The sequence below is a fragment of the Tachyglossus aculeatus genome, unplaced genomic scaffold, assembly GCF_015852505.1.
Source record: "Tachyglossus aculeatus isolate mTacAcu1 unplaced genomic scaffold, mTacAcu1.pri scaffold_164_arrow_ctg1, whole genome shotgun sequence".
Lineage (NCBI taxonomy): Eukaryota > Metazoa > Chordata > Mammalia > Monotremata > Tachyglossidae > Tachyglossus > Tachyglossus aculeatus.
Genome location: NW_024044887.1, coordinates 217967 through 290055, shown reverse-complemented (window position 1 = coordinate 290055; position 72089 = coordinate 217967). Strand labels below are relative to the sequence as shown.

General features: G+C 47.0%; 3 protein-coding genes and 1 pseudogene across 3 annotated transcripts; 2 read left to right on the top strand and 2 right to left on the bottom strand.

Annotated features, from left to right (window-relative positions):
* Positions 1-1268: 1268 nt before the first annotated feature.
* LOC119923259 lies at positions 1269-2196 on the top strand (annotated as a pseudogene).
* A 6240-nt stretch (positions 2197-8436) lies between these two features.
* On the top strand, positions 8437-9375 carry LOC119923258 (olfactory receptor 2B2-like). The gene has a single exon (XM_038742723.1). The coding sequence runs from the start codon at positions 8437-8439 to the stop codon at positions 9373-9375; it is 939 nt and encodes a 312-aa protein (XP_038598651.1).
* An 8925-nt stretch (positions 9376-18300) lies between these two features.
* LOC119923255 (olfactory receptor 14A16-like) lies at positions 18301-19252 on the bottom strand. The gene is given in 2 exon segments (XM_038742721.1): positions 18301-18567; positions 18569-19252. Coding segments are annotated over 2 exon segments (951 nt in total).
* Positions 19253-36723: 17471 nt separating this feature from the next.
* On the bottom strand, positions 36724-63741 carry LOC119923254 (olfactory receptor 14A16-like). Its single transcript, XM_038742720.1, has 5 exons — positions 63665-63741; positions 62031-62105; positions 60864-60903; positions 56026-56151; positions 36724-37587 (listed from the first exon to the last, which is right to left on the bottom strand). Exons 1-5 carry the CDS (start codon positions 63739-63741, stop codon positions 36724-36726), a joined length of 1182 nt encoding a protein of 393 aa, XP_038598648.1.
* Positions 63742-72089: the final 8348 nt, after the last annotated feature.

Here is a 72089-nt window from a genome sequence, read left to right as displayed (position 1 = left end):
CAGTCTGAATGCTCACAAGGAAATAAGCCTGGACTGCAGTGGATGAGATGAAAATCAGGCTTAAATTAATGATGGCATTTGTTGTGCTTACTATGTGCAAAGCACTGTTCTAAGTTCTGGGGGGGATACAAGGTGATCAGGTTGTCCCACGTGGGGCTCACAGTCTTAATCCCCATTTTACAGATGAGGTAACTGAGGCTCAGGGAAGTTAAGTGACTTGCCCAAGGTCACACAGCAGACATGTGGCAGAGCCGGGACTAGAACCCATGACCTCTGACTCCCAAGTCCATGCTCTTTCCACTGAGCCACGCTGCATCTCTTAAAGAAGAGCTGTGTGACTTGTGGTGATGTGGCATTAGAAAAGGCAGCAGAAAGAGACTCTATATTCTTCTTTTTGGAAGATATTCAAGACTATAATAGACCCTGATGTCAAGAAGATAGATGAGGAAGTAGAGAACAGCACCAGACGCTACATACTTTATGTACTATAACACAGCAAAGAACAATCCTTTTGTGTGCCCATTGTGGCTGGGATTATGGGTTCCTGAATTGGCCTTTTCAGCATCAAAGAGACCTTCATAGGGGAACTTAGCCATCCGTAGCATTTTCTTTGAATAAGAAGGCTAACAATATAGGTAGAACCCGATACGGCTGGTACCACTTAGAGTTAGACATGAGTGGGAGATGAGAATACAGCCCGAGAGTGATAGATTGTCTGATTTGGCTTTATCCCCAGACAACCAAAGACCTGAAAACTAAAGTCCAAGGACAACCAAAGTTCTGTTAAGGAACTGAAGATCCTCATGTCACTTCCAACCATCACGTCAGTCTCTCCTGAGAGTTCAGATTTTTCAAGTCACAACCCTCAGAATCAACACTCCACCTCTGCTACTAAGAGTCCTGGTTTGCAAATTCCCTTTCTTGCTCAGGACACCCACAGAAGTGAAGAACAGGGGCAAATCTGACTGATGCTCATCTGCACGGTGGCATATCCTCTGGAAGTCACCTAGTAATAATTGTGATGTTTGTTAAGTGCTTACTATGTGCCAAGCTTACTATGCTAATCTGAATGGAGGCATATTCTCTGGAAGTTACCTAGTAATAATTGTGTTGTTAAATGCTTATTATATGCCAAGCTTACTATGTATTGGTGCTGGGGTAGATACAACATCAACAGGATGGAGGCAGTCCCGGTTCCATATGGGGCTTAGAGTTAGGTCGAGTGTTCAATCTTGGATGGGTTTTCTGTCCCAAATATCCTGAGCAGAATGGAGCTAAGCGAAGCCAACCAGAGCTCTGGGGGTGACTTTATCCTGCTGTGTTTCTCTGACTATCCAGGGTTGGAGAAGGTTCTCTTTGTGGTCATCTCTATTTTCTACTTCTTGACTTTAATGGGCAACACAGCCATCATTCTGGTGTCTTACCTGGACTCCCAGCTCCATACGCCCATGTACTTCTTCCTCTCTAATCTCTCTTTCCTGAATCACTGCTTCACTACCACCACAATCCCCCAACTGCTGATCAACCTGTGGGGACCAGGGAAAAGCATCAGTTACAAAGGTTGCTTTGCCCAGCTCTACATTGCACTGACTTTGGGCTCCACCGAATGCATCCTGTTGGCCGTCATGTCGTACGACCGCTATGTTGCTGTCTGCCAGCCCCTGCGGCATGCTGTGCTCATGCTGCCATGTCTCTATAGGCAGCTGGCCGCTCTGACATGGGTGAGTGGCTTCACCAACTCTATAGTGGGTACGGCGGTCACCCTCAGGATGCCCCTGTGGAGGAGACGCAGGCTGGACCACTTCCAGTATGAAGTCCCGGCCTTCACTGGGATCGCTGTGGGGACACTGACCCCAGCGAGGCTGAGATGTTCGCAGTAAGTGTCATCTTTCTGCTGGCACCCATCTCCCTCATCATCACCTCCTATGGGCACATCGCCCGGGTGGTGTTGAGGCTCCAGTCGGCCGCCGGATGGGTCAAGGCATTCCGGACCGGCTCCTCCCACCTCATGTTGGTGGTAATCTTCTTTGGAAGCACCACCTTCATGTACCTCCAGCCAGTTAAGAGCATCTCTAAGGACCGAGCAGGTTCGTCTCCCTCTTCTACATCGTTGTCACCCCCTGCCTCAACCCTCTCATCTACACCCTGAGAAACAGAGAGATCAAGGATGCAGTGAGAAGGCTGGGGAGAAGATGAAGCCAGGGAGGTGGATGGTCTTGGTTGCTCCTGTGACACCTAATAAAAATAATAAGAAGAAGAATGATTATTCTTACTATTATGGTACTTGTTAGGCACTTATTTTGTGCCAAACACCATACTAAGCTCTGGGGTAGATAATCAGGTGGCTGCAGTCCCTGTTCCACATGAGGCTCACAGTCTAAATAGGCAGGATTAGGATTTAATCCCCATTACATGAATGTGGAAACCAAGACACAGATAAGTGACTTTCCGAAGGTCATGCCCAACAGACAAGTGGCAGATCAGCATGGGGACTGATTGAACTGTCAGTGGGTGGAAGGTGATGGCAGTGACTGTTGTGATTGCTGGACTCTGGACAGCCTTGCTTGAGTGAAAATTTAATATTTGGATCCTAGTGGGGCACACAGAAACCAGGAGAAAAACAGCATCCTCTCCGTCCCCATCCTCAGCCCTGCCACATCATTTCCTCCTGGCTGGTACGGAGAGCAGTTTTGGTTCCGGTCCCACAGCCCTCGACTACTGTCAGCAAGCCCCAGTTATAAACCCAAGGCCACCCAGCCAAGAGAACCCAGGTCCCCTGACTCCCAGTCCTATCTTCTCTCCACTAGGCTTTGTTAATAACAATAATAATAACAATAATAATAATTATGGTATTTGTTAAGCACTTACTATGTGCCAAGCACTGTTCTTAGCACTGGAGTAGATACAAGGTAATCAGGTTGTCTCACGTGGGCTCACAGTCCTAATCCCCATTTTACTGATGAGGTAACAGTCACAGAGAAGTTAAATTAGTTGCCCAAGGTCACACAGCAGACAAGTGGCAGAGCTGGGATTAGAACCCACGTCCTCTCACTCCCAAGCCCGTGCTCTTTCCACTAAGCCAGGCTGCTTCTCATGCAGCTTTGTTGGATAGAGACTGAATCAGATTGGATTATCTTACTTTATACAGGGCTTTGGTGCATAGTCAGCACTTCACATAAATGCCCTGATCCCCCAAGAGAGGGTGGTAGTGACATGGATAATGATGGTGGAATCTGTGGTGAAATAAGGGAAACTGTGGCAAGGCCAGGGAAATAGTGGTAGGAAAGAGTCAGCCCAGGACAAGCAGGAGAGGAGCGTCAAGTAAGATAGCTATGTTAGCTAGCTTGTCATGATATTTATTAAGTACTTCCTATATGCCTATACATATTTTGTATCTACCTTATGCCACATGATGTGGAAGACAAAAAAAAAATAAGATCAGACACAGTCTCCAGACCTCATATGGGGCTTGTAATCGAAGAAGTAGGGAGAGCAAAGATATACTCCCCAATTTGCAGATGGGAAAACTGAGGCCCAGTTTTCCTGGGTTCTAACCTAGGCTCTTTCAGTTGCTTGTTGTGTGACCTGGGCAAGTCAGTTAAATTCTTAAGGATGCCTGAAACTCTTCAGCCCTAATAGGGTCTTGCAGAGCCCAGCACGTATAGTCCCTTGCTCCCTTCATTTCACACAATCTCATTTTAATTGCAACCACTGACACTTACCTCAAAGTTCTGGGTCTTTTACTCTTATCGTAGTCTACTGATTAGTTAGGACAGTGCTCTGCATACAGTAAGCAGTCAGTAATATTGAATGAATGAAAAGGAGAGGTACAACAATTAGAGAGTTGCAATGGACTAATAAATGGAAGCTGTGGAATCCCCATCTTCGATGGACCTTAGAACTAGATGAAATAGAGATATTCTTCCCTAGCAATCTTTTTTATTGGTATTTAAGTGCTTACTAAGTGCAAGAACTGGGGTAGATACAATATAATCGGGTTGGGCAAAGTCCCTGTTCCACATAGAATCACAGTCTGAACTGGACAGGTGAGGATTTAATTTTCATTTTACAGATGAGGCAACTGAGGTACAGAGAATTTAAGTGTCTTGCCCAAGGTTATACTGCATGCAAATGGCAGAGCTGTGATCAGAGCCCAAGTCCTCTGACTCTGAGGCCTGTACTTTTTCCACTAGGTCACACTGTTTCCCTATAGTGGTGGCAAGAGAGTGAAAGAGCCAGAAGCAGGAGAGGGCCTGCTCTATCTCTTGTTGTACTCTTCCAAACATTTAGTATTGTGCTCTGAGCACGTAGATGCTCAATAAATTCTATGGGATGATTGAATGAGTACTAGTATTTTGAGTGTTTGGGGCCCCTGTTAAAAAAAAATCTCCGAGGGTAGACCAACAACAGCACACCACTATTAAGAAAGGAGTGACTCTTTATGAGCAAAAGCATTTTACGGAATGAGAGAAAAAGTGATAAAAAGAGACAATGGCACCAAGCACTGCAAACATTAAGCAGGACAACACAAGGGACAGATATTTTGGGTAAGAATGTGGCTGGAATTCTGGGTCCCTCACTGACCTTTTCAGCTATACATTTCATTATTAGTGGTGTCTTTAAATGTGAAGGCTGACTCTATAATATATATATATATATATATATATATATATATATATATATACACTATATAATACATATTCATTCATTCATTCAATCGCATTTATTGAGTGCTTACTGTGTGCAGAGCACTGTACTAAGCGCTTGGGAAGTACAAGTTGGCAACATATAATATGTATATATATATACACACACACAACTGTAGGTCACGTCTTTACAGTCTGGGGCTAATGCTTTGTGTTCTTGAATCAGTACACTATTTTGCCTCGGGCCGAAGCTCTTGGGATTTTTCCCAAGGCTCTTTAGGGTTTGTCACTGAAGATAGCAGCAAGACTCATGGGCTCATGCCCATCTGATGGTGAGGAGGAGAGAGAGGTAAAAATCATCTCTAGAGGGAATAATCATTATTGATTCTTCTCCAGTCCCCAGATATTTCCCTCTGGACACTAGGGTTAATTAGACTTGAAAAGTTAATGAATCATGCCTCTTACCAAAACTGCAGCATTTATGGTCTCCATAAAATTGTTCACACATCCTGGCTTTGCACTTTAGGCTTGGGTTCAGTGCAGTGGTTTAATAATCCCAGATCACTTAACTGGTATCTCAGGATTTTTTTGTCATTGCCCTCAGCCAGATTTGCACAACTCTGCTCTGAGAAGGTGAGCTGGTTCACTTCTGACATTGGACTTTTCAGTTCCCCTTCCATAAATGGAATGGAGGTAAGTTGGATTTATTCATTCAATCATATTCATTGAGCATTTACTGTGTGCAGAGCACTGTACTAAGCACTTGGGAGAGTACAGTACAACAATAAACAGACATATTCATTGCCCACAGTGAGTTTACAGTCTGGGGGGGGAGGCAGATACCAATACAAATAAATAAAATTACAGTTACATACATAAGTGCTGGGGGGCTGGGAGGGGGGAAGAGCAAAGGGAGCAACTCAGGGTGACACTCAAGGGAGTGGGAGATGAGGAAAGGTGGGGATTAGTCTGGGAAGGCCTCTTGGAGGAGATGGGCCTTCAATAAGGCTTTGAAGTGGGGGAGAATAACTGTCTGTCAGAATAGAGGACAGAGGGTATTCCAGGCCAGAGGCAGGACGTGGGCTGGGGGTTGGCAGCGACAGCAGTGAGATTGAGGCACAGTGAGAAGGTTAGCACTAATTGGATCTGAAACCAGCATAGAGAACCACTCAGACAAGACATCAAGGGATTTCCATCTCTCTGAGCTGAATTGATATCTCTAGCTTAGTCTCATCTTTTCCTCAAAATTTTCAATTCTTTTTATTTCCCTTATATTTCCAGGAACTAGGAATAATTGAATGTGGAATACTGGCATGATACAGGGGATTTTAAGGGTTGATAAAATGATCCAGATAATATCTTTCTCATTCACCTGGACAAAGGATCCAAGGACATTGCCAATAACTTTTTAGACTGCTCTAGATTGACCAGGGTCACTAATACTTTATCATTACATTAGGAATACGAATGGAAGTCCATTGGGTGAAAGATAAAGGCATTAGGAATGTTCAATCCAGAGGCAGCGATAGGTGGTCTGAATATTGTCTTGGTATCAGTCTTTAGGCTTACAGTGGGCTTATCCACACCTCTTATCCATATCCCAAGTGCTTAGTACAGTGCTCTGCACACAGTGAGTGCTCAACAAATACCATCATTTGATTAATGATGGTATTACTGCATCAGCCTCCTGATTACTGCATCAGCCTCCTCTCTGATCTCCCATCCTCCTGTCTCTCCCCACTTCAATCCATACTTCACACCGCTGCCCAGATCGTCTTTGTGCAGGAATGCTCTGGGCATGTTACTCCCCTCCTCAAAAATCTCCAGTGGCTACCAGGCAAAAGCTCTTCACCTTCGGCTTCAATGCTCTCCATCACCTCACCCCCTCCTACCTCACCTCCCTTCTCTCCTTCTACAGCCCAGCCCGCACCCTCCACTCCTCTGCCACTAACCTCCTCACTGTGCCTCGTTCTCACCTGTCCCGCCGTCGACCACTGGCCCACGTCCTCCCCCTGGACTGGAATGTCCTCCCTCTGCACATCCGCCAAGCTAGCTCTCTTCCTCCCTTCAAAGCCCTACTGAGAGCTCACCTCCTCCAGGAGGCCTTCCCAGACTGAGCCTCCTCCTTCCTCTCCCCCACTCCCCCTCCCCAACCCCCCCGCCTTACCTCCTTTCCCTCCCCACAGCACCTGTATATATGCATATATGTTTGTACATATTTATTACTCTATTTATTTATTTTACTTGTACATATTTATTCTATTAATTTTATTTGGTTTATATGTTTTGTTTTGTTGTCTGTCTCCCCCTTCTAGACTGTGAGCCCGCTGTTGGGTAGGGACCGTCTCTAAATGTTGCAAACTTGTACTTCCCAGGCGCTTAGTACAGTGCTCTGCACACAGTAAGCACTCAATAAATACGATTGAATGAATTAATGTGGAAAATGGAGACTAGTTGTTTTCCATGTTTATGGATATTCAAATGTAAGAAAAGGGACTTGAATTCAGGTGTGACTGGAGATGGATATAAAGGACTGATTTATTGTAAACTCCAAAGAGTAGAGACTGTGTATGCTTACACTATTGTACACTCCCAGACTCCTAGTTCAGTGCTCTTCACAAAGTAGTGGCTCAGTACATTCTATTAATGGATAATGAAATAGGAAAAACACTAGAAACGTCTCAAAACTCGGCTTCTGACATCCTTGACATTAGACGTATTTAAGAAAAGAAAACACGGGCCATTATTTTTGGTGCAGCTCATCCTGGATGGTATAATCAACTTCTTTTTAAAATTAACCTGGAAAAAATGAATCAAATCTGGAGAAAATGGATCCAATCAAATCTATTCTATGATTTGCATCCTGCTATGCAGACCAAAAGGACAGTTTTGGACTCTGAGTAATTTGGTTGGGTTGTCGAGACTATTTATCTTAGTGCAAAAATTCCTCAACTCTCTCCCTTTAAATGCAGAGACATAAACAGTGACATTGTTGTGCTTGAGTTTCCAAAAAAGAAGACAATGAATTCTCATACTTGCAGGTGAATTTCACTGTCAATAACATCTTTATGACTATGAAAGACAGTTGACTCTCTCCCCCCTCTTCTTTCTATCACTTTTTCAATCAAGCAATCAATGGCATTTATTGAGAGCATACTGTGTGCAGAGCACTTGTACTAAGTGCTTGAGAGATTACAATACAAGAGAGATGGTAGACACATTTCCTGCCCATAAGGAGCTTGTATTCATTCATTAATTCAATCATATTTATTGAGCACTCACTGTGTGCAGAGCTCTGTACTAAGCGCTTGGTTGTACTTTTCCTATTTCCTCCCTTTCCTTGAGGGAAGGAATTGTCTCTACCCACTGTATTATACTGTCCCGCTTACTTAATATAATGCTGTAAATGCTCAATAAATAACATTTACTGATGGACTAATCTTTCTCCCCCTCCTCATTCTCTTTCTCATCTTCACCTTTCTTTCTGCCGCTCTTTCTTTCCCTCTCTCTTCTCTTCTCTCTCTCTAGTCCTCTCTTCCTGTCTCTCAGTGCATGATGAAGGGAATGTGAGTTGAGCCCAGTGGGATTCCATTGATGTTAAAAGACTTATAAATATTTCCTTCCTTCCCCACACCCAAACACAACGATCCATCTCTGCCACCCCATATCCCCCCTCAGTGTTCTGCTGCTAGAACATTGCTGATCCTAGACGTGAGATCGTATGAGTGGATCACTGTCACTTCTCTCTGTTTTTTCTTTTATCCCCCAGGTATCCTAGAGCAAAGCAGGCATGGACAGGGCCAATGGGAGTACCCTGCAGGGCTTCTTCCTTCTGGGCTTCTCGGACCGACCCTGGCTGGAGCTGCCCCTCTTTGTGGTCTTTCTGGTTTCCTACATCCTGACCATCCTAGGCAATGTGACCATCATCCTGCTGTGTCGGCTGGACCCCCAACTCCACACCCCCATGTACGTCTTCCTCACCAACCTCTCCCTCCTGGACCTCTGTTATACCACCAGCATCGTACCCCAAATGCTGGTCAACCTTCACAGTGCTCAAAAGGTGATCAGCTATGGAGTCTGTGTGGCTCAGGTCTTCATCTCCCTGGCCTTGGGCTCCACTGAGTGTCTCCTTCTTGGGGCCATGTCATTGGACTGCTTCGTGGCCATCTGCCAACCCCTGCACTACCCTGCCATCATGCACCACAGGCTCTGCCTCCAGCTGGCAGCCTCCTCCTGGCTCAGTGGCTTTGGGAATTCTGCGCTTCAGTCCACGTGGACGTTGAAGATGCCCCGCTGTGGTCGCCGCCGAGTAAATCACTTCTTCTGCGAGGTGTCCACCCTGCTGAAGTTGTCCTGCGCCAATACCGTGGCCAATGAGGCAGAGCTCTTCTTCATCAGTGTCCTCTTCCTCCTGATCCCCGTGACACTCATCCTGATCTCCTATGGCTTCATCGCCCGGGCCGTGCTGAGGATCCCTTCAGTGGAGGGCTGCCGCAGGGCCTTTGGGACTTGTGGTTCTCACCTGCTAGTGGTTTCGCTCTTCTACGGGACAGCCATCTACATGTACCTGCAGCCCCCGTCCCCCAACTCGCTGGACCGGGGAAAGATGGTCTCTCTCTTCTATGGAATCATTGCCCCCATGTTAAATCCCGTCATCTACACCCTGAGGAATAAAGACGTGCACCATGCCTTCTCGGGCATGGTGTCCAGGTTATCCTCCCTAAAGTAGTGGGAAATGTGCTTAAGGATAAAGGTTCATGGTTCTACAGCAACCATGAACACCCAGGGCCCTTCTACACCGTTGTACAAATCAACTTAAATAATAATTATGGCACTCGTTAACTGCTTACTATGTTTTCAAGTACAGTATTAAGCACTAGGGTGGTTACGAGATAATGGGGTTGGACACAGTCCTCTAATACTTCTTCTACTATTCAAGCCCTTCTACTTTCTACCTGAATATTATGTTGTATAGATCTTCCCCGTGAGCCTGCAAGCTTCTTCAGGGCAGCGATTGTGTCTTTTGTCTCTTATAGACTGTGTCTTTTGTGTCTTCTAGACTGTGAGCCCACTGTTGGGTAGGGACTGTCTCTATATGTTGCCAACTTGTACTTCCCAAGCGCTTAGTACAGTGCGCTGCACACAGTAAGCACTCAATAAATACGATTGATTAATTGATTGATTATAGTACTCTCTCAAACCCTTAGTACAGTGCTCTCCCCACACAGACATTTTATAAATACAGTGGATTGATCGACTACTTGTATTTTGGGGGTTGGGGTCCCTTGTTAGATTGTGATCTCCCGGAGTGTAGAGATCATGTTTCGACCAAACATTTAGTGCAGTGCTCTGTCCATGGAGAATCTCAATAAGGACTAGTGATGGATTTACTGATGACTCTTTTAGTGGGAGTTGCTGTGCCCTGCTAGATTGTGAGGTCCTTGAGGGTAGAGATCGTGTTTTTTTTTTACCTTTCTTGTACATTCCCGTCTCACAAACCCACAACCTTGGTGTCCTCCTTGACTCTGCTCTCTCATTCACCCCACACATCCAATCCATCACCAAAACCTGGTGGTCTCACCTTCACAACATTTCCAAGATCCGCCCTTTCCTCTCCATTCAAACAGCTACCTTGCTGGCACAGTCTCTCATCCTATCCTGACTGTATGACTGCATCAGCCTCCTTTCTGATCTCCCATCCTTCTGTCTCTCCCCGCTTCAGTCTATACTTCATTCTGCTGCCTGGATAGTCTTTCTACTGAAGCACGTTGGGCAAATCACTCCCCTCCTCAAAAATCTCCAGTGGTTGCCTATCAACCTTTGCGTGAAGCAAAAATTCCTCAATAGTGGCTTCAAAGCTGTCCATCACCTCACCTCCTCCTACCTCACTCCCCTTCTCCCCTTCTACAGCCCAGCCTGCACACTCCATTCTTCTACCGCTAAACTCCTCACTGTGCCTCGTTTTAGCCTGGCCCACTTTCGATCCCTGGCCCATGTCCTAGGTCTGCTCTGGAATGCCCTCCCTCCTCATATCAATCAATCAATCAATAAATCGTATTTATTGAGCGCTTACTATGTGCAGAGCACTGTACTAAGCGCTTGGGAAGTACAAATTGGCATCACATAGAGACAGTCCCTACCCTACAGTGGGCTCACAGTCTAAAAGGGGGAGACAGAGAACAGAACCAAACATACCAACAAAATAAAATAAGTAGGATAGAAATGTACAAGCAAAATAAATAAATAAATAAATAGAGTAATAAATATGTACAACCATATATCCATATATACAGGTGCTGTGGGGAAGGGAAGGAGGTAAGACGAGGGGATGGAGAGGGGGACGAGGGGGAGAGAAAAGAAGGGGCTCAGTCTGGGAAGGCCTCCTGGAGGAGGTGAGCTCTCAGCAGGGCCTTGAAGGGAGGAAGAGAGCTAGCTTGGCGGAGGGGCAGAGGGAGGGCATTCCAGGCCCGGGGGATGACATGGGCCGGGGGTCGATGGCGGGACAGGCGAGAGCGAGGTACAGTGAGGAGATTAGCAGTGGAGGAGCGGAGGGTGCGGGCTGGGCAGTAGAAGGAGAGAAGGGAGGTGAGGTAGGAGGGGGCGAGGTGATGGACAGCCTTGAAGCCCAGGGTGAGGAGTTTCTGTCTGATGCGCAGATTGATCGGTAGCCATTGGAGGTTTTTGAGGAGGGGAGTGATATGTCCAGAGCGTTTCTGGACAAAGATGATCCGGGCAGCAGCATGAAGTATGGATTGAAGTGGAGAGAGACACGAGGATGGGAGATCAGAGAGAAGGCTAGTGCAGTAGTCCAGATGGGATAGGATGAGAGCTTGAATGAGCAGGGTAGCGGTTTGGATGGAGAGGAAAGGGCGGATCTTGGCAATGTTGCGGAGCTGAGACCGGCAGGTTTTGGTGACGGCTTGGATGTGAGGGGTGAATGAGAGAGCGGAGTCGAGGATGACACCAAGGTTGTGGGCTTGTGAGACGGGAAGGATGGTAGTGCCGTCAACGGAGATGGGAAAGTCAGGGAGAGGACAAGGTTTGGGAGGGAAGACAAGGAGCTCAGTCTTCGACATGTTGAGCTTTAGGTGGCGGGCGGACATCCAGATGGAGATGTCCTGAAGGCAGGAGGAGATGCGAGCCTGGAGGGAGGGGGAGAGAGCAGGGGCAGAGATGTAGATCTGGGTGTCATCAGCATAGAGATGATAGTTGAAGCCGTGGGAGCGAATGAGGTCACCAAGGGAGTGAGTGTAGATTGAGAACAGAAGGGGACCAAGCACTGAACCTTGGGGAACCCCCACAGTAAGAGGATGGGAGGGGGAGGAGGAACCTGCAAAAGAGACTGAGAAAGAACGACCGGAGAGATAAGAGGAGAACCAGGAGAGGACGGAGTCTGTGAAGCCAAGGTCAGATAACGTGTTGAGGAGAAGGGGGTGGTCCACAGTGTCAAAGGCAGCTGAGAGGTCGAGGAGGATTAGGACCGAGTATGAGCCGTTGGATTTGGCAAGCAGGAGGTCATTGGTGACCTTTGAGAGCGCAGTTTCCGTGGAATGAAGGGGACGGAAGCCAGACTGGAGGGGGTCGAGGAGAGAGTTGTTGTTGAGGAATTCTAGGCAGCGCGTGTAGACAACTCGTTCAAGGACTGCCAAACTAGCTCTCTTCCCCTTTTCAAAGCCCTACTGAGAGCTCAACTCCTCCAGGAAGCCTTCCCAGACTGAGCCCCTCCTTTCCCTCTGCTCCTCCTCCCCTCCCCGTTGTCTCTACTCCCTCCCTCTGCCCTACCCCCTTCCCCTCCCCACAGCACATGTGTATATTTGTACATATTTATTATTCTATTTATTTTATTAATGATGTGTGTATATCTATACTCAATTTATCTGTTTTGATGGTATTGACGCCTCTGTACTTGTTTTGTTGTCTGTCACCCCCTTCTAGACTGTGAGTTCGGTGTTGGGTAGGGATTATCTCTACCAGTTGCCGAATTGTACTTTTCAAGTGCTTAGTACAGTGCTCTGAACAAAGTAAGTGCTCAATAAATACGATTTAATGAATGAATGAATTATTAAGCCTTTTGGGCAATGCTCTGCTTTTAGGAAATATTATTGAGTGAAAGGGAGTGGAAAGACAACAGTAATACTAAATATGGGGTTGGTTAAGCCTGTACTATGTGCCGGGCACTGTACTCAGATCATAACAATAATTCTGAAATTTGTTAAGGGCTTACTATGTGCCAAGATGTACATTAAGCCCTAGGGTAGACACAATATAAGTAGAACTCACACAGTCCTTTTCCCTCATGGAGGAGGGAGAACAGATATTGAAGCCCAGTTTTTGAGGTGAGGAAACTGAAGCACAGAGATTAGGTGACCTGTCCCAGGTCACACAGCAAGCAAGTGGCAGAATTGGGATTATAACCTCAATGTCTTAACTCCCAGTTCTATGGTCTTTCTAGTGGACTGTATTGCAGATTAAAACAACAACAACAACAACAATACACACACACACACACACACATATGAAAAAGATACTACAAATGACAATGATCCAGGTCACAATACAAATCCTCAAATAAAATATGATAACAAAAGAGAGGGACCATATAAATTTTGTACTTGAAATCTCCCAAGTAGGAAACTTTGGATTGCCCATATTTGGATCCTTGGATCCCGGGGAATGAGGGATAGTGAGTCTGATGTGGGATTCTGTAGGCCAGACTATGTGTTTAATAAATGCCAGTATTATTTCATGAAGGGAATGAGTGTCTTCTCTCCCTGCCAATCTCTGTCTTCTTAGAGGCTACAATAATATTCATTAAACACTTACCAGCTGACAACCACTGAGGGAGGCTCAAGATAATCTGATCAGTTATAGCCCTGTCACACATAGGGCTCAGAATCTAAGAGTGAAGGTGAGTTGCTATCTTATCCCCGTTTTGCTGATGAGGAAACTGGGCTCAGAGAGCTTCACTGAATCGTCCAGTGTCACATAGCCAGTCATTGTCAGAATTGGCTCTGGAACCATGTCTCCTGAATCTCAGACACTTTCTCTTTCCAAGAGCCCTCTCTGATAGGGCAGGTAAGTGATTTTTTTCATATCTAATGGATGCCTAAGTCTTTCAGGTAGCAGATATTGCTTAATGTGAGTTGGATTTTGGACTGCTATGGATGATGGATATTTTACATAAATCATTTAGGATTATGTAAACTATTTACATGTTATTAAATGACAAATTTTGACTATATTTCTGGGTAAGGGCCTTGGTCACAAATGCTCCCAGCTTTTGTTTTGATAAGTTATGGCCCAGTGTTTCCCTCTGTCCTGGAGAATCTTTATTTGTCCTTCTAATATAACAAAATGTCATTTAAAATTCCTATTTCACAAATCTCTGGGGATAGACCAAAATAGTGCTACATTATCATGAAAGGAGAAGCTCGTCATGTGCAACTGTTTCCTATGGAATTAGAGAACACTTGGTGTAAGAGAAAACATTGCCATACCTTGCAAACCTTAAGCAAGCAAGACAATAATAATAATAATAATGATAATAGCATTTGTTAAGTGCTTACTATGTGCAAAAACAGATGACAGACTTTTTGTTTGCACAGTGGAGCCAGAACTCTGGGTCTTTCATTGGCCTTTTAAATCAAACATGCACTCATTGATAGATTTCTCCATTAGTGGTGTACTCTTCAAATTTGAAAGACAATTCTATATAAACTCTAAACAATCCTATTTCACATCCTCGCAGCCTTGGACTTATGCTTTATGGCGTTGATTCAGTGAACTACCTTGGCTCAGTCTGATGCTCTAGAGGTTTTTCCCAAGGCTCTTTAGGGTTTGCCACTGCAGCAAGACAGAAAGCAGCAACAGTGGTCTGGTGTCTTTCCAGAGATGAGGGAAATAGAAGGTGTCATCTCCGGAGGGACTAATAGTTCAGGATTCTCCCGAGTCCCCCAGATATTTCCCTCTAGACACTAACGTTAATTAGACCTGAAAAGTTAACAAGTCATGACTCTCTCCAAAACTAGTGGTATTAATAAAAATGTCCACACAGCTTGGCTTTTCCTCCTTAGTCTTAGGTTCAGAGCAATAGTTGGATAATTCCAGATCACTTCAAGGGTGTCTCAGGATTTTCAGTTGCTTCCCTCAACCGGAGCCGCAAAGCCCTGCTCTGAAACGCTGTCTCACTGGAGCTCCCCTGAGCTGGTTTACTACTGTCCCCTTCCATAAACTCCATGGAGGTAAGTGGTTGGATCTGAACTCGATTCATTCATTCAATCGTATTTACTGAGCGCTTACAGTGTGCAGAGCACTGATCTAAGCACCTAGAAAGTACAGTTCATCAATGGAAAGAACCTTAGCCAGTCATTGCATCAAGAGGTTCCCATCTTTCTGAGCTGAAGTGATGCTGCAATAGCTTAGTCTCCCTTTCCCTTCAATCTCCTCAATTCTCTGCATTTTCTCTCTGTTGCTAGGTGACGGAGTGTGGAATAGATCATGTCTCTGTGACATATTGGACTTCAAGGTTTGAGAAAAAAAATCTAGATAATATCCTTCTCCCTGTGCTGGGCAAAGGAACCAAGAATGTTACTAGTCAATTTGTGGATGACCTGAGATTTGCCAGGGTCATTAACACTTTGGAAGACACGGCTGAATTGTAAAAACGATCCTATGTCAATAGACTGAAATTCAGAAAGAATGATTTCTAGGTGGCACTCTTAGATATAAGAAACAAAGCACACAAACAGGAAAAGAGTGGTTCACACTATTCAGTAATTGACATTCAGTACCTAGTTGTTCACAAGCTGAAAGTCAATCTAAATGAAGGCCCTTTATAGGACCTCTATTAATAAGCAATAGGAGTTTGGTATTTGAGATGGGAATGGTAATTTTTCCACTCTGCTAGTTTCTGGTGAAATATTCTGGGTTGCCTGGACTTAGTCTTGGTCCTTGAACATTTTTGCTGTGGTATTCATTATGCAATTTCTATGTGCCAAACTCTTAATCAATGAATCAATCAATCATATTTATTGAGTGCTTACTGTATGCAGAGCACTGTACTAAGCGCTTGGGAAGTACAAGTTGGCAACATATAGAGACGGTCCCTACCCAACAGTGGGCTTACAGTCTAGAAGGGGGAGACAGAGAACAAAACCAAACATACTAACAAAATAAAATAAATAGAATAGATATGTACAAGTAAAATAAGTAAATAAATAGAGTAATAAATATGTACAGACTTATATACATATATACAGGTGCTGTGGGGAAGGGAAGGAGGTAAGATGGAGAGGGGGACGAGGGGGAGAGGAAGGAAGGGGCTCAGTCTGGGAAGGCCTCCTGGAAGAGGTGAGCTCTCAGTAGGGCCTTGAAGGGAGGAAGAACATATATACAGGTGCTGTGGGGAAGGGAAGGAGGGGGAGAGGAAGGAGGGGGCTCCTTCCTGATGACCTTGTATCCCCCCAAGCGCTTAGTACAGTGCTCTGCACACAGTAAGCGCTCAATAAATATGACTGAATGACTAAATGCCATCTTTCTTATTCCTGTCACCCTAGTCCACGTTTCCCCACTCCTCAAGAAACTTCAATGGTCACATCCACCTCTGCATCAAACAAAAACTCCTCACCAGAGGTTTTAAAGCACTTAATCATCTAGCCCCCTCCTACCTGACTCTGCTATTCTCCTACTACAACCCAGCCCACACACGGCACTCCTTTAATGCTAAACCTCTCACTGTACCTTGACCTCATCTATCTCACCACCAACTTCTTGACCTTGTCCTACCTCTGGCCTGGAATGCCCTTCCTCCTCATACCAGACAGAAAATTACTCTCCCCACCTTCAAAGCCTTATTGAAGGCACATCTCTTCCAAGAGGCCTTCTCTGACTAAGCCCTCCTTTCCTCTTCTCCCTTTCCCTTCTACGAGACACTGACTTGCTCCCTTCATTCATCCCTTGATAGCAGCAGACAGCATGGTTCTCCGTGTGTGCTGCAGGTCACAAGAGCTCAGCTCAGACTGTGGTTTAGAAAGGGGAAAAGGAGGGAACAGGGAACAAACTGCTGTGGCAAGCTGGGGATGCCCGATGGCAGCGGAGGCTCTCGGTGCTGGACTCCTTGGAACTTGGGGTGGGCGGACACTTGTATTTTCTCCGCAGGAAACAGCCCAAGGCTCACCTCTTTTTCACAGAGCCTGAACCTGAGGAAGCCAAGGGTAGCATAAAGTAACAAGAAACAGATAAATACGGGACAACAACAGTCAGGCAATAGAGAAAGGACTCAGTTGTCCTCTTCACACCTGGACAGACAGACTGGAGTTGGAAAACCACACTTTAACAAGAAATTCTCTGTAGGGCCATGGGGAGGATAGTGGCTGTTTTGTGCCAGTGAGGATATCTTCATGCTAGAAAATTCAGCACAGAGAGATGGTTAATTGCAGGGTCGATCGCAATGAGAGAATAGTTGGGTTTATCAATGTCCAGATAGGACAATGTGTTCTGAGTTTATATACATGACCCCTAACCTCAAGGAGCTCAATCCTACCACCAGTAATTAATAAACTGCCATGAGTTCGGTGAGTCAGACCACAGAGATCATGTTTACCAACTATATTTTATTGTACCCTCCCAAATGAGTAGTAATTGCTCAGCACACAGTAAGGAGTCAATAAATACCACAGAATGATTGCTTAATTCTCTTCTAGGTAAGAGCAGTTGGAGCTTCTTAATTTGACTTATTCCACTAAGATTGTGAGCTATCCGAGGCAAGGGATTGTGTCTACCGATGCTATTATACCATACTCTCCCAGCACCTGGTAGAGTGTTCCTCACACAGTAAGCACTTAATAAATATCATTGATTGATTTGGAATGGCATTTATTGAGGTCCCAGTAGCTGCAATGCACAGTATGAAGCATTTGGAAAGGTAAAGAGAAAGGAGAGATATGTCATCTGCCCACCAGGAGTTAACACCCTAACAACAACAAACAGAAAGAGATCTATTCCAGATTTTCCCACTCCATCTCATGTCCTGAGAATTCTCTCCCCGTTTTTAACCAAACCCTCCATCTGTGCTTTAGAACGACTGCTCACTCTTCGTTTGAGGGGAAAATAAAGAAAAGGGGGAAGTTGGAGGGAGGCAGTGTAAATGAGGACAGGGAAGAAGAAAGGAGATGGGAAACAAAGAGGTCTCTCACTGTAGCAAGGCATGGAGTGCACAAAAATTGTTGTCTGTGTTTTTTCTGGACCCCTCCATGGAGCATTCATGGCCACCGGTCAAGATTTCAAACTTCATAATGATAATAATGGTCATGATATCTGTAAAAGCACTTACCATATGCCAAACACTGTATTAGACATGGTTTGCTGAGTACAAACACAGTCCTTACCCCACATAGGCTCTTAGGCTAAGTAGGAGAGAGTGGATATTTCATCCCCATTATAAAGATAAGGAAACAGAGGTAGAGAAGTCTTTACTGAGTTTTCCAATGTCACACTACGGACAGTGGCAGAGCCAGGACTAGCATCCAGGTCCTCAGACTCCCAGGCCACTGCTCTTTCCACTAGAACACCTAGACAGTGCTGTGGTGAAACCATTCTGGAGTGAAGACTGGTTAGGTCAGAGCCAAGGTCAGGGCAGTCCGTGGAGAAGGTCCTTTTATTCGATAGATAGTTTCTCCTTTGAGAAATGTTTTGGCCACAGCAGCCTTCCCATCGCTGCCTTCATGTCCCGGTTCCTCAGGCTGTAGATGAGGGGATTAAGGGTCGGGGGCACCACGGCATAGAACACAGACGCCAGCAGGTCCACTGCAGAGGGAGAGTCTGATATTGGCTTAAGATAGGCAGACATGCCAGAAATGAGGAACAGAGTGACGACGACCAGGTGGGGCAGACAGGTGGAGAAGGCTTTGGAGCGGCCCTCCGCCTGATGGCATCCTCAGCACTGCTGAGAAGATGCGGACATAGGAGCCCACGATGAGCACGAAGCAGAAGAAAGCTAAGCATGTGCTGATGGCTAAACTCACATCTTCCATAACATGGTCAGAGGAACAAGCAAGTCTTAGCAACTGGGGACCATCGCAGAAGAACTGGTGGACAGTTTTGGGGCCACAGAAGAATAGAGAGAAGGTGCTGGCTGTGTACATGATGGCACTCAAACAGCTGCTGAACCAAGAGGCAGCCAACATGCGTACACAGGCCCCATGGGCCATGATGATCTCATAGTGCAGGGGGCGGCAGATGGCAGCATAGCGGTCGTGGGACATCACTGTGAGCAGGGCCATCTCTGATCCCGCGAATAAAAATACGAGGAATACCTGAGCAGCGCAGCCCAGCAGAGAGATGGAGTTGACATTCGTGAGGGAATTGAGGATGGATTTGGGGACTGTGACAGAGATGTAGCCGAGGTCAACGACGGACAGGTTCTTGAGGAAGAAGTACATGGGGGTGTGGAAGTGCCGGTCAACAGTTGTGACGGCAATGATGAGGAGATTCCCCATCAGGGCTGCCAGATAGATCAGAAGGAACAGTGCAGCGTGGATCAGCTGCAACTCCCGGATGTCGGAGAGTCCCAGGAGGAGGAATTCTGTTACTGCCGTGATGTTAGACATGGTCTGGGAGTGTCATGAACTGCCTGTGAGAGTGAAGAATGGAGCAAAGTCAACATCCTAAACTGAGCATCTTCTGAGTCTACTATTAGTGTTGGAGGTTTTCTGGAGAAGAGCTATAACCAATCAGAAGAACATTTATCATCTGATGGGGTGACAGGAGGCAGGAGTGCATTTTGGCCCAGATACAACAGCAAAAAATGATAATTAGGCTATCTGTTAAGCACAGTTTTAAGTGCTGGGGTAGATAAAAGATAAACAGCACCTCACAATCTAAGTAGGAGGGAGAACAGCTTTTAATCCCCATTTTACAGGTGAGGAAACTGAGGCCCAGAGAGGTTAAATGACTTTAAAAGATGATGATGATGGCATTTGTTAAGCGCTTACTATGTGACAAGCTAGCTATGTGTTCGAAGGACTGCGGGCCTACAAGGTAGTCAGGTGGTCCCACGTGGGGATCACACTTTTAATAGCCATTTTACAGATGAGGTAACTGAGGCATAGAAACGTTACGTGACTTGCCCAAAGTCACACTGTTGACAAGTGGATTAGAACCAGTGACCTCTGACTCCCAAGCCTGTTCTCTTCTCACTGAGCCACGCTGCTTCTCTGAAAGATCTCTTAAAGATCACCCAGCAGGCAAATGACAGAGTCATGTTAAAACCAAGGTCCTCTGACTCCCAGCCTCGTAGTCTTTCCACTAGGTCATGCCTCTACTGCAGTGATACTCTTACTCACACCATCTTCAAAAACCTTACTAAATCACATCTCCTCCAAGTAGCCTCCTCTGATTATACTCTCATTTCCCCACTCTATTGGCCTTCCCTTCTATTTCATCTATACACTTGAATCAGTACCGTTTGAGAACGTTTTTTCTCACTCCATCCACAGACACACAGCACTTATACCCATATCTTTATTTGCTGTGACTTCCACTACTTTTAATTTACTTGAATGCCTGTCTCCCCAACTAGTATTTTAGCTACTTTTTAAAAAATGGTAGTTGTTAAGCGATTGCGATGTGCCAAGTCCTGTTCTAAACACTGGGATAGATGCAAGGCAATCAGGTTGTTCCACGGGGGGTTCAAAGTTTTAGTCCCCTCTTTTACAGATGAGGTAACTGAGGCACAGAGAAGTTAAATGACTTGTCTAATACCATAAACCTGACAAGTGGCAGAGCTCCTTGAGCACAGTGGTCATATGTGCTGTAATTTTCCAAGTACTTAGTACAGTGCTCTGCACCTAGTCAGTGCTCATTGATACCATTTCTTTATTGATTGATCTAAGCATTAGGGTATGTATCCTTTAAGAACATTGATATTTACCCCACTCCCAGTCGCACAGCACTTTGTCCAAAGCCTTATACTGTGCTGCATCTCCTATCTGTAACTTATTTTAATGCTTGTCTCTCTTACTCATCTATATACCCCTTAAGGGAAGGGGTCATGTCTACCAGCTTGTTGTATTGTGCTCTTCCCAGTGCTTAATACAATGCTCTGCACCAAAAAGCACTTAATAAATGCAATCGATTGAGATATGATTGCAGGTAGAACCCAGATATATTTCCATGCCAGTGAGTCAGCAGGTATTCACTGCACCCTCCCACGAGGTCATCCACTGCCCTTCATTGACAGGGATCGTGGTAAAGAATAAACCTTCTCTCAAAATCTACCCCCTCCACCAGTGTTTCTGACCCCATTTGATACCATACACTGGCCAGTGGCTTCTTCTACATTGCTTGTAAACGTGCTCACATATCCCCTAAAAAGCACTCTTTGTCCTCACAGCTACCACCAGCTATTGTCCTATCTTCCTCCTACCATTCTTTTCCAAACTCCTTGAGCAGGTTGTCTGCTTCTTCTCCTCCAATTCTGTCCTTGATTCACTCCAATCTGGTTTTTGCCCCTTTGGCTCCGCTGAAGCTGCCTTCTCCAAGATCACCAGTTTTGCCTTTTGCCCAATCCAACGGCCTCCATCCTCATCATCCTTGATGTCTCAGTTGCCCTCAACATTGTCTACCACCCCCTTCTTGTGGCAACATTCTAAACACTTGCCATTCCCCAGTTCTTTGAGGAGCTGGCAGTCGAGGAGAAGCAGTCGGTCTAGGAAGAGAAAGCCATCAAAGTGAAGGAACAGCAGCAGCAGCAGCAGCAGCAGCAGCAGCAGCAGCAGCAGCCCCAACAACAGCAACAGCAGGTATATTCCGGTGGGGCCTAAGGGAAGCAGTGAGGCACCTGGCCAGGCTCCTCAGGTCATCCAGAAGAGGGGCATCAGCCGGGTGCCCGACCCTGGCAGTTCAGGTGGGTAGGGCTCTCAGACCGTTTGCTCCGTAGCTGCCGAGGAATCCCCGTCCCCCATAACATCGCCAAGATCCACCCTTTCCTCTCCATCCAAGCCGCTACCTTGCTGGTTCAATCTCTCATCCTATCCCGACTGGATTATTGCATCAGCCTCCTCTTTGATCTCCCATCCTCCTGTCTCTCCCCACTTCAGTCTTCACTCTGCTGCCCGGATCATCTTTGTGCAGAAATGCTCAGGGCATGTCACCCCCCTCCTCAAAAATCCCCAGTCGCTGCCCGTCAACCCACGAATCAAGCAAAAACTCCTCACTCTCGGCTTCAAGGATCTCCATCACCTCGCCCCCTCCTACCTCACCTCTTTTCTCTCCTTCTCCAGCCCAGCCCGCACCCTACCGCTCCACAGCTCCTAACCTCCTCACTGTACCTCGTTCTCACCTGTCCCGCCGTCGAACCCCGGCCCACATCCTTTCATTCAATCATATTAATTCAGTGCTTACTGTGTGCAGAGCACTGTACTAAGCTCTTGGGAAGTACAAGTTGGCAACATAAAGAGATGGTCCCTACCCAACAGCGGGCTCACGTCCTTCCCCCGGCCTGGAATGCCCTCCCTCCACACATCCACAAAACTAGCTCTCTTTCCCCCTTCAAAGTCCTGCTGAGAGCTCATCTCCTTCAGGAGGCCTTCCCAGACTGAGCCCCCTTTTTCCTCTCCTCCTCCCCATCCCCCCTGCCCTACCTGCTTAGCCTCCCCACAGCACTTGTATATATATTTGTAGAGATTTACTACTCTATTTATTTTACTTGTACATATTTACCATTCTATTTATTTTGTTAATGGTGTCCATATAGCTTTAATTCTATCTGTTCTGACAATTTTGACACCAGTCTACATGTTTTGTTTTGTTGTCTGTCTCCCCCTTCTACACTGTGAGCCCGTTGTTGGGGAGGGACCATCTCTATTTGTTGCTGACTTGTACTTCCCAAGTGCTTGGGACAGTGCTCTGCAAACAGTAAGCACTCAATGAATATGATTGAATGAATGAATAAATTACCCAGCCTCGGCTTCTCTGACACTGTCCTCTCCTAGTTTTCCACCCATTTGTGATCTCTTTCACAGGCTCCTCTGCCTCCCACCCTCTAAATGTGGGAGTCCCTCAAGGATCGGTTCAGAACCCCTTTGATTCTACAGATACACCCACTCCCTTGCACAATTCATTTGCTCCCATGACTCGAAATATCTCCTCTACATGGATGATTCCCTAATTTACCTCTCCAGCCCAGACTCTCTCCTTCTCAGCAGTCTCATATTTACTCTTGCCTTCAAGACATTTCTATTGGGATTTCCTGTTGTCACCTCAAAGTGAACAAGCTCAAAACAGAACTCCTCATCTTCAGCCCCAGACTCTGTCCTCCCCCTGTCTTTAGGATTACTGAAGACAACACCACTATCCTCCTTGTGTCACAAGTGTGTATTCTTGCCATTATCATCGACATCTCTCTCATTTAACCCACATATTCAATATGTCACCAAACCCTGTTGCTTTTACCTTCACAACATCACTGAAACCCATCCTAAACTCTCCATCCAAATTGCTGCTATGTTGATCCAAGCACTTATCATAGTCTGATTCGAAGACTGCAGCAGCCTCCTGGCTGACCTTGCTGCCTCCTGTCTTTCCCCAGTCCAGATCATACTTCACTCTGCTGACTGGATCATTTTTCTAGAAAAATGTTCAGTCCACATCTCCCCACTCCTCTGGAACCTCCAGTGGTTTCCCACGAACCTCTGTATCAAACAGAAACTTTTACCATCGGCTTTCCAGCGCTCAATTGCCTTGCCCCCTCCTACCTTACCTGCCTGATTTCAGACTACAACCCGGCCCGCACATTTCACTCCTCTAACGTCAATGTACTCACCGCACCTCAGTCTCATTTCCCTCACTGCCAACCTCTCACCCACATCATGCATATGACCTGGAGGGCCGTTACTCTACATATCTGACAGACACCACTCCATCAGCCCAACAGCACTTAGGTGCATATCTGTAATTTATTTATTTATATTAACAGCCATCTCCTACTCCAGATGTGAAGCTTGTTGTGAGCTGGGGATGTGTCTGTTTATTGGTGTATTGTACTCTACCAAATGATTAGTTCAGTCCATTGCACACAGTGAGTGTTTAATAAATATGATTGATTAATTGATTGATTGGGCTCTCCAGTCCTCAAAAATCTCCAGCGGTTGCCCATCCACCTCCACATCGAATAGAAATGCCTTGCCCTCAGCTTTTCAATTCCCAATCGGCCTGGCCCTTCATATCTTACCTGGCTGATTACACACTACAACACAGGTCACAGGCTTCACTACTCTAATGCCAACCTACTCACTGTACCCCAGTCTTGTCTACCTCACCTCTGACCATTGGCTGACATCCTGCCTCTAACATGGGACTCTATCCCTGTTAATATGTGGCAGACTCTCACTCTCCCTATCTTCAAAGCCCTATAAGAATCTCACCTCTTCCAAGAGGCCTTCCCCTCTCAAGCTCTCATTTCCCTTACTGAGGATCGGGGTGGGGGTTCTCTCTCTCCCCACACCTTATTGATAACTTGTGCTTAGCTCAGCATTTAGCATCGTGTTTGGAGTGAGTGCTTTATCAACCCCACCCATTTCAGGAGGAACTCACTGACCTGGGATGGGTTCGTGCTTACTTGCCCCTGCTGCTCTCCTCATCCTGTGGGTCTGCAGGCCATCGATTGCCTCTTGTGGAGGTTGACTAACTGGAAAATCATTTTGATTTTAAGCACCATAGATTTTCTCCTGGGGCTGGACTGTTCTGTGACTGGCACAACTTCGTCCCCCGCAAAGTCCCAGAAGTGGGAGCTGCACAAGTCCCAAAGGGTCTCCAGAGTGCAGGCACGTGCCAGTGGGGCAGGCCACCTGGTTTCAGAGATGGGGCTGTTCCCAGGGCACAACCAGGGAGGAATTGGTTCTGCCTTCTCCTCAGTCTCAGATGGACCATGATGACGTGATACTTCAGCACCTTGAAGCCAACCCAGTGGACACAAGCCTGGCAAATGCATGGAAGGGAGGGACCATGACTGTTCCCTACCAGACTGAAAGCCCCTTGGGGTTAGGGATCATATCTGTTAACTCTATTGTACTCTTTCAGTGCTTAGTATGGTGTTCTTTCCACAGTAAATGGTCAGTTAGTAAGACTGGTAGATGGATTGACTGATTGATTGAAGAGGACATCCTCCTACACAAACATTTTCCAGGCGCAGATCCCCTCTAGATCACTGTGCCTGTATTTCGAACCCCTCTTCACTGACAAGGAAACCTTGGCGTTATCCTTAACTCCTTTTTCTCAATCAACCCAAATATTCCAATCCATCACTAAATCCTGTTGATTCCACCTTCACAACATCGCTACAATCTGCCCTTTCCTCTCCAACCAAACTGCTACCACATTAATCCAATCACTTATCCTACCCTGCCTTGATTACTATATCAGCCTCCTTGCTGACCTCCCAGCCTCCTGTGTCTCCCCACTCCAGTCCGTACTTTACTCTGCTGCCCAGATCTGTTTTCTACAGCAATGCTTAGTCCATGTTTCCCCACTCCTCAAGAAACTCCAATGGTCGCCTATCCACCATGGCATCAAACAAAACCTCCTCACCATAGCTGTTAAATCATTCAATCACCTAGCCCCCTCCTACCTGACTCTGCTACTCTCCTACTACAACCCAGCCCACACATGGAAATCCTTTAATGCTAAACTTCTCACTGTACCTTGACCTCATCTATCTCACCACCAACTTCTTGGCCTTGTCCTACCTCTGACCTGGAATGCCCTTCCTCCTCTTATCGGACAGAAAATTACTCTCTCCACCTTCAAATCCTTATTGAAGGCACATCTCCTCCAAGAGGCCTTCCCTGACTAAGCCCCCCTTTCCTCTGCTCCCTTTCCCTTCTACGACACCCTGACTTGCTCCCTTCATTCATCCCTTGATAGTGGCAGACAGCATGGTTCTCTGTGTGTGCTGCAAGGCACAGGAACTCAGCTCAGACTGTGGTTTGGAACGGGGAAGAGGAGAGAATGGGGAACAAACTGTTGTGGCAAGCTGGGGATGCCCCATGGCAGCGGAGGCTCTCAGCGCTGGACTCCCTGGCACCTGGGGTGGGCGGACACTTGTTTAGTCTCCACAGGAAACAGCCCAAGGCTCCCCTCTTTTTCACAGAGCCTGAACCTGAGGAAGCCAAGGGTAGCATAGAGTAACAAGAAACAGATAAATACAGGACAACCAGCAGTCAATAGAGAAATGACTCAGTTGTCCTTTTCACACTTGGACAGACAGATTGGAGTTGGAAAACCACACTTTAACAGGAAATTCTCAGTAGGGCCATGGGGAGGATAGTGGCTGATTTGTGCCAGTGAGGATATCCTCATGCTAGAAAATTCAGCACAGAGAGATGGTTAATTGCAGGGTCGATCGCAGTGAGAGAATAGTTGGGTTTACCAATGTCCAGATAGGACAATGTGTTCTGAGTTTATATACATGACCCCTAACCTCAAGGAGCTCAATCCTACCACCAGTAATTAATAAATTGCCATGAGGTCTGTGAGTCAGACCGCAGAGATCATGTTTACCAACTATATTTTATTGTACCCTCCCAAGTGAGTAGTAAGTGCTCAGCACAAAGTAAGGAGTCAATAAATATCACAGAATGATTGCTTAATTCTCTTCTAGGTAAGAGCAGTTGGAGCTTCTTAATTTGACTCATTCCACTAAGATTGTGAGCTATCCGAGGCAAGGGATTATGTCTACCGATGCTATTATACCGTACTCTCCCAGCACCTGGTAGAGTGCTCCTCACACAGTAAGCACTTAATAAATATCATTGATTGATTTGGAATGGCATTTATTGAGGTCCCAGTAGCTGCAACGCACAGTATGAAGCATTTGGAAAGGTAAAGAGAAAGGAGAGATATGTCATCTGCCCACCAGGAGTTAACACCCTAACAACAACAAACAGAAAGAGATCTATTCCAGATTTTCCCACTCCATCTCATGTCCTGAGAATTCTCTCCCCGTTTTTAACCAAACCCTCCATCTGTGCTTTAGAACGACTGCTCACTCTTCGTTTGAGGGGAAAATAAAGAAAAGGGGGAAGTTGGAGGGAGGCAGTGTAAATGAGGACAGGGAAGAAGAAAGGAGAAGTGAAAGAAAGAGGTCTCTAACTGTAACAAGGCATGGAGTGAATAAATATTGTTGTCTGTGTTTTTCCTGGACCCCTCCCTGGAGCGTTCGTGGCCACCGGTCAAGATTTCGAACTTCATAATGATAATAATGGTTGTGATATCTGTAAAGCACTTACCATATGCCAAACACTGTATTAGACATGGTTTGCTGGGTACAAACACAGTCCTTACCCCACATAGGCTCTCAGGCTAAGTAGGAGAGAGTGGATATTTCATCCCCATAATATAGATTACAGAAATCTTTACTGAGTTTTCCAATGTCACACTATGGACAGTGGCAGACCCAGGACTAGAATCCAGGTCCTCGGACTCCCAGGCCAGTGCTCTTTCCACTAGAACACCCAGGCAATGCTGTGGTGAAATCATTCTGGAGTGAAGACTGGTTAAGTCAGAGCCATGGTCAGGGCAGTCCGTGGAGAAGGAACTTTGATCCGACAGATAGTTTCTCCTTTGAGAAATGTTTTGGCCACAGCAGCCTTCCCATCGCTGCCTTCATCTCCCGGTTCCTCAGGCTGTAGATGAGGGGATTAAGGGTCGGGGGCACCAAGGCATAAAACACAGATGCCAGCAGGTCCACTGCAGAGGGGAGAGTCTGATATTGGCTTTAGGTAGGCAGAGAAGGCAGATGTGACAAACAGAGTGACGACGACCAGGTGGGGCAGACAGGTGGAGAAGGCTTTGGAGCGGCCCTCCGCCGACGGCATCCTCAGCACTGCTGAGAAGATGCGGATGTAGGAGCCCACAATGAGCATGAAGCGGAATTAAGCTAAGCACGTGCTGATGGCTAAACTCACATCTTCCATGGCGTGGTCAGAGGAACATGCAAGTCTTAGCAACTGGGGACCATCGCAGAAGAACTGGTGAACAGTGTTGGGGCCACAGAAGGATAGAGAGAAGGTGCTGGCTGTGTACATGATGGCATTCAAACAGCTGCTGAACCAAGAGGCAGCCAACATGCGTACACAGGCCCCGTGGGGCATGGTGATCTCATAGTGCAGGGGGCGGCAGATGGCGACATAGCGGTCGTGGGACATCACCGTGAGCAGGGCCATCTCTGATCCCGCGAATAAAAATACGAGGAATACCTGGGCAGCGCAGCCCAGCAGAGAGATGGAGTTGACATTCGTGAGGGAATTGAGGATGGATTTGGGGACTGTGACGGAGATGTAGCCGAGGTCAACGACGGACAGGTTCTTGAGGAAGAAGTACATGGGGGTGTGGAAGTGCCGGTCAACGGTCGTGACGACAATGATGAGGAGATTCCCCATCAGGGCTGCCAGATAGACCAGAAGGAACAGTGCAGCGTGGATCAGCTGCAACTCCCGGATGTCAGAGAGTCCCAGCAGGAGGAATTCTGTCACCGTCGTCATGTTAGACATGGTCTGGGAGGTGTCATGAACTGCCTGTGAGAGGGAAGAATGGTGCAAAGTCAACATCCCAAACTGAGCATCTTCTGAGTCTACTATTAGTGTTGGGGGTTTTCTGGAGAAGAGCTATAGCCAATCACTAGAACATTTATCACCTGATGGGGTGACAGGAGGCAGGAGTGCATTTTGGCCCAGATACAACAGCAAAAAATAATAATTAGGGTATCTGTTAAGCACGTACTATGTGTCAAACACAGTTTTAAGTGCTGGGGTAGATACAAGATAAACATCACCTCACAATCTAAGTAGGAGGGAGAACAGTTCTTAATTCCCATTTTACAGGTGAGGAAACTGAGGCCCAGAGAGGTTAAATGACTTTCAAAGATGATGATGATGGCATTTGTTAAGCGCTTACTATGTGACAAGCTAGCTATGTGTTCGAAGCGCTGGGGATGTACAAGGTAGTCAGGTTGTCCCACGTGGGGCTCACACTTTTAATCCCCATTTTACAGATGAGGTAACTGAGGCACAGAGACGTTACGTGACTTGCCCAAAGTCACACAGTTGAGAAGAGGATTAGAACCCATGACCTCTGACTCCCAAGCCCGTGCTCTTCTCGCTGAGCCACGCTGCTTCTCTGAAAGATCTCTTAAAGATCACCCAGCAGGCAAGTGACAGAGTCATGTTAAAACCAAGGTCCTCTGACTCCCAGCCTCGTAGTCTTTCCACTAGGTCATGCAGCTACTGCAGTGATACTCATACTCACACCATCTTCAAAAACCTTACTAAATCACATCTCCTCCAAGTAGCCTCCTCTGATTATACTCATTTCCCCACTCTATTGGCCTTCCCTTCTATTTCATCTATACACTTGAATCAGTACCGTTTGAGAATGTTTTTTCTCACTCCATCCACAGACACACAGCACTTATGCCCATATCTTTATTGGCTGCGACTTCCACTACTTTTAATTTACTTGAATGCCTGTCTCCCCAACTAGTATTTTAGCTACTTTTTTTAAAATGGTAGTTGTTAAGCAATTACTATGTGCCAAGCCCTGTTCTAAGCACTGGGATAGATGCAAGGCAATCAGGTTGTTCCGCGGGGGGTTCAAAGTTTTAGTCCCCTCTTTTACAGATGAGGTAACTGAGGCACAGAGAAGTTAAATGACTTGCCTAAAACCACAAAGCTGACAAGTGGCAGAGCTCCTTGAGCACAGTGGTCATATGCACTGCAATTTTCCAAGCACTTAGTACAGTGCTCTGCACCTAGTCAGTGCTCATTAATACCATTTCTTTATTGATTGATCTAAGCATTAGGGTCTGTATCCTTTAAGAACTTTGATATTTACGCCACTCCCAGTCGCACAGTACTGTGTCCAAAGCCTTATATTGTGCTGCATCTCCTATCTGTAACTTATTTTAATGCTTGTCTCTCTTACTCATCTATATACCCCTTAAGGGAAGGGGTCATGTCTACCAGCTTCTTCTATTGTGCTCTTCCCAGTGCTTAGTACAGTGCTCTGCACCAAAAAGCACTTAATAAATACAATTGATTGAGATATGATTGCAGGTAGAACCCAGATATATTTCCATGCCAGTGAGTCAGCAGGTATTCACTGCACCCTCCCACGAGGTCATCCACTGCCCTTCATTGACAGGGATCATGGTAAAGAGTAAACCTACTCTCAAAATCTACCCCCTCCACCAGTGTTTCTGACCCCATCTGATACCATACACTGGCCAGTGGCTTCTTCTACGTTGCTTGTAAACATGCTCACGTATCCCCTAAAAAGCACTCTTTGTCCTCACAACTACCACCAGCTATTGTCCTATCTTCCTCCTACCATTCTTTTCCAAACTCCTTGAGCAAGTTGTCAGCTTCTTCTCCTCCAATTCTGTCCTTGATTCACTCCAGTCTGGTTTCTGCCCCTTTGGCTCCACTGAAACTGCCTTCTCTAAGGTCACCAGTTTTGCCTTTTGCCCAATCCAACGGCCTCCATCCTCATCATCCTTGATGTCTCAGTTGCCCTCAACACTGTCAACCACCCCCTTCTTGTGGCAACATAATAAACACTTGCCATTCCCCAGTTCTTTGAGTAGCTGGCAATGGAGGAGAAACAGTCGGGCAAAGAAGAGGAAGCCATTAAGGAGAAGGAACAGCAGCAGCAGCAGCAGCAGCAGCAGCAGCAGCAACAGCAACAGCAGGTATATTCCGGTGGGGCCTAAGGGAAGCAGTGAGGCACCTGGCCGGGCTCCTCAGGTCATCCAGAAGAGGGGCATCAGCCGGGTGCCCGACCCTGGTAGTTCAGGTGGGGAGAGCTCTCGGGCTGTCTGCCCCGTAGCTGCCGAGGAATCCCCGTCTCCCATAACATCGCCAAGATCCACCCTTTCCTCTCCATCCAAGCTGCTACCTTGCTGGTTCAATCTCTCATCCTATCCCTACCGGATTATTGCATCAGCCTCCTCTTTGATCTCCCATCCCCCGGTCTATCCCCACTTCAGTCTTCACTCTGCTGCCCGGATCATCTTTGTGCAGAAACGCTCTGGGCGTGTTACCCCCCTCCTCAAAAATCTCCAGTTGCTGCCTGTCAACCCACGAATCAAACAAAAACTCCTCACTCTCGGCTTCAAGGCTCTCCATCACCTCGCCCCCTCCTACCGCACCTCCCTTCTCTCCTTCTCCAGCCCAGCCCGCACCCTACTGCTCCATGGCCCCTAACCTCCTCACTGTACCTCGTTCTTGCCTGTCCCGCCGTCGACCCCCGGCCCACGTCCTTTCATTCAATCATATTTATTCAGTGCTTACTGTGTGCAGAGCACTGTACTAAGCTCTTGGGAAGTACAAGTTGGCAACATATAGAGATGGTCCCTACCCAACAGTGGGCTCACGTCCTTCCCCCAGCCTGGAATGCCCTCCCTCCACACATCCACAAAACTAGCTCTCTTTCCCCCTTCAAAGTCCTACTGAGAGCTCATCTCCTACAGGAGGCCTTCCCAGATTGAGCCCCCTTTTTCCTCTCCTCCTCCCCATCCCCCCCACCCTACCTGCTTTGCCTCCCCACAGCACTTGTATATATATTTGTAGAGATTTACTACTCTATTTATTTTACTTGTACATATTTACTATTCTATTTATTTTGTTAATGGTGTGCATATAGCTTTAATTCTATCTGTTCTGACGATTTTGATACCTGTCTACATGTTTTGTTTTGTTGTCTATCTCCCCCTTCTACACTGTGAGCCCGTTATTGGGGAGGGACCGTCTCTATATGTTGCCGACCTGTACTTCCCAAGCGTTTAGTACAGTGCTCTGCACACAGTAAGCGCTCAATAAATACAATTGAATGAATGAACGAATTACCCAGCCTCGGCTTCTCTGACACTGTCCTCTCCTAGTTTTCCACCCATTTGTGATCTCTTTCAGAGGCTCCTCTGCCTCCCACCCTCTAAATGTGGGAGTCCCTCAAGGGTTGGTTCAGAACCCCTTTTGATTCTACAGATACACCCACTCCCTTGCACAATTCATTTGCTCCCATGTCTTCAAATGCCTCCTCTACATGGATGATTTCCTAATTTACCTCTCCAGCCCTGACTCTCTCCTTCTCAGCAGTCTCGTATTGACTCTTGCCTTCAAGACATTTCTATTTGGATTTCCTGTTGTCACCTCAAAGTGAACAAGCTCAAAACAGAACTCCTCATCTTCGACCCCAGACTCTGTCCTCCCCCTGTCTTTAGGATCACTGAAGACAACACCACTATCCTCCTTGTGTCACAAGTGTGTATTCTTGCCATTATCATCGACATCTCTCTCATTTAACCCACCTATTCAATATGTCAACAAACCCTGTTGCTTTTACCTTCACAACACCACTGAAACCCATCCTTAACTCTCCATCCAAATTGCTGCTATGTTGATTCAAGCACTTATTGTAGTCTGACTCGATGACTGCAGCAGCCTCCTGGCTGACCTTGCTGCCTCCTGGCTTTCCCCATTACAGTCCATACTTCACTCTGCTGACTGGATCACTTTTCTAGAAAAATGTTCAATCCGCATCTCCCCACTCCTCGGGAACCTCCAGTGGTTTCCCATGAACCTCCGCATCAAACAGAAACTTTTACCGTCGGCTTTCCAGCGCTCAATGGCCTTGCTGCCCTCCTACCTTACCTGCCGGATTTCCTACTACAATCCAGTCTGCACATTTCACTCCTCTAACTTCAACCTACTCACTGCACCTCAGACTCATTTACTCCACTGCCAACCTCTCACCCACATCATGCGTCTGACCTGGAGTGCTCTTACTCTTCATATCTGACAGTTCATTCTCCCCACTGTCAAAGTCTTATTCATTCATTCAGTCATTCAATTGCATTTATTGAGTGCTTACTGTGTGCAGAGCACTGTACCAAGTGCTTGGGAAGTACAAGTTGGCAACATATAGAGATGGTCCGTACCCAAGCACATCTCCTCTAAGAGGTCTTCCTTAACTAAGCCTTCATTTCCTCTTCTCCCACTCCCTCGGCATCATCCTTACACTTGGATTTGTACCCTTTCTTCACCCCGTCATCAGCCCCACAGCACTTACATATATTTCTGTAATTTATTTATTTATATTAGTGTCTTCTTCCACTCCTGACTGTAAGCTCGATATGGGCTGGGGATGTGTCTGTTTATCGGTGCATTGTACTCTCCCAAATGATTAGTATAGTCCTTGGAACACAGTAAGTGTTTAATAAATAGGATTGCTAGATTAATCGATTGATTGGTCTCTCCAGTCCTCAAAAATCTCCAGCGGTTGCCCATCCACTTCCACATCGAATAGAGATGCCTTGCTCTCAGCTTTTAAATTCTCCATTGGCCGGGCCCTTCATACCTTACCTGGCTGATTACCCCCTACAACCCAGGCCACACACATCACTACTCTACTGCCAACCTACTCATTGTGCCTTCATCTTGTCTACCTCACCTCTGACCACTTGCCTACATCCTGTCTCTAGCCTGGGATTCTTTTCCAGTTCATATCTGGTAGACTCTCACTCTCCCTATCTTCAAAGCCTTATACGAATCACATCTCTTCCAAGAGGCCTTTCCCTCTCAAGCCCTCATTTCCCCTATGGAGGACCAGAGGGGGGGGGGGGTCTCTCCCCACATCTTATTGATAACTTGTGTTTAGCTCAGCATTTAGCATCGTGTTTGGAGTGAGTGCTTTATCAACCCCACACATCTCAGGAGGAACTCACTGACGTGGGATGGGTTCGTGCTTACTTGCCCCTGCTGCTCTCCTCATCCTGTGGGTCTGCAGGCCATCCATCACCTCTTGTGGAGGTTGGCAAACTGGAAAATCATTTTGATTTTAAGCACCATAGATTTTCTCCTGGGGCTGGACTGTTCTGTGACTGGCACAGCCTCATCCACCACAAAGTCCCAGAAGTGGGAGCTGCACAAGTCCCAAAGGGTCTCCAGAGTGCAGGCACGTGCCAGTGGGGCAGACCATCTGGTTTCAGAGATGGGGCTATTCCCAGGGCACAACCAGGGAGGAATTGGTTCTGCCTTCTCCTCAGTCTCAGATGGACCATGATGACGTGATACTTCAGCACCTTGAAGCCAACCCAGTGGACACAAGCCTGGCAAATGCATGGAAGGGAGGGACCATGACTGTTCCCTACCGGGCTGAAAGCCCCTTGGAGTCAGGGATCATATCTGTTAACTCTATTGTACTCTTTCAGTGCTTAGTACGGTGTTCTGTCCACAGTAAATGGTCAGATAGTAAGACTGGTAGATGGATTGACTGATTGATTGAAGAGGACATCCTCCTACACAAACATTTTCCAGGCACAGATCCCCTCCAGATCACTGTGCCTGTATTTCGAACCCCTCTTCACTGACAAGTTAACCTTGGCATTATCCTTAACTCCTCTTTCTCAATCAACCCAAATATTCCAATCCATCACTAAATCCTGTCGATTCCACCTTCACGACATCGCTACAATCTGCCCTTTCCTCTCCATCCAAACTGCTACCACATTAATCCAATCACTTATCCTACCCTGCCTTGATTACTATATCAGCCTCCTTGCTGACCTCCCAGCCTCCTGTGTCTCCCCACTCCAGTTCATACTTTACTCTGCTGCCCAGATCTGTTTTCTACAACAATGTTTAGTCCATGTTTCCCCACTCCTCAAGAAACTCCAGTGGTCGCCTATCCACCATGGCATCAAACAAAACCTCCTCACCATAGGTGTTAAATCATTCAATCACCTAGCCCCCTCCTACCTGACTCTGCTACTCTCCTACTACAACCCAGCCCACACACGGTACTCCGTTAATGCTAAACTTCTCACTGTACCTTGACCTCATCTATCTCACCACCAACTTCTTGACCTTGTCCTACCTCTGGCCTGGAATGCCCTTCCTCCTCATATCAGACAGAAAATTACTCTCTCCACCTTCAAAGCCTTATTGAAGGCACATCTCCTCCAAGAGGCCTTCCCTGACTAAGCCCTCCTTTCCTCTTCTCCCTTTCCTTTCCATGACACCCTGACTTGCTCCCTTCATTCATCCCATGATAGCAGCAGACAGCATGGTTCTCCGTGTGTGGTGCAGGTCACAGGAGCTCAGCTCAGACTGCGGTTTGGAAAGGGGAAAAGGAGGGAACAGGGAACAAACTGCTGTGGCAAGCTGGGGGTGCCCCACGGCAGCAGAGGTTCTCAGTCCTGGACTCCTTGGCACCTGGGGTAGGCGGATATTTGTGTTGTCTCTGCAGGAAACAGCCCAAGGCTCCCCTCTTTGTCATGGAGCCTGAACCTGAGGAAGCCAAGGGTAGCATAGAGTAACAAGAAACAGATAAATACAGGACAACCACAGTCACGCAATAGAGAAATGACTCAGTTGTCCTTTTCACACCTGGACAGACAGACTGGAGTTGGAAAACCACACTGGAACAGGAAATTCTCAGTAGGGCCATGGGGAGGATAGTGGCTGATTTATGCCAGTGAGGATATCCTCATGCTAGAAAATTCAGCACCGAGAGATGGTAAATTGCAGGGTCGATCGCAGTGAGAGAATAGTTGGGTTTATCAATGTCCAGATAGGACAATAATAATAACAATAATAATAATGATAATAATAATAGCATTTATTAAGCACTTATTATGTGCCAAGCAGTGTTCAAAACGCTGGGGAGTTTACAAGGTGATCAGGTTGTCCCATGCAGGGCTCACAGTCTTAATCCCCATTTTACAGATGAGGTAACTGAGGCCCAGAGAAGTTAAGTGACTTGCCCAAAGCCACACAGCTGAGAAGTGGCAGAGTCGGGATTTGAACCCATGACCTCTGACTCCAAAGCCCGTGCTCTTTCCACTGAGCCACGCTGCTTCTCTGTGTTCTGAATTCAGAAACACGACCCCTAACCTCAAGGAGCTCAATCCTACCACCAGTAATGAATAAACTGCCATGAGTTCTGTGAGTCGGACCGCAGAGATCATGTTTACCAACTATATTTTATTGTACCCTCCCAAATGAGTGGTAAGTGCTCAGCACACAGTAAGGAGTCAATAAGTACCACAGAATGATTGCTCAATTCTCTTCTGGGTAAGAGCAGTTGGAGCTTCTTAATTTGATTCAATAAACTAAGATTGTGAGCTATCTGAGGCAACGGATTGTGTCTACCGATGCTATTATACCGTACTCTCCCAAGCACTTGGTACAGTGCTCCTCACACAGTAAGCACTTAATAAATATCATTGATTGATTTGGAATGGTATTTATTGAGGTCCCAGTAGCTGCAATGCACAGTATGAAGCATTTGAAAAGGTAAACAGAAAGGAGAGATATGTCATCTGCCCACCAGGAGTTAACACTCTAACAACAACAAACAGAAAGAGATCTATTCCAGATTTTCCCACTCCATCTCATGTCTTCAGAATTCTCTCTCCATTTTTAACCAAACCCTCCATTTGTGCTTCAGAACAACTGCTCCCTCTTCGTTTGAGGGGAAAATAAAGAACAGGGGGAAGTCAGAGGGAGGCGGTGTAAATGCGGAGAGGGAAGAAGAAAGGAGAAGTGAAACAAAGAGGTCTCTCACTGTAGCAAGGCATGCAGTGCGTAAAAAGTGTTGTCTCTGTTTTTCCCGAACCCCACCATGGAGCGTTTGTGGCCACCGGTCAAGATTTCAAGCTTCATAATGATAATAATGATTGTGATATCTGTAAAGCACTTACCATATACCAAGCACTGTATTAGTCATGGTTTGCTGGGTACAAACATAGTCCTTACCCTACATAGGCTCTCAGTCTAAGAAGGAGAGAGTGGGTATTTCATCCCCATTATAAAGATAAGGAAACAGAGGTACAGGAATTATTACTGAGTTTTCCAATGTCACACTAGAGACAGTGGCAGAGCCAGGACTAGAATCCAGGTCCTCGGACTTCCAGGCCAGTGCTCTTTCCACTAGAACACCCAGACAATGCTGAGGTGAAACCATTCTGGAGTGAAGACTAGTTAAGTCAGAGGAATGATCAGGGCGGTCTGTGGAGAAGGACCTATTATCTGATAGATAGTTTCTCCTGTGCGAAATGTTTTGGCCCCAGCAGCCTTCCCATCGCTGCCTTAATGTCCCGGTTCCTCAGGCTGTAGATGAGGGGATTAAGGGAAGGGGGCACCACGGCATAGAACACAGACACCAGCAGGTCCACTGCAGAGGGAGAGTCTGAGATTGGCTTTAGGTAGGCAGAGAAACCAGACGTGAGGAACAGAGTGACGACGACCAGGTGGGGCAGACAGGTGGAGAAGGCTTTGGAGCGGCCCTCCGCCGACGGCATCCTCAGCACTGCTGAGAAGATGCGGGCGTAGGAGCCCACGATGAGCACGAAGCAGAAAAAAGCTAAGCAGATGCTGATGGCTAAACTCACATCTTCTGTGACATGGTCAGTGGAACATGCAAGTCTTAGCAACTGGGGACCATCGCAGAAGAACTGGTGGACAGTGTTGGGGCCACAGAAGGATAGAGAGAAGGTGCTGGCTGTGTAAATGATGGCATTCAAACAGCTGCTGAACCAAGAGGCAGCCAACATGCGTACACAGGCCCCGTGGGGCATGGTGATCTCATAGTGCAGGGGGCGGCAGATGGCAACATAGCGGTCGTGGGACATCACAGTGAGCAGGGACAACTCTGATCCCGCGAATAAAAATACGAGGAATACCTGGGCAGCACAGCCCAGCAGAGAGATGGAGTTGACATTCGTGAGGGAATTGAGGATGGATTTGGGGACTGTGACGGAGATGTAGCCGAGGTCAATGACGGACAGGTTCTTGAGGAAGAAGTACATGGGGGTGTGCAAGTGCCGGTCAACGGTGGTGACGGCAATGATGAGGAGATTCCCCATCAGGGCTGCCAGATAGACCAGAAGGAACAGCGCAGTGTGGATCAGCTGCAACTCCCGGATGTCAGAGAATCTCTGGAGGAGGAATTCTGTCACCACTGTTATGTTAGACATGGTCTGGGAGGTGTCATGAACTGCCTGTGAGAGTGGAGAATGGAGCAAAGTCAACATCCCAAACTGAGCATCTTCTGAGTCTACTATTAGTTTTGGGGGTTTTCTGGAGAAGAGCTATAACCAATCTCAAGGAAATTTATCATGTGATGGGATGACAGGAGGCAGGAGTGCATTTTGGCCCAGATACAAGAGCAAAAAATAATAATTGCAGTATCTGTTGAACAGTTACTTGGTGCGAAACGCAGTTGTAAGTGCTGGGGTAGGTACAAGATAAACATCACCTCACAATCTAAGTAGGAGGGAGAACAGTTCTTAATGCCCATTTTACAGGTGAGGAAACAGGGGCCCAGAGAGGTTAAATGACTTGTAAAGATGATGATGATGGTATTTGTTAAGCATTTACTATGTGCCAGGTTTACTATGTGTTCTAAACGCTGGGGGCGTACAAGGTAGTCAGGTTGTCCCACGTGGGGCTCACACTTTTAATCCCCATTTTACAGATGAGGTAACTGAGGCACAGAGAAGTTAAGTGACTTGCCCAAAGTCACACAGTTGACAAGTTGATTAGAACCCGTGACCTCTGACTCCCAAGCCCGTGCTCTTCTCATTGAGCCATGCTGCTTCTCTGAAAGATCTCTTAAAGATCACTCAGCAGGCAAGTGGCAGAGTTATGTTAAAACCAAGGTCCTCTGACTCCCAGCCTCGTAGTCTTTCCATTAGGCCATGCAGCTACTGCAGTGATACCCCTACTCACACCATCTTCAAAAACCGTACCGAATCACCTCTCCTCTAAGTAGCCTCCTCTGATTATACTCTCATTTCCCCACTCTATTGGACTTCTCTTCTATTTCATCTATACACTTGAATCAGTACCATTTAAGAACGTTTTTTCTCACTCCCCCTACAGACACACAGCACTTATGTCCATATCTTTATTTGCTGCCACTTCCACTACTTGTAATTTATTTGAATGCCTGTCTCCCCAGCTAGTATGTTAGCTACTTTTTTTTAAAGGTAGGTGTTAAGCGATTACTATGTGCCAAGCGCTGTTCTAAGTACTGGAGTAGATGCAAGGTAATCAGGTTGTTCCACGGCGGGTTCACAGTTTTAATCCTCTCTTTTACAGATGAGGTACAGAGAAGTTAAGTGACTTGCCCAAAGTCACAAAGCTGACAAGTGGCAGAGCTCCTTGAGCACAGGGGTCATATGCGCTGTAATTTTCCAAGCACTTAGTACAGTGCTCTGCACGTAGTCAGTGCTCACTAATACCATCTCTTTATTGATTGATCTAAGCATTAGGGTCTGTATCCTTTAAGAACTTTGATATTCACCCCACTCCCAGTCGCACAGCACTTTGTCCAAAGCCTTATACTGTGCTGCGTCCTCTATCTCTAACTTATTTTAATGCTTGTCTCTCTTACTAGTCTATAAACCCCTTAAGGGAAGGGGTCATGTCTACCAGCTCTGTTGTATTGTGCTCTTTCCAGTGCTTAGTACAGTGCTCTGCACCAAAAAGCACTTAATAAATATAATTGATTGAGATATGATTGCCGGTAGAACCCAGATATATTTCCATGCCAGTGAGTCAGCAGGTATTCACTGCACCCTCCCACGAGGTCATCCACTGCCCTTCATTGACAGGGATCATAGTAAAGAGTAAACCTCCTCTCAAAATCTACACCCTCCACCAGTGTTTCTGACCCCATCTGATACAATTCACTGGCCACTGGCTTCTTCTACATTGCTTGTAAAGGTGCTCACCTATCCCTTATCTTCAAAAAAGCACTCTTGGTCCTCACAACTACCACCAGCTATTGTCCTATCTTCCTCCTACCATTCTTTTCCAAACTCCTTGAGCAAATTGTCTGCTGCTTCTCCTGAAATTCTTTCCTCGATTCACTCCAATCTGGTTTCTGCCACTTTTGCTCCACTGAAATAACGTTTTCTAAGGTCACCAGTTTTTCCTTTTGCCCAATCCAACGGCCTCCATCCTCATTATCCTTGATGTCTCAGTTGCCCTCAACACTGTCAACCACCCCCTTCTTGTGGAAACATTACAAACACTTCCCATTCCCCAGTTCTTTGAGGAGCTGGCAGTGGAGGAGAAGAAGTCAGGTGAGGAAGAGAAAGCCATCAAGGAGAAGGAACAGCAGCAGCAGCAGCAACAACAGCAACAGTAGGTATATTCTCTCTTTCTCCAGCCCAGCCCGCACCCTCCGCTCCTCTGCCTCTAACTGCCTCACTGGACCTCGTTCTCGCCCGTCCCGCCATCGACCCCTGGCCCACATCCTTCCCCCGGCCTGGAATGCCCTCCCTCCACACATCCGCCAAACTAGCTCTCATTCTCCCTTCAAAGCCCTACTGAGAGCTCATCTCCTCCCGGAGGCCTTCCCAGACTGAGCCCCCTTTTTCCTCTCCTCCTCCCCACCTCACCCCCGTCCTACCTGCTTCCAGTCCCCACAGCACTTGTATATGTATTTGTAGTGATTTACTACTCTATTTATTTTACTTGTACATATTTACTATTCTATTTATTTTGTTAATGATGTGCATATAGCTTTAATTCTATTTGTTCTGATGATTTTGACACCTGTCCACATGTTTTGTTGGGTTGTCTGTCTCCCACTTCTAGACTGTGAGCCTGATATTGCATAGGGACTGTCTCTATATGTTGCCGACTTGTACTTCCCAAGCACTTGTTACAGTGCTCTGCACACAGTAAGTGCTCAATAAATACAAATGAATGAATGAATGAATTACCCAACCCCGGCTTCACTGACACTGTCCTCTCCTAGTTTTCTGCCCCTTTGTGATCTCTTTCACAGGCTCCTCTGCCTCCCACCCTCTAAATGTGGGAGTCCCTCAAGGATAGGTTCAGAACCCCTTTTATTCTCCGGATACACTCACTCCCTTGGACAATTCATTTGCTCCCATGACTTCAACTACCTTCTCTAGATGGATGCTTTCCTAATTTACCTCTCTAGCCCTGACTCTCTCCTTCTCAGCAGCCTCATATTGATTCTTGCCTTCAAGACATTTCTATTTGGATTTCCTGTTATCACCTCAAAGTGAACAAGCTCAAAACAGAACTCCTCATCTTTGGCCCCAGACTCTGTCCTCCCCCTGTCTTTAGGATCACTGACAGCAACACCACTATCCTCCTTGTGTCACAACTGTGTATTCTTGCCATTATCATCGACACCTCTCTCATTTAACCCACCTATTCAATATGTCACCAAACCCTGTTGCTTTTACCTTCACAACATCACTGAAACCCATCCTTAACTCTCCATCCAAATTGCTGCTATGTTGATTCAAGCACTTATCGTAGTCTGACTCGATGACTGCAGCAGCCTTCTGGCTGACCTTGCTGCCTCCTGGCTTTCCCCAGTCCAGTTCATACTTCACTCTGCTGACGGGATCACTTTTCTAGGAAAATGTTCAGTCCACATCTTCCCACTCCTCGGGAACCTCCAGTGGTTTCCCATGAACCTCCGCATCAAACAGAAACTTTTACTGTCGGCTTTCCAGCGCTCAATGGCCTTGCCCCCTCCTACATTACCTGCCGTATTTCCTACTACAATCCAGTCCGCACATTTCACTCCTCTGACGTCAACCTACTCACTGCACCTCAGACTCATTTACCTCACTGCCAACCTCTCACCCACAGCATGTGTCTGACCTGGAGTGCCCTTACTCTTCATATCTGACAGATCATTCTCCCCACCTTCAAAGTCTTATCACAAGCACATAGCCTCTAAGAGGTCTTCCTTAACTAAGTCTTCATTTCCTCTTCTCCCACTCCCTCGGCATCACCCTTACACTTGGATTTGTACACTTTCTTCACCCCTTCATCAGTCCCACAGCACTTATGTATATTGCTGTAATTTATTTATTTATATTAGTGTCTTCTTCCACTCCTGACTGTAAGCTCGATATGGGCTGGGGATGTGTCTGTTTATCGCTGCATTGTACACTCCCAAATGATTAGTATAGTCCTTTGTGCACAGTAACTGTTTAGTAAATAGGATTGATAGATTAATCGATTCATTGGTATCTCCAGTCCTCAAAAATCTCCAGCGGTTGCCCATCCACTTCCACATCGAATAGAGATGACTTGCTCTCAGCTTTTAAATTCTCAATTGGCCCGGTCCTTCATACCTTACCTGGCTGAATACTCACTACAACCCAGGCCAAATGCATCACTACTCTACTGCCAACCTACTCAGTGTACCTCTATCTTGTCTACCTCACCTCTGGCCACTGGCCTACATCCTGCCTCTATCCTGGGACTCTACCCCTGCTAATATGTGGCAGACTATCACTCTCCCTATCTTCAAAGCCTTATAAGAATCACATCTCTTCCAAGAGGCCTTCCCCACTCAAGCCCTCATTCACCCTCAAGCCCTCACTCCCCCTACTGAGGACCAGAGGGGGGGTTTCTTCCCATATCTTATTGATAACTTGTGTTTAACTCAGCATTTAGCATCGTGTTTGGAATGAGTGCTTCATAAACCCCATGCATTTCAGGAGGAACTCACTGACCTGGGGTGGGTTCGTGCCTAATTGCCTGTGCTGCTCTCCTTATACTGTGGCTCTGCAGGCCATCGATCGCGTCTTGTGGAGGTTGGCTAACTGGAAAATCATTTTGATTTTAAGCACCCTAGATCCTCTCCTGGGGCTGGACTGTTCTGTGACTGGCACAGCCTCGTCCACCACGAAGACACAGAAGTGGGAGGTGTACAAATCCCAAAGGGTCTCCAGAGTGCAGATCTGGGCCAGTGGGGCAGGCCACCTGGTTTCAGAGAAGGGGCTATTCCCAGGGCACAACCAGGGAGGAATTGGTTCTGCCTTCACTCCAGTCCATACTTTACTCTGCTGCCCAGATCAGTTTTCTACAAGAATGTTTCGTTCTTGTTTCCCCACTCCTCAAGAAACTCCAATGGTTGCCAATCCACCTCCGCATCAAACCAAAACTCCTCACCAGAGGTATTAAAGCACTCAATCACCTTGCCCCTCCTACCTGACTTTGCTACTTTCCTACTACAACCCAGCCCCCATGCCTCACTTCTTTAATGCTAACCAGCTCACTGTACCTTGACCTCATCTATCTCACTACCAACATCTTTTCCATGTTTTACCTCTGGCCTGGAATGCCCTTCTTCCTCATATCAGAAAGAAAATTACTCTCTCCGCCTTCCAAGCCTTATTGAAGGTGCATCTCCTCCAATAGGCCATTCCCAGACTAAGCCCTCCTTTCCTCTTCTTCCTTTCCCTTCTATGGCACCCTGACTTGCTCCCTTCACTTATCCCTTGATAGCAGCAGACAGCATGGTTCTCCGTGTGTGTTGCAGGGCACAGGAGCTCAACTCAGACTGTGGTTTGGAAAGAGAAAAAGGAGGGAGCAGGGAACACACACTGCTATGGCAACCCGGGGATGCCCCATTTCAGCAGATGCTTTCGGTGCTGGACACCTTGGCACCTGGGGAGGGTGGACACCATTGTTGTCTCCACAGGAAACAGCCCAAGGCTCTCCACTTTGTCATGGAGCTTGAACCTGAGGAAGCCAAATGTAGCAAAGAGTAACAAGAAACAGGTAAATACAGGACAACCACAGTCATGAAATTGAGAAATGACACAGTTGTCATTTTCTCACCTGGACGGACTGGAATTGGAAAACTACATGCTAACATAACATTCTCAGTAGGGCCATGGGGACGACGGAGGCTGATTTGTGCTAGTCGGGATTTCCTCATGCTAGAAAATTCAGCACAGGGAGATGGTAAATTGCAGGGTCGATTGCAATGAGAGAATAGTTGGGTTTATCAATGTCCAGATAGTTCAGAAACACAACCCCTGCCCTCAAGGAGCTCAATCTTACCACCAGTAATTAATAAACTGCCATGAAGTCTGTGAGTCAGACCCCAGAGATCATGTTTACCAACTCTATTTTATTGTACTCCCCCAAGTGACTAGTAAATGCTCAGCACACATTAAGGAGTCAATAAAGCCTTAGCCTGGCTAAGGGGCTAAAAGCAGATATACGTTATTCGGTATCATACATATGTACAGATCTGGATGTCTACTTTGTCTTTGCGATTGTTTCCTTTTAAGGGATTGGGAAGGTTCAGTCATCATATCCCAAGGTTTGGAAAGCAACAGAAGAAGAAGAATTGGAAAAATTGTTAAATTGTTAAAATGAGAGCAGCCGGGCTCAGTGGAAAGAGCATGGGCTTGGGAGTCAGAGGTCATGGGTTCTAATCCCGGCTCTGCCACATGTCTGCTGTGTGACCTTGGACAATTCACTTAATTTCTCTGGGCCTCAGTTACCTTGTCTGTAAAATGGGGATTAAGACTGTGAGCCCCACGTGGGACAACCTGATAATCTTGTATCCCCCCCAGCACTTAGAACAGTGCTTCGCACATAGTAAGCACTTACCAAATGCCATTATTATTATTATTATAAATACCACTGAATGATTGTTCAATTCTCTTCTGGGTAAGAGCATTTGGAGCTTCTTAATTTGATTCATTCCACTAAGACTGTAAGGTGTCCCAGCAAGGGATTGTGTCTACCAAAGCTTTTATACCATACACTCCCAAGCATTCATTTATTCATTCATTCATTCAATCGTGTTTATTGAGTGCTTACTGTGTGCAGAGCACTGTACTAAGTGCTTGGGAAGTACAAGTTGGCAACATATAGAGACGGTCCCTACCCAACAGCGGGCTCACAGTCTAGAAGGGGGAGCAGCTGGAGCTTCTTAATTTGATTCATTCCACTAAGATTGTAAGCTAACCGAGCAAGGGATTGTGTCTACAAATGCTATTATACTGTACTTTCCCAAGCACTTGGTACAGTGCTCCTAACACAATAATCACTTCAGAAATACCATTGATTGATTTGGAATGGTATTTATTGAGGTCCCACTAGCCGCAACGCACAGTATGAACCATTTGGAAAGGTAAACGTAAAGGAGAGATATGTCATCTGCCCACCAGGAGTTTACACTCTAACAAAAACAAACAGAAAGCGATCTATTCCAGATTTTCCCACTCCATCTCATGTCTTCAGAATTCTCTCCCAGGTTTTCACCAAACCCTCCATTTGTGCTTCAGACTGACTGCTCACTCTTCATTTGAGAGGAAAATAAAGACAAGGGGGAAGTGGAAGGGAGGAAGTGTAAATAAGGGGAAGGTAGAAGAAAGGAGAAGGGAAACAAAGATGTCTCTCAGTATAGAAAGGCATGGCGTGTGTAAGAATTGTAGACTGAGTTTTTGCTGGACCCCTCCTTGGAGCGATCATGGCCACAGGTCAAGATTTCATGTTTCATAATGATAATTACAATCGTGATAACTGTTAAGCACTTACCATATGCTAGCACTGTATTAGATATAGTTTGTTGGGTTCAAACACAGTCCTTTCATTCATTCATTTCATTCATTCAATCATATTTATTGAGTGCTTACTGTGTATAGAGCACTGTACTAAGCACTTGGAAAGTACAATTCAGCAACAGATAGAGACAGTCCCACCCAGCAACAGGCTCAGAGACTAGAAGGGGGAGACAGACCACAAAACAAAACAAGTAGACAGGTGTCAATACCATCAAAATAGATAAATAGAGTTATAGATATTAACACATCATTAAAAAACCAGAGTAATAGATAGTTACAAATATACACAAGTGCTGTGGGGAGGGGAAGGGGGTAGTTCAGAGGGAGGGAGTGGGGGTGATGAGGAGGGGTGGAGGAGCAGAGGAAAAGGGGGGGCTCAGTCTGGGAAGGCGTCCTGGAGGAGGTGAGCTCTCAGTAGGGCTTTGAATGGAGGAAGAGAGCTAATTGGGTGGTTGTGTGGAGGGAGGGCATTCCAGGCCAGTGGTAGGACGTGGGACAGGGGTCGATGGTGGGACAGGCAGCAATGAGGCACATTGAGGCAGCTAATGGCAGAGGAGTGGAAGGTGCGGGCTGGGCTGTTGAAGGAGAGAAGGGTGGTGAGGTAGGAGGGGGCGAGGGGATGGAGAGCCTGGAAGCCGAGAGTGAGGAGTTTTTGCTTGATTCGTAGGTTGACAGACAGCCACTGGAGATTTTTGAGAAGGGCAGTAACATGCCCAAAGCGTTTCTGCACAGAGATGATCCGGGCAGCAGAGTGAAGTATCGACTGAAGTGGGGAGAGACAGGAGGATGGGAGATCAGAAAGGAGGCTGATGCAGTAATCCAGTCGGGATAGGATGAGAGATTGTACCAACAAGGTAGCGGTTTGGATGCAGAGGAAACGGCGGATCTTGGCGCTGTTGTGAAGGTGAGATGGGCAGGCTTTGGTGACGGATTGGATGTGTGGGGTGAATGAGAGAGTGAAGTCAGTGACGACATGAAGATTGTGGGGTTATGAGACCAGAAGGATCATAGTGCTGCCACAGTGATGGCAAAGTCAGGGAGAGGACAGGGTTTGGGAGGGAAGATAGGGAGCTCAGTCTTGGACATGTTGATCTTAAGGTGGTGGGCAGACATCCTGGTGGAGATGTCCTGAAGGCAGGAGGAGATTCGAGCCTGGAGGGAGGGAGAGAGAACAGGGGAGGAAATGTAGATGTGGGTGTCATCTGTGTAGAGAGGCTAGTTGAAGCTGTGGGAGCGAATGAATTCACCAAGGGAGTGAGTTTAGATGGAGAACAGAAGGAGACCAAGAACTGACCCTTGAGGAACCCCTACAGTAAGGGGATGGGAGGGGGAGGAGGTGCCCACGAAGGAGACTGAGAATGTAAGGCCATAGTGATAAGAGGAGAACCAGGAGAGGATGGAGTCCGGGAAGCCAAGGTTGAATAACGTGTTGAGGAGAAGGGGATGGTCCACAGTGTCTAAGGCAGCTGAGAGGTAGACGAGGATTAGGATAGAGTAGGAGCCATTGGATTTTGCAAGAATCAGGTCATTGGTGAGCTTTGAGAGGGCTGTTTCTGTGGAGTGGAGGGGACGGAAGCCAGATTGGAGGGGGTCTAGGAGAGAGTTGGAGTTGAGGAATTTGAGGCAGTGTGTACAGATGACTCGTTCTAGGAGTTTGGAAAGGAAAGGTAGGAGGGAGACAGGGTGATAACTGGAAGGGGCAGTGGAGTCAAGAGGGTATTTTTCGGATAGGGGAGACGTGGCCTTGTTTGAAGTCAGAGGGGAAGAAACCAGTAGAGAGCGAGCGGTTGAAGATGGACGTTAAGGAGGGGAGGAGGGAAGGGGTGAGCGTTTTCATAAGATGAGAGGGAATGGGGTCTGAAGCACAGGTGGATGGAGTGGCATTTGAGAGGAGGGAGGAGATCTCATCTGAAGTTACTGCTGGGAAGGATGGGAAGGTAGAGGAGAAAGTTGAGAGCGGGGTGATGGAGAAGGGGGAGGGGTGAATTTATGGTGCTCAGACCTGATGGTGTTAATTTTCCTAATGAAGTAGGTGGCCAGATCGTTGTGGGTGAGGGATGGAGGAGGAGGAGGAACAGGGGCGCCTGAGGAGGGAGTTAAATGTCTGGAACTGCTGAAGGGGGTGATGGGCATGGGTGTCAATAAGGGAAGAAAAATAGTTTGCTCTCAGTCTAAGTAGGAGGGAGAATGGGTATTTTATCCCCGTTTTATAGATGAGGAAACAGAGGCACAGAAAGTTTTGCTGACTTTTCCAATATCACACTACAGGCAGTGGCAGAGCCAGGACAAGAATCCAGGTCCTCTAACTCCCAGGCCAGTGCTCTTTCCACTAGGTCACCCGGACAATGCTGCGGTAAAACCATTCTGGAGTGAAGACTGGTTAAGTCAGAGGCATGATCAGAGCGGTCCGTGGAGAAGGACCTTTTATCTGATAGATAGTTTCTCCTTTGTGAGATGTTTTGACAATAGCAGCCTTCCCATCGCTGCCTTCATGTCCCGGTTCCTCAGGCTATAGATGAGGGGATTAAGGGTAGGGGGTATCAAAGTATAGAACACAGACACCAGCAGGTCCAGTGCAGAGGGAGAGTCTGATATTGGCTTTAGGCAGGCAGACATGCCAGATGTGACGTACACAGTGACGACGACCAGGTGGGGTAGACAGGTGGAGAAGGCTTTGGAGCGGCCCTCCGCCGACGGCATCCTCAGCACAGGCCGAGAAGATGCGGATGTAGGAGCCCACGATGAGCATGAAGCAGAAGAAAGATAAGCAGATGGTAATGGCTAAACTCACATCTTCCGGGACATGGTCAGTGGAACATGCAAGTCTTACCAACTGGGGACCATCGCAGAAGAACTGGTGGACAGTGTTGGGGCCACAGAAGGATAGAGAGAAGGTGCTGGCTGTGTACATGATGGCATTCAAACAGCTGCTGAACCAACAGGCCGCCAACATGCGTACACAGGCCCCGTGGGCCATGATGATCTCATAGTGCAGGGGGCGGCAGATGGCGACATAGCGGTCGTGGCACATCACCGTGAGCAGGGACAACTCTGATCCACCGAATAAAAATAAGAAGAATACCTGGGCAGCGCAGCCCAGCAGAGAGATGGAGTTGACATTCGTGAGGGAATTGAACACGGATTTGGGGACTGTGATGGAGATGTAGCCGAGGTCAAGGACTGGACAGGTTCTTGAGGAAGAAGTACATGGGAGTGTGGAACTGCCGGTCGAGGGTGGTGACGGCAATGATGAGGAGATTCCCCAACAGAGCTGCCAGATAGACCAGAAGGAACAGCGTAATGTGGATCAGCTGCAACTCCCGGATGTCGGAGAATCCCAGGAGGAGGAATTCTGTCACCGTCGTGATGTTAGACATGGTCTGGGCGATGACATGAGCTGCCTGTGAGAGTGAAGAATGGTGCAAAGTCAACATCCCAAACTGAGCATCTTCTGAATCTACTATTAGTGTTGGGGGTTTTCTGGAGAAAAGCTATAACCAATCTCAAGAAAATTTATCATCTGATGGGGTGACAGGAGGCAGGAGTGCATTTTGGCCCAGATACAACAGCAAAAAATAATAATTAGGCTATCTGTTAAGCACGTAACAGATGTGCCAAACACAGTTTTAAGTGCTGGGGTAGATACCAGATAACCAGCACCTCAATCTAAGTAGGAGGGAGAACAGTCGTCCTTAATCCCCATTTTACATGTGAGGAAACTGGGGCCCATAGGGGTTGAATGACATGCTAAGATCACCCAGCAGGCAAGTGGCAGAGTCATGTTAAAACCAAGGTCCTCTGACTCCCAGCTTTGTGGTTTTCCAACAGGTCATGCAGCTACTGTGGTGGCACTCCTATGCACACCATCTTCAAAAGCCCTACTAAATCACATCTCCTCCAAGTAGCCTCCTCTGATTGTACTCTCATTTCCCCACTCTACTGGCCTTCTCTTTTATGTCATTTATACACTTGAATCAGTACCCTATGAGAACTTTTTTTCTCACTCCACTCCCAGACACACAGCACTTACGTTCATATCTTTATTTGCCGCCACTTCCACTACTTGGAATTTATTTTAATGCCTGTTTCCCCAACTAGTATGTTAGCTCCTTTTGTTTAATGGTATTAGTTAAGCGATTACTATGTGCTAAGCACTCTTCTAAGCGCTGGGGTAGATGCAAGGTAATCAGGTTGTCCCACATGGGGCTCACAGATTTAATCCACCTTTTTACAGATGAGGTAACTGAGGCACAGAGAAGTTAAGTGACTTGCCCACAGTCCCAAAACTGACAAGTGGCAGAACTCCTTGAGGACAGTGGTCATGTTGCGCTGTAGTTTTCCAAGCACATAGTACAGTGCTCTGCACTTAGTAAGTGCTCAATAAGTATCATTTATTTATTGATTGTTCCAAGCATTAGGGTCTGTATCCTTTAAGAATTTTTATATGCACCCCAGCGCCAGTCAGCACTTTGTCCGTAGCCTTATACTTTGCTGCTTCCCCTACCTGTAATTTCTTTTAATGCTTGTCTCTCCTACTAGACTATAAACCTCTTACGAGAAGGAATCATGTCTACCTACTTTTGTCTGTTGCTGAATTGTACTTTCCAAGTGTTTAGTATAGTGCTCTGCACACAGTAAGCGCTCAAGAAATACTACTGAATGAGTAAATGAACCTACTCTATTATATTGTGCGCCTCCCAGTGCTTAGTACAGTGCTCAGCACCAAAAAGCACTTAATAAAAACAATTGATTGAGATAGGATTCCAGGTAGAATCCAGATATATTTCCATGCTAGTGAGTCAGCACGTATTCACCGCACCCTCCCACAAGGTCGTTCACTACCCTTCATTGACAGGGATCATGGTAAAGAGTAGACCTCCTCTCAAAATCTACACCTTCCACCAGTGCTTCAGACCCCATCTTCTACCACTCACTGTCCAGTGGCTTCTTCTATGTTGCTTGGAAACATGCTCACGTATCCCCTATCTTAAAAAAAAACGCTCTTTGTCCCCCCAACCCCCACCTGCTATTGTCCTATCTCCCTCCTACTAGTCCCCTCCAAACTCCTTGAGCGAGTTCTCAGCTTCTTCTCCTCCAATTCTGTCCTTGATCTACTCCAATCTGGTTTCTGCCCCCTTTGCTCCACTGAAACTGCCTTCTCTAAGGTCACCAGTGATCTCCTTTTGCCAAACCCAGAGGCCTCCATCCTAATCATCCTTGCCCTCTAAGCTGCCTTCAACACTGTTGACCACCCCCTTCTTCTGGAAACATTATCCAACCTCGGCTTCACTGATACTGTCCTCTCCTAGTTTTCTGCTCCTTTCTGATCTCTTTCACAGGCTCCTCTGCCTCCCACCCTCTTAATAATAATAATAATAATAATAATAACGATGATGATGGCATTTGTTACGCACTTACTATGTGCATAGCACTGTTCTAAGGCCCTCAAGGATCGGTTCTAGATCCCCTTTTATTCTCGGGATACACCCACTCCCTTGGACAATTCATTTGCTCCCATGACTTCAACCACCTTCTCTACATGGATGATTCCCTTATCTACCTCTCCAGCCCTCACTCTCTCCTTCTCAGCAGCCTCATATTTACTCTTGCCTTCAAGACATTTCTATTTGGATTTCCTGTTGTCACCAGCGGTTGTTAAACCATCTCAAAACTGAACTCCTCATCTTCAGCCCCAGGCTCTGTCCTCCCCCTCTTTAAGATCACTGAAGACAACAACACTATCCTCCTTGTGTCAGAAGTGTGTATTCTTGCCATTATCATCGACATCTCTCTCATTTAACCCACATATTCAATATGTCAACAAACCCTGTTGCTTTTACCTTCAGAACATCACTGAAATCCATCCTTAACTCTTCATCCAAATTGCTGCTATGTTGATTCAAGCACTTATCGTAGTCTGACTTGATGACTGCAGCAGCCTCCTGGCTGACCTTGCTGCCTCCTGGCTTTCCCCAGTCCAGTTCATACTTTACTCTGCTGACCGGATCACTTTTCTAGAAAAATGTTCAGTCCACATCTCCCCACTCCTCGGGAACCTCCAGTGGTTTCCCACAAACCTCCATATCAAACAGAAACTTTTTTCGCCTTGCCCCCTCGTACCTTACCTGCCTGATTTCAGACTACAAACCGGCTCGCACATTTCACTCCTCTAACGTCAACAGTACTCACCGCACCTCAGTCTCATTTCCCTCACTGCCAACCTCTCACCCACATCATGCGTCTGACCGGGAAGGCTGTTATTCTACATATCTGACAGACGATCATTCTTGCCACCTTCAAAGTCTTATCACAAGCACATCTCCTCCAAAAGGTCTTCCCTAATGAAGCCTTCATTTCCTCTTCTCCCACCCCCTCTGCATCACCCTTGCACTTGGATTTGTACCCTCTCTTCACCCCTCCATCAGCCCAACAGCACTTAGGTGCATATCTGTAATTTCTTTATTTATATTTACAGCCATCTCCCACTCCAGACTTTAAGCTCGTTGTGGGCTGGGGATGTGTCTGTTTATTGGTGTGTTGTACTCTCCCAAATGATTAGTTCGGTCCATAGTACACAGTAAGCGTTTAATAAATATGATTGATCGATTAATCCATTGATTGGGCTCTCCAGTCCTCAAAAATCCCCAGCGGTTGCCCTTCCACCTCCGCATCGAATAGAAATGCCTTGCTCTCAGCTTTTCAATTCTCAATCGGCCCGGCCCTTCATATCTTACCTGGCTGATTAAACAGCTACAACCCAGGCCACACGCTTCACCACTCTAATGCCAACCTACTCATTGTACCTCAGTCTTGTCTACCTCACCTCTGACCACTGGCCGACATCCTTCCTCTAACCTGGGACTCTAACTCTGTTAATATGTGGCAGACTCTCACTCTCCCTATCTTCAAAGCCTTATAAGAATCTCACCTCTTCCAAGAGGCCTTTCCCTCTCAAGCCCTCATTTCCCCTACTGAGGACCTGAGGGGAGGTCTCTCCCCACATCTTATTGATAACTTGTGTTTAGCTCAGCATTTAGCATCGTGTTTGGAGTGAGTGCTTTATCAAGCCCACGCATTTCAGGAGGAACTCACTGACCTTGGATGGGTTCGTGCTTAATTGCTCTCCTCATCCTGTGGGTCTGCAGGCCATCGATCGCCTCTTGCGGAGGTTGGCTAACTGGAAAATCATTTTGATTTTAAGCACCATAGATTCTCTCCTGGGGCGGGACTGTTCTGTGACTGGCACAGCCTTGTCCACCACAAAGTCCCAGAAGTGGGAGCTGCACAAGTCCCAAAGGGTCTCCAGAATTCAGATCCGGGCCAGTGGGGCAGGCCACCTGGTTTCAGAGATGGGGCTATTCCCAGGGCACAACCAGGGAGGAATTGGTTCTGCCTTCTCCTCAGTCTCAGATTGACCATGATGACGTGATACTTCAGCACCTTGAAGCCAACCCAGTGGACACAAGCCTGGCAAATGCATGGAAGGGAGGGACCATGACTGTTCCCTACCAGACTGAAAGCCCCTTGGGATCAGGGATCATATCTATTAACTCTATTGTACTCTTTCAGCGCTTAGTACGGTATTCTGTCCACAGTAAATGGTCAGTTAGTAAGACTGGTAGATGGATTGACTGATTGATAGAAGAGGACATCCTCCTACACAAACATTTTCCAGGCGCAGATCCCCTCTAGATCACTGTGCCTGTATTTCAAACCCCTCTTCACTGACAAGTAAACTTTGGCGTTATCCTTAACTCCGCTTTCTCAATCAACCCAAATATTCCAATCCAACACTAAATCTTGTCAATTCCACCTTCATGACATCACTACAATCTGCCCTTTCCTCTCCATCCAAACTGCTACCACATTAATCCAATCAATTATCCTACACTGCCTGGATTACTCTATCAGCCTCCTTGCTGACATCCCAGCCTCCTGTCTCTCCCCACTCCAGTCCATACTTTACTCTGCTGCCCAGATCTGTTTTCTACAACAATGTTTAGTCCACATTTCCCCACTCCTCAAGAAACTCCAATGGTCGCCTATCCACCTCCGCATCAAACAAAAACTCCTCACTGAAGGTTTTAAAGCATTCAATCACCTAGCCCCCTCCTACCTGACTCTGCTACTCTCCTACTACCACCCAGCCCACACACGGCACTCCTTTAATGCTAAACTTCTCACTTTACCTTGACCTCATCTATCTCACCACCAACTTCTTGTCCTTGTCCTACCTCTGGCCTGGAATGCCCTTCCTCCTCATATCGGACAGAAAATTAGTCTCTCCACCTTCAAAGCATTATTGAAGGCACACCTCTTCCAAGAGGCCTTCCCTGACTAAGCCCTCCTTTCCTCTTCTCCCTTTCCCTTCTACGACACCCTGCCTTGCTCCCTTCATTCATTCCTTGATAGCGACAGACAGCATGGTTCTCCGTGTGTCCTGCAGGTCACAGGAGCTCAGCTCAGACTGTGGTTTGGAAAGGGGAAAAGGAAGGAACAGGGAACAACTGCTGTGGCAACCCGGGGATGCCCCACGGCCGTAGAGGCTCTCGGTGCTGGACTCATTGGCACCTGGGGTGGGCGGACACTAGTGTTGTCTCTCGCAGGAAACAGCCCAAGGCTCCCCGCTTTTTCACAGAACCTGAACCTGAGGAAGCCAAGGGTAGCATAGAGTAACAAGAAACAGATAAATACAGGACAACCACAGTCACGCAATAGAGAAATGACTCAGTTGTCCTTTTCACACCTGGACAGACAGACTGGAGTTGGAAAACCACACTGTAATATGAAATTCTCAGTAGGGCCATGGGGAGGATAGTGGCTGATTTATGCCAGTGAGGATATCCTCATGCTAGAAAATTCATCACAGAGAGATGGTAAATTGCAGGGTCGATCGCAGTGAGAAAATATTTGGGTTTATCAATGTCCAGATAGGATAATGTGTTTTGAGTTCAGAAACACGACCCCTAACCTCAAGGAGCTCAATCCTACCACGAGTAAGTAATACACTGCCATGAGTTCTGTGCGTCAGACCGCAGAGATCATGTTTACCAACTATATTTTATTGTACCATCCCAAGTGAGCAGTAAGGGCTCAGTAAACAGTAAGGAGTCAATAAATACCACAGAATGATTGCTCAATTCTCTTCTGGGTAAGAGCAGTTGGAGCTTCTTAATTTGATTCATTAAACTAAGATTGTGAGCTATCTGAGGCAAGGGATTGTGTCTACCGATGCTAATATACTGTACCCTCCCAAGCACTTGGTACAGTGCTCCTCACACAGTAAGCACTTAATAAATATCATTGCTTAATTGGAACGGTATTTACTGAGGTCCCAGTAGCCACAACGCACAATAATGAAGCATTTGGAAAGGTAAACAGAAAGGAGAGATATGTCATCTGCCCACCAGGAGTTAACAGTCTAACAACAACAAACAGAAGGAGATCTATTCCAGATTTTCCCACACCATCTCATGTCTTCTGAATTCTCTCCCTGTTTTTAACCAAACCCTCCATCTGTGCTTCAGAATGACTGCTCATTCTTCATTTGAGGGGAAAATAAAGAAAATGGGGAATTTGGAGGGAGGCTGCGTAAATGAGGGCAGGAAAGAAGAAAGGAGATGGGAAACAAAGAGGTCTCTCACTGTAGCGAGGCATGGAGTGCGTAAGAATGGTTGCCTGTGTTTTTCCTGGACCCCTCCATGGAGTGATCGTGGCCACTGGTCAAGATTTCCAGCTTCATAATGATAATAATAATCGTGATATCTGTAAAGCACTTACCATTTGCCAAGTACTGTATTAGACATGGTTTGCTGGGTACAAGCACAGTCCTTACCCCACATAGGCTCTCAGTCTATGGAGGAGAGAGTGGGTATTTCATCCCCATTATAAAGATAAAGAAACAGAGGCACAGAAATTTTTACTGACTTTGCCAATGTCACCCTACAGACAGTGGCAGACCCAGGACTAGAACCCAGGTCCTCGGACTCCCAGGCCAGTGCTCTTTCCACTAGATCACTCAGACTATGCTGTGGTGAAAGCATTCTGGAGTGAAGACTGGTTAAGTCAGAGGAATGATCAGGGCGGTCCGTGGAGAAGGACCTTTTATCCGATGGATAGTTTCTCCTTTGAGAAATGTTTTGGCCACAGCAGCCTTCCCATCGCCGCCTTCATGTCCCGGTTCCTCAGGCTATAGATGAGGGGATTAAGGGTAGGGGGCACCATGGCATAGAACACAGACGCCAGCAGGTCCAGTGCAGAGGGAGAGTCTGATATTGGCTTTAGGTAGGCAGAGAAACCAGACGTGATGTACAGAGTGATGACAGCCAGGTGAGGCAGACAGGTGGAGAAGGCTTTGGAGCAGCCCTCCGCCGACGGCATCCTCAGCACTGCTGAGAAGATGCGGGCGTAGGAGCCCACGATGAGCACGAAGCAGAAGGAAGCTAAGCTCATGTCGATGGTTACAATCACATCATCCATGACATGGTCAGTGGAACATGTAAGTCTTAGCAACTGGGGACCATCGCAGAAGAACTGGTGGACAGTTTTGGGGCCGCAGAAGGATAGAGAGAAGGTGCTGGCTGTGTATGTGATGGCACTCAAACAGTTGATGAACCAACAGGCAGCCAACATGCGTACACAGGCCCCGTGGGCCATGATGATCTCATAGTGCAGGGGGCGGCAGATAGCGACATAGCGGTCGTGGGACATCACTGTGAGCAGGGCCATCTCTGATCCCGCGAATAAAAATACGAGGAATACCTGGGCAGCGCAGCCCAGCAGAGAGATGGAGTTGACATTCATGAGGGAATTGAGGATGGATTTGGGGACTGTGGCGGAGATGTAGCCGAGGTCAAGGATGGACAGGTTCTTGAGGAAGAAGTACATGGGGGTGTGGAAGTGCCGGTCAACGGTGGTTACGGCAATGATGAGGAGATTCCCCATCAGGGCTGCCAGATAGACCAGAAGGAACAGTGCAGCGTGGATCAGCTGCATCTCCCGGATGTTGGAGAATCCCAGGAGGAGGAATTCTGTCACCGTCGTGATGTTGGACATGGTCTGGGAGGTGTCATGAACTTCCTGTGAGAGTGGAGAAGGGAGCAATGTCAACATCCCAAACTGAGCATCTTCTGAGTCTACTATTAGTGTTGGAGGTTTTCTGGAGAAGAGCTATAACCAATCTCAAGAAAATTTATAATGTGATGGGATGACAGGAGGCAGGACTGCATTTTGGCCCAGATACAACGGCAAAAAATAAGAATTGCGGTATCTGTTGAGCACTTACTTTGTGAGAAACGCAGTTCTAAGTGCTGGGGTAGATACAAGGTAAACATCACCTCACCATCTAAGTAGGAGGGAGAACAGTTCTTAATCCCCATTTTACAGGTGAGGAAACTGGGGCGCAGAGAGGTTAAATGACTTTTAAAGCTGATGATGATGGCATTTGTTAAGCGCTTCCTATGTGACAAGCTAGCTATGTGTTCTAAGTGCTAGGGGAGTACCAGGTAGTGAGGTTGTCCCACGTGGGGCTCACGCTTTTAATCCCCATTTTACAGATGAGGTAACTGAGGCACAGAGGAAGTTAAGTGACTTGCCCAAAGTCACACAGTTGACAAGTGGATTAGAACCCGTGACCTCTGACTCCCAAGCCTGTGCTCTTCTCACTGAGCCATGCTGCTTCTCTGAAAGAACTCTTAAAGATCACCCAGCAGGCAAGTGGCAGAGTCATGTTAAAACCAAGGTCCTCTGACTCCCAGCCTCGTAGTCTTTCCACTAGGCCATGCGGCTACTGCAGTGATACTCCTACTCACACCAATCTTCAAAAAGCCTACTAAATCACATCTCCAAGTAGCCTCCTCTGATTATACTCTCACTTCCCCACTCTATTGGCCTTCTCTTCTATTTTATCTATACGTTTGAATCAGTACCCTTTGAGAACGTTTTTTCTCACTCCACCCACAGACACACAGCACTTAGGTCCTTATCTTTATTTGCTGCCACATCCACTACTTGTAATTTATTTGAATGCCTGTCTCCCCAACTAGTATGTTAGCTACTTTTTTTTAATGGTAGTTGTTAAGCGATTACTATGTGCCAAGAGCTGTTCTAAGCACTGGGGTTGATGCAAAGGTAATCAGGTTGCTCCACGGGGGGTTCACAGTTTTAATCCCCTCTTTTACAGATGAGGTAACTGAGGCACAGAGAAGTTAAGTGATATGCCCAAAGTCACAAAGCTGACAAGTGGCAGAGCTCCTTGAGCACAGTGGTCATATGCGGTGTAATTTTCCAAGCACTTAGTACAGTGTTCTGCACGTTGTCAGTGCTCACTAATACCGTCTCTTTATTGATTGATCTAAGCATTAGGGTCTGTATCCTTTAAGACCTTTGATATTCACCCCACTCCCAGTCGCACAGCACTTTGTCCAAAGCCTTATACCGTGCTGCGTCCTCTATCTGTTTTAATTTTAATTAATGCTTGTCTCTCTTACTAGTCTATAAACCCCTTAAGGGAAGGGGTCATGTCTTCCAGCTCTGTTGTATTGTGCTCTTCCCAGTGCTCAGTACAGTGCTCTGCACCAAAAAGCACTTAATAAATACAATTGACAAAGATATAATTGCAGGTAGAACCCAGATATATTTCCATGCCAGTGAGTCAGCACGTATTCACTGCACCCTCCCACGAGGTCATCCACTGCCCTTCATTGACAGGGATCATGGTAAAGAGTAAACCTACTCTCAAAATCTACCCCCTCCAGCCAGTGTTTCTGACCCCATCTGCTACCATTCACTGGCCAGTGGCTTCTTCTACGTTGCTTGTAAACGTGCTCACGTATCCCCTATCTTCAAAAAAGCACTCTTTGTCCTCACAACTACCACCAGCTTTGTCCTATCTTCCTCCTACCATTCCTTTCCAAACTCCTTGAGCAAGCTGTCAGCTTCTTCTCCTCCAATTCTGTCCTCGATTCACTCCAATCTGGTTTCTGCCCCTTTTGCTCTGCTGCAACTGCCTTCTCTAAGGTCACCAGTTTTTCCTTTTGCCCAATCCAATGGCCTCCATCCTCATCATCCTTGATGTATAAGTTGCCCTCAACACTATCCACCACCCCCTTCTTGTGGAAACATTACAAACACTTGCCATTCCCCAGTTCTTTGAAGAGCTGACAGTGAAGGAGAAGCAGTCGGGCGAGGAAGAGAAAGCAGCAACAGCAACAGCAGGTATATTCCGGTGGGGCCTAAGGGAAGCAGTGAGGCACCTGGCCGGGCTCCTCAGGTCACCTGGAAGAGGAGCATCAGCAGGGTGCCGACCCTGGGAGTTCAGGTGGGGAGCGCTCTCGGACCGTCTGCCCCGTAGCTTCCGAGGAATCCCCATCCCCCATAACATCGCCAAGATCCACCCTTTCCTCTCCATCCAAACCACTACCTTGCTGGTTCAATCTCTCATACTATCCCGACTGGATTATTGCATCAGCCTCCTCTCTGATCTCCCATCCTCCTGTCTCTCCCCACTTCAGTCTTCACTCTGCTGCCCGGATCATCTTTGTGCAGAAACGCTCTGGGCATGTTACTCCCCTCCTCAAAAATCTCCAGTGGCTGCCTGTCAAACCTACAAATCAAGCAAAAACTCCTCACTCTCGGCTTCAAAGGCTCTCCATCACCTCACTCTCCTACCTCACCTCCCTTCTCTCCTTCTCCAGCCCAGCCCTTACCCTCCGCTCCTCTGCTGCTAACCTCCTCACTGGACCTCGTTCTCGCCTGTCCCACCGTCGACCCCCGGCCCACGTCCTTCCCCCGGCCTGGAATGCCTTCCCTCCACACATCTGCCAAACTAGCTCTCTTTCTCCCTTCAAAGCCCTACTGAGAGCTCATCTCTTCCAGGAGGCCTTCCCAGACTGAGCCCCCTTTTTCCTCTCCTCCTCCCCACCCCACCCCCGCCCTACCTGCTTCCAGTCCCCACAGCACTTGTATATATATGTGTAGAGATTTACTACTCTATTTATTTTACTTGTACATATTTACTATTCTATTTATTTTGTTAATGATGTGCATATAGCTTTAATCCTATCTGTTCTGACGATTTTGACACCTGTCTACACGTTTTGTTTTGTTGTCTGTCTCCCCCTTCTATACTGTGAGCCCATTATTGGGGAAGGACCGTCTCTATATGTTGCCGACTTGTACTTCCCAAGCGCTTAGTACAGTGCTCTGCACACAGTAAGCGCTCAATAAATACAATTGAATGAATGAATGAATTACCCAACCTCGGCCTTCACTGACACTGTCCTCTCCTAGTTTTCCACCCATTTGTGACCCCTTTCACAGGCTCCTCTGCCTCCCACCCTCTAAATGTGGGAGTCCATCAAGGATCGGTTCAGAACCCCTTTGATTCTACAGATACACCCACTCCCTTGGACAATTCATTTGCTCCCATGACTTCAAATACCTCCTCTACATGGATGATTCCCTAATTTACCTCTCCAGCCCAGACTCTCTCCTTCTCAGCAGTCTCATATTTACTCTTTCCTTCAAGTCATTTCTATTTGGATTTCCTGTTGTCACCTCAAAGTGAACAAGCTCAAAACAGAACTCCTCATCTTCGGCCCCAGACTCTGTCCTCCCCCTGTCTTTAGGATCACTGAAGACAACACCACTAGCCTCCTTGTGTCACAAGTGTGCATTCCTGCCATTATCATCGACATCTCTCTCATTTAACCCACATATTCAATATGTCACCAAACCCTGTTGCTTTTACCTTCACAACACCACTGAAACCCCTCCTTAACTCTCCATCCAAATTGCTGCTATGTTGATTCAAGCACTTATCATAGTCTGACTCGATGACTGCAGCAGCCTCCTGGCTGACCGAAGCTGCCTCCTGTCTTTCCCCAATCCAGATCATATTTCACGCTGCTGACTGGATCATTTTTCTAGAAAAATGTTCAATCCACATCTCCCCAATCCTCGGGAACCTCCAGTGGTTTCCCATGAACCTCCGTATCAAACAGAATCTTTTACCATTGGCTTTCCAGTGCTCAGTCGCCTTGCCCCCTCTTACCTCACCTGCCTGATTTCAGACTACAACCCTGCCCGCACATTTCACTCCTCTAATGTCAATGTACTCACCGCACCTCAGTCTCATTTCCCTCACTGCCAACCTCTCACCCACATCATGCTTCTAACCTGGAGGGCCGTTACTCTACATATCTGACAGACGATCGTTCTCGCCACCTTCGAAGTCTTATCACAATCACATCTCCCAAAAGGTCTTCCCTAATGAAGCCTTCATTTCCTCTTCTCCCACCCACTCTGCATCACCCTTGCACTTGGATTTGTACCCTCTCTTCACCCCTCCATCAGCCCAACAGCACTTAGGTTCATATCTGTAATTTATTTATTTGTATTTACAGTCATCTCCTACTCCAAACTTTAAACTCGTTGTGGGCTGGGGATGTGTATGTTTATTGGTGTATTGTATTCTCCCAAATGATTAGTTCTGTACACTGTGTACCATTGTACATAGTGAGTTTAAAAAATATGATTGATCGATTAATCCATTGATTGGGCTCTCCAGTCCTCAGAAATCCCCAGCAGTTGCCCATCCACCTCCACATCGAATAGAAATGCCTTGCTCTCAGCTTCACTACTCTAATGCCAACCTATTCACTGTACCACAGTCTTGTCTACCTCACCTCTGACCATTGGCCGACATCCTGCCTCTAACCTTGGACTCTATCCCTGTTAATATGTGGCAGATTCTCACTCTCCCTATCTTCAAAGCCTTAGAAGACTCTCACCTCTTTCAAGAGGCCTTTCCCTCTCAAGCCCTCATTTCTCCTATGGAGGACAAGAGGGGGGTCTCGCCCCACACCTTATGGGTAACTTGTGTTTAGCTCAGCATTTAGCATCGTGTTAGGAGTGAGTGCTCCATCAACCCTCATGCGTTTCAGGAGGAACTCACTGACCTGGGGTGGGCTCATGCCTAATTGCCCTGCTGCTCTCCTCTTCCTGTGGGTCTGCAGGCCATGGATCACCTCTTGTGGAGGTTGGCTAACTGGAAAATCATTTTGTTTTTAAGCACCACAGATACTCTCCTGGGGCTGGACTGTTCTGTGACTGGCACAGCCTTGTCCACTGCAAAGTCCCAGCAGTGGGAGCTGTACAAGTCCCAAAGGGTCTCCAGAGTGCAGATCCGGGCAAGTGGGGCAGGCCACCTGGTTTCAGAGATGGGGCTATTCCCAGGGCACAACCAGGGAGGAATTGGTTCTGCCTTCTCCTCAGTCTCAGATGGACCATGATGACGTGATACCTCAGCACCTTGAAGCCAACCCAGCGGACACAAGCCTGTCAAAAGCATGGAAGGAGGGACCATGACTGTTCCCTACCAGGCTGAAAGCCCCTTGGGGTCAGGGATCATGTCTATTAACTGTCACCTATCCACCTCTGCATCAAACAAAACCTCCTCACAATAGGTTTTAAAGCATTCAATCACCTAGCCCCCTCCTACCTGACTCTGCTACTCTCCGACTACAGCCCAGCCCACACACGGCACTTCTTAAATGCTAAACGTCTCACCGTACCTTGACCTCATCTATCTCACCACCAACTTCTTGACCTTGTCCTACCTCTGGCCTGGAATGCCCTTCCTCCTCATAGCAGACAGAAAATTACTCTCTCCACCATCAAATCCTTATTGAAGGCCCATCTCCTCCAAGAGGCCTTCCCTGACTAAGCCCTCCTTTCCTCTTCTCCCTTTCCCTTCTACGACACCCTGACTTGCTCCCTTCATTCATCCTTTGATAGCGGCAGACAGCATGGTTCTCCGTGTGTGCTGCAGGTCACAGGAGCTCAGCTCAGACTGCGGTTTGGAAAGGGGAAAAGGAGGGAACAGGGAACAAACTGCTGTGGCAAACTGTGGATGCCCCATAGGGAGTAGAGACTCTCGGTGTTGGATTCCTTGGCACCTGGGGTGGGCAGCCACTAGTGTTGTCTTCACAGGAAACAGCCCAAGGCTCCCCTGTTTTTCACAGAGCATGAACCTGGAGAAGCCAAAGGGTAGCACAGAGTAACAAGAAACAGATAAATACAGGACAACCACAGTCACGCAATAGAGAAATGACTCAGTTGTCCTTTTCACACCTGGACAGACAGACTGGAGTTGGAAAACCACACTGGAACAGGAAATTCTCAGTATGGCCATGGGTAGGATAGTGGCTGATTTGTGCCAGTGAGGATATCCTCTCGCTAGATAATTCAGCACAGAGAGATGGTAAATTGCAGGGTCGATCGCAGTGAGAGAATAGTTTGGTTTATCAATGTCCAGATAGGACAATGTGTTCTGAGTTCAGAAACACGACCCCTAACCTCAAGGAGCTCAATTCTACCACCAGTAATTAATAAACTGCCATGAGTTCTGTGAGTCAGACCCCAGAGGTCATGTTTACCAACTATGTTTTATTGTACCCTCCCAAATGACTAGTAAGTGCTCAGCACACAGTAAGGAGTCAATAAATACCACTGAATGATTGATCAATTCTCTTCTGTCTCCCTTGTGTCTACCGATGCTATTACATTGTACTCTCCCAAACAGTTAGCACAGTGCTCCTCACACAGTAAGCACTTAATAAATACCATTGATGGACTTGGAATGGTGTTTATTGTGGTCCCACTAGCTGCAATGCGCAATATGAAGCATTTAGAAAGGTAAACAGAACGGAGAGATAGACAGAACAGAAAGGGATCTACTCCAGATTTTCCCACTCCATCTCATGTCCTGAGAATTCTCTCCCCGTTTTTAAACAAACCCTCCATCTGTGCTATACAACGACTGCTCACTCTTTATTTGAGGGGAAAATAAAGAAAAGGGGGAAGTCGGAGGGAGGCAGTGTAAATGAGGGCAGGAAAAAAGAAAGGAGATGGGAAACAAAGAGGTCTCTCAATGTAGTGAGGCATGGAGTGTTTAAGAATGGTTGTCTGTGTTTTTCCTGGACCCCTCCATGGAGCGATCGTGGCCACTGGTCAAGATTTCCAGCTTCATAATGATAATAATCATCGTGATATCTGTAAAACACTTACCATATGCCAAGCACTGTATTGGACATGGTTTGCTGGGTACAAACACAGTCCTTACCCCACATAGGCTCTCAGGCTAAGTAGGAGAGAGTGGGTATTTCATCCCCATTATAAAGATAAGGGAACAGAGGTAAAGAAATTTTTACTGAGTTTTCCAATATCACACTAGAGACAGTGGCAGACCCAGGACTAGAATCCAGGTCCTCGGATTCCCAGTCCAGTGCTCTTACCACTAGGTCACCCAGACAATGTTGAGGTAAAACCATTCTGGAGGGAAGACTGGTTACATCAGAGGAATGATCAGGGTGGTCCGTGGAGAAGGACCTTTTATCCAATAGATAGTTTCTCCTTTGAGAAATGTTTTGGACACAGCAGCCTTCCCATCGCTGCCTTCATGTCCCGATTCCTCAGGCTGTAGATGAGGGGATTAAGGGTCGGGGGCACCAAGGCATAGAACACAGACACCAGCAGGTCCAGTGCAGAGGGAGAGTCTGATATCGGCTTTAGGTAGGCAGAGAAACCAGACGTGACGTACAGAGTGACGACGACCAGGTGGGGCAGACAGGTGGAGAAGGCTTTAGAGCGGCCCTCCACCGACGGCATCCTCAGCACTGCTGAGAAGATGCGGGTGTAGGAGCCCACGATGAGCACGAAACAGAAGAAAGATAAGCAGATGGCAATTGCTAAACTCACATGTTCCATGACATGGTCAGAGGAACATGCAAGTCTTAGCAACTGGGGACCATCGCAGAAGAACTGGTGGACAGTGTTGGGGCCACAGAAGGATAGAGAGAAGGTGCTGGCTGTGTACATGATGGCATTCAAACAGCTGCTGAACCAAGAGGCAGCCAACATGCGTACACAGGCCCCATGGGGCATGATGATCTCATAGTGCAGGGGGCGGCAGATGGCGACATAGCGGTCGTGGGACATCACAGTGAGCAGGGACAACTCTGATCCACCGAATAAAAATACAAGGAATACCTGGGCAGCGCAGCCCAGCAGAGAGATGGAGTTGACATTCATGAGGGAATTGAACACGGATTTGGGGACTGTGATGGAGATGTAGCCGAGGTCAAGGGCGGACAGGTTCTTGAGGAAGAAGTACATGGGAGTGTGGAACTGCCGGTCGAGGGTGGTGACGGCAATGATGAGGAGATTCCCCAACAGAGCTGCCAGATAGACCAGAAGGAACAGCATAATGTGGATCAGCTGCAACTCCCGGATGTCGGAGAATCCCAGGAGGAGGAATTCTGTCACCCTTGTGATGTTAGACATGGTCTAGGCGGAGTCATGAACTGCCTGTGAGAGTGGAGAATGGAGCAAAGTCAACATCCCAAACTGAGCATCTTCTGAGTCTACTATTAGTGTTGGGGGTTTTCTGGAGAAGAGCTATAACCAATCTCAAGACAATTTCTAATGTGATGGGATGACAGGAGGCAGGAGTGCATTTTGGCCCAGATACAATAGCATAAAATAATAATTGTGGTATCTGTTGAACAGTTACTTGGTGCGAAACGCAGTTGTAAGTGCTGGGGTGGATACAAGATAAACAGCATCTCACAATCTAAGTAGGAGGGAGAACAGTTCTTAATGCCCATTTTACAGGTGAGGAAACTGGGGCCCAGAGAGGTTAAATGACTTGTAAAGATGATGATGATGATGGTATTTGTTAAGCGTTTACTATGTGCCAGGTTTACTATGTGTTCTAAGAGCTGGGGGCGTACAAGGTATTCAGGTTGTCCCACGTGGGGCTCACACTTTTAATCCCCATTTTACAGATGAGGTAACTGAGGCACAGAGAAGTTAAGTGACTTGCCCAAAGTCACACAGTTGACAAGTGGATTAGAACCCGTGACCTCTGACTCCCAAGCCCCTGCTCTTCTCACTGAGCCATGCTGCTTCTCTGAAAGATCTCTTAAAGATTACTCAGCAGGCAAGTGGCAGAGTTATGTTCAAACCAAGGTCCTCTGACTCCCAGCCTTGTAGTCTTTCCATTAGGCCATGCAGCTACTGCAGTGATACCCCTACTCACACCATCTTCAAAAACCATACTAAATCACATCTCCTCCAAGTAGCCTCCTCTGATTATACTCTCATTTCCCCACTCTATTGGACTTCTCTTCTATTTCATCTATACACTTGAATCAGTACCCTTTGAGAACAGTTTTTTCTCACTCCCCCTACAGACACACAGCACTTATGTCCATAGCTTTATTTGCTGCCACTTCCACTACTTGTAATTTATTTGAATGCCTGTCTCCCCAGCTAGTATGTGAGCTACTCTTTTTTTAAAGGTAGGTGTTAAGCAATTACTATGTGCCAAGCGCTGTTCTAAGCACTGGGGTAGATGCAAGGTAATCAGGTTGTTCCACGGGGGGTTCACAGTTTTAATCCTCTCTTTTACAGATGAGGTACAGAGAAGTTAAGTGACTTGTCCAAAGTCACAAAGCTGACAAGTGGCAGAGCTCCTTGAGCACAGGGGTCATACGCGCTGTAATTTTCCAAGCACTTAGTACAGTGCTCTGCATGTAGTCAGTGCTCACTAATACCATCTCTTTATTGATTGATCTAAGCATTAGGGTCTGTTTCCTTTAAGAACTTTGATATTCACCCCACTCCCAGTCGCACAGCACTTTGTCCAAAGCCTTGTACTGTGCTGCATCCTCTGTCTCTAACTTATTTTAATGCTTGTCTCTCTTGCTAGTCTATAAACCCCTTAAGGGAAGGGGCCATGTCTACCAGCTCCGTTGTATTGTGCTCTTTCCAGTGCTTAGTACAGTGCTCTGCACCAAAAAACACTTAATAAATACAATTGATTGAGATACGATTGCGGGTAGAACCCAGAAATATTTCCATGCCAGTGAGTCAGCAGGTATTCACTGCACCCTCCCACGAGGTCATCCATTGCCCTTCATTGACAGGGATCATGGTAAAGAGTAAACCTCCTCTCAAAATCTACCCCCTCCACTAGTATTTCTGACGCCATCTGCTACCATTCACTGGCCAGTGGCTTCTTCCACATTGCTTGCACACGTGCTCACCTATCCCCTATCTTCCAAAAAGCACTCTTGGTCCTCACAACTACTTCCAGCTATTGTCCTATCTTCCTCCTACCATTCTTTTTCAAACTCCTTGAGCAAATTGTCTGCTGCTTCTCCTGAAATTCTTTCCTCGATTCACTCCAATCTGGCTTCTGCCACTTTTGCTCCGCTGAAATTGCCTTTTCTAAGGTCACCAGTTTTTCCTTTTGCCCAATCCAACGGCCTCCATCCTCATCATCCTTGATGTCTCTGTTGCCCTCAACACTGTCAACCACCCACTTCTTGTGGAAACATTATAAACACTTCCCATTCCCCAGTTCTTTGAGAAGCTGGCAGTGGAGGAGAAGAAGTCAGGCGAGGAAGAGAAAGTCATCAAGGAGAAGGAACAGCATCAGCAGCAGCAACAACAGCAACAGTAGGTATATTACGGTGGGGCCTAAGGGAAGCGGTGAGGCACATGGCTGGGCTCCTCAGGTCATCCAGAAGAGGGGCATCAGCCGGGTGTTCAACCCCGGCAGTTCGGGTGGGGAGCGCTCTCGTACCGTCTGCCCCGTAGCTGCCGAGGAATCCCCGTCCCCCATAACATCGCCAAGATCCACCCTTTCCTCTCTTTCCAAACCGCTACCTTGCTGGTTCAATCTCTCATACTATCTCGACTGGATTATTGCATCAGCCTCCTCTCTGATCTCCCATCCTCCTGTCTCTCCCCACTTCAGTCGATACTTCACTCTGCTGCCCGGATCATCTCTGTGCAGAAACGCTCTAGGCATGTTACTCCCCTCCTCAAAAATCTCCAGTGGCTGTCTGTCAACCTACGAATCAAGCAAAAACTCCTCATTCTCGGCTTCAAGGCTCTCCATCCCCTCGCCCCCTCCTACCTCACCACCCTTCTCTCTTTCTCCAGCCCAGCCTGCACCCTCCACTCCTCTGCCGCTAAACTCCTCCCTGGACCTCGTTCTCGCCTGTCCCGCTGTCGACCCCCGGCCCACATCCTTCTCCCGGCATGGAATGCCCTCCCTCCACACATCCGCCAAACTAGCTCTCTTTCTCCATTCAAAGCCCTACTGAGAGCTCATCTCTTCCCGGAGGCCTTCCCAGACTGAGACCCCTTTTTCTTCTCCTCCTCCCCATCCCACCCCTGCCCTACCTGCTTCCAGTCCCCACAGCACTTGTATATATATTTGTAGAGATTTACTACTCTATTTATTTTACTTGTACATATTTATTATTCTATTTATTTTGTTAATGGTGTGCATATAGCTTTAATTCTATTTAGTCCGACGATTTTGACACCTGTCTACATGTTTTGTTTTGTTGTCTGTCTCCCCCTTCTACACTGTGAGCCCGTTATTGGGGATGGACCGTCTCTTTATGTTGCCGACTTGTACTTCCCAAGCGCTTGGGACAGTGCTCTGCACACAGTAAGCGCTCAATAAATACAATTGAATAAATGAATGAATTACCCAACCTCGGCTTCACTGACACTGTCCTCTCCTAGTTTTCAGCCCCTTTGTGATCTCTTTCAGAGGCTCCTCTGCCTCCCACCCTCTAAATGTGGGAGTCCCTCAATGATTGGTTCTGAATCCCTTGGATTCTACAGATACTCTCACTCCCTTGCACAATTCATTTGCTCCCATGACTTCAAATGCCTCCTCTACATGGATGATTCCCTAATTTACCTCTCCAGCCCTGACTCTGTCCTTCTCAGCAGTCTCGTATTGACTCTTGCTTTCAAGACATTTCTATTTGGATTTCCTGTTATCACCTCAAAGTGAACAAGCTCAAAACAGAACTCCTCATCTTCGGCCCCAGATTCTGTCCTCCCCCTGTCTTTAGGATCACTGAAGACAACACCACTAGCCTCCTTGTGTCACAAGTGTGTATTCTTGCCATTGTCATCGACATCTCTCTCATTTAACCCACATATTCAATATGTCAACAAACCCTGTTCCTTTTAACTTCACAACACCACTGAAACCCATCCTTAACTCTCCATCCAAATTGCTGCTGTTTTGATTCAAGCACTTATTGCAGTCTGACTCGATGACTGCAACAGCCTGCTGGCTGACCTTGCTGCCTCCTGGCTTTCCCCATTACAGTCCATACTTCACTCTGCTGACCGGATCACTTTTCTAGAAAAATGTTCAGTCCACATCTCCCCACTCCTCGGGAACCTCCAGTGGTTTCTCATGAACCTCCGCATCAAACAGAAACTTTTACCGTCGGCTTTCCAGCGCTCAATGGCCTTGCCCCCTCCTACCTTACCTGCCGGATTTCCTACTACAATCCAGTCTGCACATTTCACTCCTCTAACATCAACCTACTCACTGCACCTCAGACTCATTTACCTCACTGCCAACCTCTCACCCACATCATGCGTCTGGCCTGGAGTGCCCTTACTCTTCATATCTGACAGATCATTCTCCCCACCTTCAAAGTCTTATCACAAGCACATTGCATCTAAGAGGTCTTCCTTAACTAAGCTTTCATTTCCTCTTCTCCCACCCCCTTGGCATCACCCTTACACTTGGATTTGTACCCTTCCTTCACCCCTTCATCAGCCCCACAGCACTTATGTACATTTCTGTAATTTATTTATTTATATTAGTGTCTTCTTCCGCTCCAGACTGTAAGCTCGTTGTGGGCTGGGGATGTGTCTGTTTATCGGTGCATTGTACTCTCCCAAATGATTAGTATAGTCCTTTGAACACAGTAAGTGTTTAGTAAATAGGATTGATAGATTAATCAATTGATTGTTCTCTCCAGTCCTCAAAAATCTCCAGCGGTTGCCCATCCACTTCCACATCAAATAGAGATGCCTTGCTCTCAGCTTTTAAATTCTCAATCGGCCCGGCCCCTCATACCTTACCTGGCTGAATACTCACTACAACCCAGACCACATGCATCACTACTCTACTGCCAACCTACTCAGTGTACCTCTATCTTGTCTACCTCACCTCTGACCACTGGCCTACATCCTGCCTCTATCCGGGGACTCTACCTCTGTTAATATGTGGCAGACTATCACTCTCCCTATCTTCAAAGACTTATAAGAATCACATCTCTTCCAAGAGGCCTTACCCTCTCAAGCCCTCATTCCCCCTACTGAGGACCGGAGGGGGGTCTCTTCCCACATCTTATTGATAACTTGTGTTTAGCTCAGCCTTTAGCATCGTGTTTGGAATGAGTGCTTCATCAACCCCATGCATTTCAGGAGGAACTCACTGACCTGGGGTGGGTTCGTGCCTAATTGCCCCTGCTGCTCTCCTTATACTGTGGGTCTGCAGGGCATCGATCACATCTTGTGGAGGTTGGCTAACTGGAAAATCATTTTGATTTTAAGCACCATAGATTGTCTCCTGGGGCTGGACTGTTCTGTGACTGGCACAGCCTCGTCCACCACAAAGTCCCAGAAGTGGGAGCTGTACAAATCCCAAAGTGTCTCCAGAGTGCAGATCCAGGCCAGTGGGGTAGGCCACCTGGTTTCAGAGATGGAGCTGTTCCCAGGGCACAACCAGGGAGGAATTGGTTCTGCCTTCTCCTCAGTCTCAGACTGACCATGATAACGTGATACTTCAGCATCTTGAAGCCGACCCAGCAGACACAAGCCTGGCAAAAGCACGGCAAGGAGTCTTCCCTACCAGACTGAAAGCCCCTTGGGGTCAGATCATGTCTATTAACTCTATTGTACTTTTCCAGTGCTTAGTACGGTGTTCTGACAACAGTAAATGATCAATTAGTAAGATTGATAGATTTATTGATTGATTTATGAGGACATCCTCCTACACAGTTTCCAGATGGAGAACCTCTCTAGGTGACTGTGCCTGTATTTCAAACCCCTCTTTACTGACAAGTAAACCTTGGTATTATCCTTGACTCCTCTCTCTCATTCATCCCAAATATTCCATTCCATCACTAAATCCTGTCGATTCGTCCTTCTTGACATCACTACAATCTGCCCTTTCCTCTCCATCCAAACTACTACCACATTAATCCAATCACTTCTCCTACCCTGCCTTGATTACTCTATCAGCCTCCTTGCTAACCTCCCGGCCTCCTGTCTCTCCTCACTCCAGTCCATACTTTACTCTGCTGTCCAGATCATTTTTCTACAAGAATGCTTAGTTCTTGTTTCCCCACTCCTCAAGAAACTCCAATGGTTGCCTATCCACCTCCGCATCAAACCAAAACTCCTCACCAGAGGTATTAAATCACCTTGCCCCCTCCTACCTGACTTTGTTACTTCCCTACTACAACCCAGCCCCCACACCTCACTTCTTTAATGCTAAACTTCTCACTGTACCTTGACCTCATCTATCTCACTACCAACTTCTTGTCCATGTCCTACCTCTGGCCGGAATGCCCTTCCTCCTCATATCAGAAAGAAAATTACTCTCTCTGCCTTCCAAGCCTTTTTGAAGGTACAGCTCCTCCAATAGGCCACTCCCAGACTAAGCCCTCCTTTCCTCTTCTTCCTTTCCCTTCTATGGTACCCTGACTTGCTCCCTTCACTTATCCCTTGATAGCAGCAGACAGCGTGGTTCTCCGTGTGTGCTGCAGGGCACAGGAGCTCAACTCAGACTGCGGCTTGGAAAGAGAAAAAGGAGGGAGCAGGGAACACACTGCTGTGGCAACCCGGGGATGCCCCATTTCAGCAGAGGCTTTCGGTGCTGGACTCCTTGGTACCTGGGGAGGGTGGGCACCATTGTTGTCTCCACAGGAAACAGCCCAAGGCTCCCCACTTTGTCACAGAGCTAGAACCTGAGGAAGCCAAGGGTAGCAAATAGTAAGAAGAAACAGGTAAATAGAAGACAACCACAGTCACGAAATTGAGAAATGACACAGTTGTCGTTTTCACACCTGGACGGACTGGAATTGGAAAACTAGACTCTAACATGACATTCTCAGTAGGGCCATGGGGACGACAGAGGCTGATTTGTGCTAGTCGGGATTTCCTCATGCTAGAAAATTCAGCACGGTGAAATGGTAAATTGCAGGGTCGATTGCAATGAGAGAATAGTTGGGTTTATCAATGTCCAGATATTTCAGAAACACGACCCCTGCCCTCCAGGAGCTCAATCTTACCACCTGTAATTAATAAACTGCCATGAAGTATGTGATTCAGACCCCAGATTGTACTCCCCCAAGTGACTAGTAACTGCTCAGCACACATTAAGGAGTCAATAAAGCCTTAGCCTGGCTAAGGGGCTAAAAGCAGACATACGTTATTCGGTATCATACCTATGTACAGATCTGGATATCTACTTTGTCTTTGTGATTGTTTCCTTTTAATCAATCAATCAATCAGTCATATTTATTGAGTGCTTACTGTGTGCAGAGCACTGTACTAAGCGCTTGGGAAGTACAAGTTGGCAAAATATAGAGACAGTCCCTACCCAACAGTGGGCTCACAGTCTAAAAGGGGGAGACAGAGAACAAAACCAAACATACTAACAAAATAAAATAAATAGAATAGATATGTACAAGCAAAATAAATAAATAAATAAATAGAGTAATAAATATGTACAAACATATATACATATATACAGGTGCTGTGGGGAAGGGAAGGAGGTAAGATGGGGGGATGGAGAGGGGGACGAGGGGGAGAGGAAGGAAGGGGCTCAGTCTGGGAAGGCCTCCTGGAGGAGGTGAGCTCTCAGTAGGGCCTTGAAGGGAGGAAGAGAGCTAGCTTGGCAGATGGGCAGAGGGAGGGCATTCCAGGCCCAGGGGATGACGTGGGCCGGGGGTCGATGGCGGGACAGGCGAGAACGAGGTACGGTGAGGAGATTAGCGGCAGAGGAGTGGAGGGTGCGGGGTGGGCTGTAGAAGGAGAAAAGGAAGGTGAGGTAGGAGGGGGCAATGTGATGGAGAGCCTTGAAGCCCAGGGTGAAGAGTTTCTGCCTGATG

Coding starts and splice junctions, on each gene's coding strand:
- LOC119923258 (XM_038742723.1), top strand. CDS start 8,437: ATGGACAGGGCCAATGGGAGTACCCTGCAGGGCTTCTTCCTTCTGGGC.
- LOC119923254 (XM_038742720.1), bottom strand. CDS start 63,741: ATGCCGTCGGTGGAGGGCCGCTCTAAAGCCTTCTCCACCTGTCTGCCC. Junction 62,106..63,664: donor GTCGTCACTCTGTACGTCAC/GTCTGGTTTCTC, acceptor TGGCTTCTCCAG/GTTCATGCTCTGTGAAAAAC. Junction 56,152..60,863: donor GGAAAGGCCTCTTGAAAGAG/GTGAGAGTCTTC, acceptor CCACTCTCACAG/GAAGTTCATGACACCTCCCA.